This window comes from Capricornis sumatraensis, chromosome 5 (assembly GCF_032405125.1).
Source record: "Capricornis sumatraensis isolate serow.1 chromosome 5, serow.2, whole genome shotgun sequence".
NCBI classification, from domain to species: domain Eukaryota; kingdom Metazoa; phylum Chordata; class Mammalia; order Artiodactyla; family Bovidae; genus Capricornis; species Capricornis sumatraensis.
In genome coordinates, this window is record NC_091073.1 from 117,991,079 (window position 1) to 118,052,547 (window position 61,469).

Below are 61,469 nucleotides of genomic sequence, written 5' to 3' on the forward strand. Positions count from 1 at the left end.
CACAGCAGAAAAGACCCAGCACAGCCAATACATAAACAAATACTTGTTTTTTAAAAAAAGAGTAAACGGAAGTTCATGCAGCATCTGACATCGGGTTTCGAGGGACAATAGCGTGAGGATGAGTGATGACTGGCTGATGATGTTGGAACTGAGAGGCAGATTTGTTGTTGAGGTTGATGGGATGTTGGTAGAATGTTACTAGATACTGAATAGAAGACTGATGAGAATGGTGATGGTTAGTGAGGGACAAACTGGGTAACTGAAATCTGGAAGTCAGACTGCTAAGGCTAAGCAACAGTTAGAACTGGACATGGAACAACAGACTGGTTCCAAATAGGAAAAGGAGTACGTCAAGGCTGTATATTGTCAACCTGCTTATTTAACTTCTATGCAGAGTACATCATGAGAAATGCTGGACTGGAAGAAACACAAGCTGAAATCAAGATTGCCGGGAGAAATATCAATAACCTCAGATATGCAGATGACACCACCCTTATGGCAGAAAGTGAAGAGGAACTAAAAAGCCTCTTGATGAAAGTGAAAGTGCAGAGTGAAAAAGTTGGCTTAAAGCTCAACATTCAGAAAACGAAGATCATGGCATCCAGTCCCATCACTTCATGGAAAATAGATGGGGAAACAGTGAAAACAGTGTCAGACTTTATTTTGGGGGGCTCCAAAATCACTGCAGATGGTGACTGCAGCCATGAAATTAAAAGACGCTTACTCCTTGGAAGAAAAGTTATGACCAACCTAGATAGCGTATTCAAAAGCAAAGACATTACTTTGCCAACTAAGGTCTGTCTAGTCAAGGCTATGGTTTTTCCAGTGGTCATGTATGGATGTGAGAGTTGGACTGTGAAGAAAGCTGAAAGCCGAACAATTGATGCTTTTGAACTGTGGTGTTGGAGAAGACTCTTGAGAGTCCCTTGGACTGCAAGGAGATCCAACCAGTCCATTCTGAAGGAGATCAGCCCTGGGATTTATTTGGAAGGAATGATGCTAAAGCTGAAACTCCAGTACTCTGGCCACCTCATGTGAAGCGTTGACTCATTGGAAAAGACTCTGATGCTGGGAGGGATTGGGGGCAGGAGGAGAAGGGGACAACAGAGGATGAGATGGCTGGATGGCATCACTGACTCGATGGACGTGAGTCTGAGTGAACTCCGGGAGTTGTTGATGGACAGGGAGGCCTGACGTGCTGCGATTCAGGTTGCAAAGAGTCAGACACAACTGAGCGACTGAACTGAACTGAACTGAAGGCTACCCAATGGATGATGTCCCCTAGAGTTAAAGTTCCCGGAAAACTCCTCAAATCAAAATAATGCATAAAGGCAAAAGGCACAAATATCTAGTGTGAGGCCATGTCAACAAGCTGGGATACTTCTCCCACATTCATTGTGAAGCAGCTGTAAATGTTCCAAAGACACAGAAAAACACCCAGAAATGTTGGGTTGGGACGGAGTTGTTAGTATTGTTGTTAAAACAGACTGAGGAGAGATAGGCCTTGAGGTGAACAAGGGAGGGATACTTATAGCAATTCTATTTATAAGTCAGAAAAGTTCTTTGGGATATTTCTAGACTGCTAGGGATTTGGCAGACACCCCATGCAAAAGCTAGGACACTGAACTATGTACATCCAATTAATTCAATAACCAGTGCCTCCACCTGGACTAGTGAACCTGACTGATTTACTTTGAGCTGCCAAGAGAGTGCCTGTAGGCAATGGAATAATGGCCCCAGACAGACAGGGAAAATTTATAGCTCTTGGCACCTATTCTGACTCCTTGCTTCCTTCTCTGCATGTGTGAGGGTTTGGGGCTTTTTTAAAAAAAAACTCAATTATCGGGATTCAATGGTCAGAATGGGAAGCACAGAGCAGTTCTTTTTGGCTTCCCACCCACTGGGTCCAGAGATAGAAGGCTTCTCTTTGACAGCTTCTCTTTGACGTCCTTTCCTCCTGAAAGGACGGCAGGGAATTAGGCCCCCAGCCTCGTGCAAGGTCCACGTGGCGATTAGCCCAGAGGAGACCTCCACGGGCACAGTGAAAATTCAGGAGGAGCCCAGAGCCTACCTGGGGGCTCTTGACCCCCAGGCCCCAGCTGAGTCGTGAGGCACATGCTTTTGCTTGATGAGGAGATGGAAAGAGCTTAAATCTTCTCACTCCACTCTGCAGGAAACATTTTTCTTTCTCTTTATCCAGGAAATCCTCCTAGTATACATGTCTTTAGCCTATGACTCTTGTACTGAGTTGAATAATGTCCCCCAGAGTCTGTGTCCACCCCATGCCTGGGAAAGTGGCTTAATTAGAAATGAGGTCTTTGCAGATATAATTTTAAAATGAGGTCATAAATTGGATTTGTTGTTGTTTAGTCACTAAGTTGTTTCTGACTCCTTGTAACCTTGTGGACTGTAGCCTGTCAGGCTCCTCTGTCCGTGGGATTTCACATGCAAGACTACTGGAGAGAGTTGCCATTTCCTTCTCCAGGGGTTCTTCCTGACCCAGGGATCGAACCGGCGTGTCCTGCTTGGCAGGCAGATTCTTTATCGCTGAACCACCACAGAAGCCCTGTCTTGGGTTTGTCGCTGTTCACTCACTCAGTCACGTCTAATTCTTTGCAACCGCATGGATGGGAGCACGCCAGGCCTCCCTGTCCTTCACCATCTCCCGGAGCTTTCTCAAACTCATATCCACTCAGTCGGTGATGCCATCCAAGCATCTCATCCTCTGTCGTCCCCTTCTCCTTCTGCCTTCAGTCCTACCCAGCATCAGGGTCTTTTCCAGTGAATTGGCTCTTCACATCAGGTGGCCAAAGTATTGAAGCTTGGGCCCTAATCCAATGACTGGTGACCTCAGGAGAAGAGACAAGAGGGAGAGCGCCATGTGAAGACAGAGACAGGAATGGAGCTATGCAGCCACAGGCTGAAGACTGCTGGTCACCACTACAGCCAGGAGAAGAAACAAGAGACCTTCACAGGGAGCGTGCCCTGCCAGCACCCTTGGACCTCCGGCCTCCAGAACTGTGAGAGAAAAAATTTCTGTTGCTTCAAGCCACCTGGTTTAGGGTGCTTTGTTACAGCAGCCCCAGAAAAGTCAACACAACCCCTAATCTTTGTTACCAGTGTTCAGTGTGTGTCCTTTTAGACACATTGCCCTGGAGAGGACATTTCTGACACACAGGATACAGTGACTGATTAGCTCTTCACCAGGTTATTTAAAATTTCTTAATAACTTCAACTAATTAAAAGGGTAGGAGATGAATATTAACAGCCTATATATTTTGAACATTCCCAAAGTGTTTGTGTTAGCCCCTCAGTCATACCTGACTCTTTGCAACCCTGTGGACTGTAGCCAACCAAGTTCCATCCATGGAATTTTCCAGACAAGAATGCTGGAGTGGGTTGCCATTCCCTTCTCCAGGGCACCTTACCAACCCAAAGATTGAACCCAGGTTTCCTGCATTGTGGGCAGATTCTTTACTGTCTGAGCCACCAGGGAAGCCCCAAGTCTCCACATAAAAAGAGGACAGAACTGGAGCAACAACACCAAAACTTGGTGGACGACATCTGCAGCAAAAGTGGTGACAAGGTCTCCACACACCCAGCATGTGAATGTCTAAAGCCAAACGGCTAGCAGCTGCGGGGCAGCGTGAGATAAACGAGTGTGCGGGAGGATGCTGAGGAAAACCGACTGGTCCTCTCTCTGCAGGTCCTGAGAATCACAAAATGCAATTTAGGGGCATCCCTAAAACCAGCAGTTAGGACTCTGCACTTCCACTGCAGAGGGCTGGGTTCAGTTCCTGGTTAGGGAACTAAGAGCCCACGTAGCCTCACAGTGCAGCAAACACACACACACACACACACACACACACACACACAATTTACCTCATACTTTTCTAGGCACTCACTGGTCCGTCCAGTCAAGGCTGTGGTTTTTCCAGTGGTCACGTGTGGATGTGAGAGCTGGAGTATAAAGAAAACTGAGCACTGAAGAATTGATGCTTTTGAACTCTGGTGTTGGAGAAGACTCTTGAGAGTCCCTTGGACTGCAAGGAGATCCAACCAGTCCATCCTAAAGGAAATCAGTCCTGAATATTCATTGGAAGGACAGAGGCTGATGCTGAAACTCCAATATTTTGGCCACCTGATGTGAAGAGCTGACTCATTGGAAAAGACCCTGATGCTGGGAGGGATTGGGGGCAGGAGTAGAAGGGGACGACAGAGGATGAGGTGGCTGGATGGCATCACCGACTCAATGGACATGAGTTTGGGTGGACTCCGGGAGTTGGTGATGGACAGGGAGGCCCGGCGTGCTCCGGTTCATGGGGTCACAAAGAGTCGGACACGACTGAGCGACGGAACTGAACTGAACTGAACTGTGGTCCATCTGAGGAAAACGACTGAAACTGAGAGGGGATCTTGAAGGCTCCAAGTTGCGGGTGAGAAGAGGAGCCACAGCACGCCAGACGTGCCCGAGGTGTGAACTCGCACAGTTAACACCAGAGCCCCCTGCAAACCTAGACCCTGCGCTGAGCAGAAAACTGCTGCGGGAAGAGTCTGAACTGACGAGTCAAGCCCACGGGGGCAGAGGGAAGAGAAGGCCAGTGAGTAGTAAGGAAGGCGTGAGACACCATCGAGCCCAGCAAGCCACGTTTTATAAAATTTCATAGCAAGTAAGAGACACAAGAGCTCTGGGCTCATGAAGTTCGGGACCTCTCTCTCGGCCCAAGCTTTTCCTGTAGAAGTAGACGAAATTATTTTACTTAAACAAGAGCAACTGAAAAGAATTTCTTTCATATATCACAGTAAGTTAAGTTGAGGGAAAAGAGATGAGAGGTAATGTGAGACCACCACGGCCCATGAAGACACAGCAGACTTACATGGCCAGACACAGATGAAAACGGGTCACTTCGTATTTCAAAATGGGCTTAAAAAAAATAATAAAATGTTAAGAGTATGAAAGAACATCACAAATTCAGAATTAGAAAAGCTCAGAAAGGAGGCAATTAAAGAAAAAGATAGCGTGGGCCCTTCCCTGGAGGCCCAGGGGTTAAGACTCCACACTTCTAACACAGAGGGCATGGGTTCAAATCCTGATCAAGGAACTAAGATCTCACATGCCATACAGCACAGCCTTAAAAAAAAATCAAAAAAATAATAATGTGGAAAAAGAGGGGAAGGGGGTTAGGTATGAAGTAAAAGTGACCCACAAATGAGGACTAAGCCAGAATCACAAACGCAAATATATGCAAAGGGCAATGTCTTAAGTGAAACAGATGAAAAGGGGAAAACATTTTAGTCAAAAGCAAAGAGTAAGAAAATGAAAAGGTTTCCAGAGAAAGTGGCAGGAGACAGGCAAAAGTCAAACCTTCATATAATGGGAGACCTCCAGAAGAAAACCAAAGCTACAAAACAGGATAATACTCAAAAGTAAAGTTTAGAACATGCTTCCTGAAGCAAAAATACTTGAAACTCCACCTCATGGGCACACCGTCCACCCAGGACAGTCCACAGTCGAGATACATGCTAGGGGAGCCATCGAACTTTCAGGAAGCAAAATATCCCTGGGCGTTGGTTACATAGTCCAAGCCACTTATAAAGGAAAACGTGTCAGGGACTTCCTGGCAGTGCAGTGGTGAGGAATCCACCTTCCAGTGCACGGGATGTGGGTTCAATTCCCGGTTGGGGAGCTTAGATTCCCACATGCCACACAGCAACTGACTGACAACGAAGAGCCCAGGCAGAGCAAAGGAAACCCAGTGCAGCCAAAAAATAGAAAGAAGAAAGTGTCACATTGCAGTTAGACTTCTCAGCAGCCGTACCGTAGGCCAGAAAGCAATGGAGCAGAATATTTGCTATGCAAGGAAAGAAAACAGGAGCCAAGCCAACCTGTAAGTGTCAAGACCATAGATAGATTGCTGTAAACAGTCAAGAGTTCAGGAGGCTTGTATTCTCATGAACTCTTACTAAGGATTGACCCGAGAGCAAGCTGCAAACAACACTGACTGAAAGGACTTGAGGGGGTCAGACAGGAAGCCTGGCACCAAGACTAAGTGACAATAATAAGGGGCATCCCCGGGAAGGCAATGGCTGTGCCCTGACGTTATGGGTATAACACAGTAGTCACAGACTGGGGAGGGAAAGAGTGGGAAAGGTATATAAAAAGCAGAACCAGCTTGCTAATTGCCTGAGAGGAAGTGAACACGTCGGACTTCAAATTACACACTGCAGGAGACTCAGGGGAGCAAGAAGAATTCACCGGCTCATTTTAATATTGCTCCTCGAAGGAAAGTGACATAAAATAGGCAAACTATGGAGAACAGTATGGAAGGTCCTTAAAAAACCAAAACAGAGTTGTCATACGATCCAGAAATCCCACTCCTGGGCATATATCTGAATAAAACTATCATTTAAAAAGATACATGCACACTTCATTTAAAAGTGAACATTTAATTTCCAAATATATGGAATTTTTTAAGTATCTTTGATATTAGCTTTAATTTTTCACTTTGATATTAATTTCTCATTTAAATGCTTTCTTCTCTGCAATCACTCTCTGTTTTTTTTTTTTTTCAGTCTTCCGACTTTATTGCAGTTTTCATTGCCTAAGCTAAAGATGTCTCTAGGTAAATGTCACATTGCACTTGAAAATTTGTGGGTTATTTACAAATATCTTTTGATACTGCTATCTAACATAACACCACAATGATAAGAGAACAGACTGTATGATTTCAATACCTTCAGACCATGAAATTTTTGTACCTAGAGTTATGTCCCTGGGTATGTTCCAGTGTCTCCTAGTTTATAGTCTATGGGAACTTGAATAGAATTTGTACTCTACTATTGTGTGAAAACTGTGTAAATCTTAATTATATTGAATTGGTTCACAGTGCTTTTCGGGTCTACCGTATCCTTCTACTTCTCTGTATACTCATTCTATTAAGTTTTAAGAGTTTGATATTGAAACTCCAACTAAAAATCTTAATTCATCTACTTAATAATTGCAATATATAGTGGAACTATATGTAACTTTGATCTATATTTTCCAAGTCTCCTGTAAATTTGTTTCATTTTCATAATTCAAAAAATAAAAAATACCCAGGGATTGAACCCAGGTCTCCCACATTGCTGGTGGACTCTTTACCAGCTGAGCCACTACTGCTACTGCTAAGTCGCTTCAGTCGTGTCCGACTCTGTGGGACCCCATAGACAGCAGCCCACCAGGCTCCCCCATCCATGAGATTCTCCAGGCAAGAACACTGGAGTGGGTTGCCATTTCCTTCTCCAATGCATCAAAGTGAAAAGTGAAAGGGAAGTCGCTCAGTCGTGTCCGACTCTTCGCGACCCTATGGACTGCAGCCTACCAGGCTCCTCCGTCCATGGGATTTTCCAGGCAAGAGTACTGGAGTGGGGTGCCATTGCCTTCTCCAGCTGAGCCACTAGGGAAACCAAAAAATATAGATACACACGCTTCAATGTTCATAACAGCACTGTTCACAGTAATGAATATATGGAAGCAACCTAAGGGCCCATCCAAAGACGAATGGATAAAGAAGGCATGGTGTATACATACAATGGATTACTCAGCCATATAGAAAAAAAAGAATGAAATAATGCCATTTACAGCAGCATGAATGAACCAAGAGATTGCCATTCTAAGTGAAGTAAGTCAGACAGAGAAATAGCATATAATATCACTTACATGCATCATAAACAGGTAGCTCAGTGGCAAAGAATCCGCCTGCCATTGTAAGAGACGCAAGTTTGATTCCTGGGTTGGGAAGATCCCCTGGAGGAGGAAATGGCAACCCACTCCAGTATTCTTGCCTGGAGAATCCCATGGACAGAGGAGCCTGGTGAGCTACATACCCAGCAAGGTAGAGTTCAGGCCAAAGAGTGCTGAGTGAAACAAAGCAGGACGCTGTATAATCCTGAAGTCTGCAGGGCGCAAGGAAGTTTTATTTATTTTTTTATTCTTTTTTTGGAAGTTTTAACAGTAATACTGTGTATGCCTACAGTGACTGAGCAACAAGTTTCACAAAGCAGAAACTATAAGAGATGATAAGAGAAATACATAGAAACGCGTTTTTTAAAAACCAAGACTATTTAGTACACCTATCTCAAACTGAGACAGATCAACTAAATAGATAGAAGACAGAGAGAGAAATAAGACTGCACGCAGAAAACTTGAGAGAGAAAAAATCACTGAGGCAGATCTTATAGATAAATTGAGAGACAAAGTGGGTGCTGTGACGTGCCACCCATTGTCCTTTAGAAAGGAGAGATTTCATCCCCACCCCCCACCTACTGCAAGTGCCACGAGGAGATGGCCCCCAGCTGTCAGCACTCATGCGGGTTCATCTCAGCAGAAGAAAACTGCCTGGTCCAAGGTCACACCTCCTCCCAGAGCAGCCCACATCCTACAACAGACGAACGTGGAGGATGAGCAGCCCTGCCAGTCATCCCGACTCAGAGCATCCCTGAAGGGCCCTCCCCGCTCCACGGCCCACTGCGGGCTCGGCCTATTCCGATGTCGAGACGACTCTCCTTGTCCCTCTGCCCAATCTTGCTCCCTCCCCAAGTGATAGTCCAAAGACTGTTCTTTAAAAAATGCCTTGTGGGCTAGTCAGTCTCAGAGTCTGACCTCAGGGAATTCAACTTGTGACAGGAGGGTACAAATTAAAAATACACTGAGGTACAATTTGTTAAGCTATCAAATTGGGCACAAGGCCAGACGTGTGACTCCATGCTCTGTTGGCAATATAAGGGAAAGAAGCACTCCTACATTGCTGGTGGGAAATTTAGTATTATCTTACAAAATTACATATGCACTGACCTTTGGACCCAGCAAATCTGGGAATTTATCCCAAAGATATATTACATTAGCAGATATATGAAAAAATACGTGCCCAAAGATTTATTGAAGCACAACTTTATCATAATGGCAAAGGACTAGAAAACAACGGCAATCAGTAAGAGACTGGTTAGGTAAACTAAGTATTATCATATCTGCATGATGGAGTCCCACATAGCCATGAAAAGGAGTGAGGGATATTTCTACATACAAACACGGATGCTTTCCAGATGACAAGTGAAAAAGCAAAGAAGAGAAAAATACGCCAAGAATGTTTTCATTCATTTTATTTAAAAAAAGGAACCAGACAGATACATACAGATGAACAAACATTTGCTTATTAAAAAAAATATGTAAGTATGCACAAAAATACCTTAATGGTAGCAAAAGAGGAAAAGGGAGACAGGATAGAGGGGATGAGGAGAGAAGCTAGACGTCTTTGAATGTACCTGGCTTTGTAAATTCAACCTCGGAATTAAACTTAAAAAGCAAGCCCTAAAAATGAAAGGGGGAATTATACAAATGAACCATAATTATGTAACATAACCACCAGTTGGTAATATAAACACCCAAGAAGGAATTATTCCCACTGACTTAAACACAGTAATTTGACTATATATCCCTAGTGGGTTACAGTCTAAGGACAAAAAGAGCCTCAAAAATATCACTGTTTCCTGTAATCATATTGTTATCGGTAGTGTAGGTTCGTATTGTTACCCAGAGACTGTTGTGTGTGTGCTGGTTGTGGCATAAAGCAAAGGGGTAATTACACTGGTACCATTTAGAGTCAGGATTTTCAGTGTGAGAAAAAGATAAAGATGGAAGGTCAATGCGGTTCAATTAAAACTCTGCAGCTCTGAATTTGAATTAGTAACATCAGTATGAACGCACTATACATTTTGTCTCTTAAAAGTAATACATGTTTCCTAGCTATGGCCACTGAAAGACCTAGAAAAAAACAACCAGGTTAGTAGCAATGAGCATCTCTGTTTGTAAATACGTTTTCCATTAAAAAGAACCGGGATTCGTTAGAGAAATGGCTATTCCCAAGACCAGGACAGGAGTATACCAAGTAATTGGTTTGGAACATCTTGTCAAATTGTAAAACAAGGAAACTATCAAGACTACTAGGGTTATGTCAAAATAACCCAGGAAGCAACCTGAAGAAGTTCCCACCAGCCAAAGATGGAAACATGTAAACATCAATAAGAATAATAAGCTACAAAAGACTGAAGCTATTTTTGTGTCCATGAGTTTATAACGCCCCTAAAGGAAACCATTCATCCCTTTGGGGGCATGCCAAGGAGCCATATTTTGAAAAGACAGCAAAGAAAGAGAAAGAATCAAGTGTTGATAGAGCCTTTAATCTGTGAACTGTAGCTCTGGGTAACCAAAGAGTTGCTGAGTGTGTCTCTAACAAAAGAAGTCCAGCTAATAAACGGAAAGGGAAGGTAAAATGAGAACATCACTGTTTTGCAACCTGTGATGAATGAATGGATGTAAGCATTGGTCATAAAAGGCTCTAACATCACAAAATGAGAGGCAAACAGCTGTTGGAATAACACACCACTAGTAGGGAAGAATCCTGTCAAAAATTTAAATGAGTCTGATAAAGGCTATAACTTAGTTACCAACTTAAAATAAGAAAGTATAAATGACGGGAAAAAATGTTGAGTGGCCAATCTGATTTGCTAAGGACTTCCAGATTTGAGCACAGGGCAAACTGCTTGGATGGGTCACCCTATGTTATTGATCACTTCGTTCTCAAGGGCTAAATCAGCAAAATCAGCAAAATCCAGTTGTAGAAATTTCCAAAATATGAACAACCTAGATCCTTCGATCAAAACCAAAAAAGTGAGGGAAAAATATGGAAGATGATCCTGTAGATTAAAAGGGACTTAAGAACCCCATCAATTGCAATGTGTAGGCCTTATTTGGCTTCTGATTCAAATAATTTTCTTGCAAATGTGTATAAAAACTGAAGAAGTTCAACTACTAACCAGACATCTATTATATCAAGAAATTTTTTATATTTTCAGTGTGGTAACGTGGTTGTGATTGTTTCTCTTTAAGAGGCCTCATCTTTCAGAAAGGGTCTGAGCGACAGTAGAGAGGGGGAAAGTTGCTGGTTATCCAGGCAGATATCAGCCCAGACAAGGTCCACAGCCCTGTCTCCTTAGATGGGGACACCTCCAGGAGGAGTGGGTGGGAGGGGCCCAATCCTTCCCTGATCCCAGAGAAAGACCTCCAAGCACAGGCCGTCCATCAAGTGTCTAGTGTGTTCCCTTCATGCCCAAAGAGCAGCTGGGTTTTATGAGAGCGTGTTTCAGGGGTTGGCAGGGTCACGGGCTGGGCAGCCAGAGGGGTGGGGAGGCCAGGAGCCCCGTGTCCCAGACCTGCACTTATTCCCTGTCTGAACTTGACAGGCTGCGTGTTCTCCCGGGACCTCAGCTGATTGTCTCTGTCATGAATGGATGGAACCAATGCTCTCCAAAGAGTCCTCTGGCTCTGACCTGCTGGCCCCACGCAGCTCGTTTTCAGTCAGCCACTCAGCCTATGCCACTCAGCGACAAGTGACAGCCGCAAAAACGCGCAACATGGGAACATCTACTTCTCCTTCCTATCCTCAGGGGCACAGGAGGCGGGACGCGAGACACCCGGGTCTGCCATGGCCTGCGGGGCCTCCTCTCCCAGGACACTTTCTCAGACGGCCTCCCACTTAATTTCAGCTCCAATCTCAGCTCCACCGTCAAGGCATTTATAGTTGTGTTAGGAAGGCAAGACTAACACGTTTCTACTTTATTTTGCCAAAGGTGAAAAATGCTACCTTCTCCAGCACAGCAGCCAGCACGGATCCCCAGAATCACCTGGCTTATATCAGGTCTGTTTCATAATTGTTAACCCTTCACATGGGCTTTTAAATTCTGCTTTAAATAGACTCACAGACATAGAAAACAAACTTGTGGTTACCAACAGGGAAAGTGGGGCAGAGGGGAGATAAATGAAGAGTTTGGGATTAACAGATACACACTACTACATACAAAATACGAGAAAGACTTACTGTAGAGCATGAAGAACTATAGTCAATATTTTATAATAATACAGAAAAGAATCTGAAAATGTGTGTACATAGATAGATAGATAGATATTGATATAAGTATACTTTGGCCACCTGATGCAAAGAGCCGACTCATTGCAAAAGACTCTGATGCTGGGAAAGATTGAAGGCCAAAGGAGAAGAGGGCTACAGAGGGTGAGATAGTTAGATAGCATTACCGACTCTGTAGACATGAATTTGAGCAAACTCCCAGAGACAGTGAAGGACAGGGAAGCCTGGCGTGCTGCAGTCCATGGGGACACAACTTAGAAACTGAACACTTCGCTATATACCTGAAACTAACATAGCATTGTAAATCAACTAAACTTCAAATATTTTGAATTTACCCCCCCAAAAAAAAGATTTACCGAAAAAATAGGACAAGAACAAGTCCATTGTTCTTGTTCATCCCTGGTACTCTTTTCTCCTCCTCTGGGCTTCCCTGGTGGCTCAGAAGGTGAAGAATCTGTAATGCAGGAGACCCAGGTTTGATCCCTGGGTCGGGAAGATCCCCTGGAGGAAAGCATGGTAACCCACTCCAGTATTCTTGCCTGGAGAATTCCATGGACAGAGGAGCCTAGAGGGCTACAGTCCAGGGGGTCACAAAGAGTCAGACACAACTGAGAGCCTAACACTTCTTCCTTCCTGATGGAGAAGCAGGTAGCTCTCTGGGCCATGTAGACTAACCTGCTCTGGTTAGTCCATTCTGCTGGAACTGAATATTTGTGTCCCCAAAATTCATATATGGAAACCTAATCCCCAAGGTGATGGTATTAAGATGTGGGGGCTGTGGGAGGTGATTAGATCATGAGGGTGGGGCCCTTGTGAGTGGAGTTAGTGCCCTTGTGAAAGAGACTCCAAGACCTCCTTCACATCTTCAGACGTGTGAGGACAGCCACCTATGAACCAGGAGGCAGAACTCGACAGAAAGATCTGCCAATGCCTTGATGTTGGACTTGTCTGTCTCCACAACTGTGAGAAATAAATTTCTGTTGCTCACAGGCCACCCCGTCTGTGGTGTTTTTCTTACAGCAGCCTGAACAGCTGAGACTCCTCTAGCCCCTGGCAGTCCTCGGGGGCTGTTGTTCCCACATCTCTTCCCCAGGTGCCCTCACAGAGCCTTCAGGGCTGCGATTCCAGTGACCCCCCCACACACACACACACACCCATGCAGGTGCCGTCATGCATCAGAGTGCGACTTTCAGGTGAACTGTCATCAGACTGGCCCCATCTGAGGAGCTGGCGGACAAATGGGACCCTGCCAGGCTCAGATTCCAGCTGTAGAGTCTTCCCCTCTGTGGGACACTTTGTGTCTGGAAGATTCAGGAAATGATTGAGCATTGCTGTAACTACAGAAGCCCCCTTTCACGCTCTCCTTTAGAGTAAAGACAATGCACCATCTGCCCAGAAAACTTCCACCCCGGCTGTCTTCACAGCAAAAAGTGAAAGTTCAGTCCTTTCAAGAGTCATCTGGAGCCACCATCTGGGCATGGGGGTGGCAGGTGAGGCCAGAATCTCAGGTAACCAGGTAGCACATGAGTGGCTCTGAAAGGAGGTTGCTTCTAACTCGAGTTTACCTCGCTCCCAAGCTGTAATTCACACAGACCCCTGGTCCCATGGAAGAAAGGGACCTTGTGGGGAGAGAGAGTGGGAAGGACTTGGAACCAGAGACCTGACAGTCACGGAGTCTCTGCTGCTGAAGAAGGGGTGAACATGCCCCACGAGTTACCAGCTGCACATGACCAGCACAGAGCCCGAGGAAGAATAAGGCGCAGATGCACCTGCCCACAAGTCAGGGGCCATCCTGAATCCAGGGAGGAAATCAGGAACAGAGAATGTGAACGGGCCACACTGTGGACAGGCTGAACGAGGGGACTAGTTGGGGGGCAACAGCCCTTTCTTGCTAGACAGCCAGCATCCCTATCTCCATCCATGAAGACTCCACGGGGACTCCCGTCATGCGTCAGGGCTGAAAGGATGTGCCTGTGTTTGGGCAAAACGTCAGAGAGTGGGACTTCCCTGGTGGTGCAGTGAATAAGAATCCACCTGCTTATGCAGGGGACACGGGTTCAATCCCTGGTCCAGGAAAATTCCACATGCCGCAGGGCAACTAAATCCATGCACCACAACTACTGAGTCCGTGCTCTAGAGCCTGCACTCTGCAGCAAGAGAAGCCACCGCAATGAGGAGTTTGTGCACCGCAGCTAGGGAGGAGCAAGAGAAGCCACTGCAATGAGAAGTTTGTGCACCGCAGCTAGGGAGCAGCCCCCACTCACCGAATCTAGAGAAAGCCCACAGGGAGCGCAAAAAATCCAGCACAGCCAAAAATAAAATAAATAATTTTCTAAAAATTCGGGGAGTGGGGAGTGGCTAAGACTCTGCATTCCCAATTCAGGGAGCACTCCTAATGCAAGAGGCCTGGGTTCAAACCCTGGTCATGCTGATCCCACATGCCACCCCGGGGAGCCAAAATAAATAAAAAAATTTTTTTTAAAAGTCGGGGAGTGGACAGATCATCATGGAGGAGAGTGTCTCCATCCCCATCAAAGAGGTGTCCCCCTCAACCCCAGCTCTGCTTAAGCAGCGTACAGCTCTCACAACTAAGAGTCATCACGGCCCGTGCCGGCTGGCAGGTCACAGGAAGGTCACGGACAAGTCTCCACGGAGCGGCCAACCATGAGGCGCGTCTTGGGGAGTGAGAAGGACTTAAGAAGGAATGAAAGAAACTGTGCTGGGCACTCTCAAAGGGGAGCTCCATTATGTCCTTCTGCTTCTCCCACCAGTTTCCAAACTGAAATACGAGATCACTGAAGGGCCAGGTCTCACACAACCGCTGTTGTGATCAACACAGCGCCCAGCTTGCAGAGGGCTGGGGGTCAGGAAGCTGTGTGGCCCTTAACTCTCTAGCTTTTGGCCACTTTGGGCCTCATTCCCCTGCTCTGAAAATTAAGGGGGGTGCACTCGGTCTTCTAAGGAACTTTCTTGACTTTCTGCCAGTCTAGGGGATGCTCAAGAGAAATATTTCACTCGAAAACTATCCTGCTCTTGGTTGAGGTCAAGATAGGGGAGCCCGGGGTGGGAAAAACCACTGCAGACAGTAGAGTTTGCTCTGCTTGGAGTCAGGTCAACAGGGCGGGACCCTCAGCAGTGCAACCCAGGACCGAGATGGAGCTAAGCAGGGTCCGGAGCCAGGGAGACACCACCCGGCCATCCAGTGAGGACGGAGTCGGGGAGAGAAGTGCTGCTCCCATGGGCACCTGTTCCTTCCCCCTCATCCAGCACTCAGTCCAAGGAGCTGCCCCTCCACCGAGGTCAGTCACAGCTCTTCTGCAATTTATTCCTCTCCAAGCCACGAATTTGACAGTTACCCAGAATATTCAATGTTGGTAAAAAAAAAAAAAAAGAAGAAAACTAGCAGGAAGCCACGAAGACTCTGGCTTCAGCAAGCAGCCCTCTGCCTCAGGGCCGTGTCCGGTGTGAGGTGGATCTCTGATAAGCAGCGACTCCCACTGTTCCTTCCAGACCTGATCCTCCGCCAAATGCCCGAGCTCTCACAAGCCTGGGCCTCCACAAGGAGGAAGCAAATTGGCTCGTGGAGCGAATTTCCTGAGACCTAGGTTGAATGGCCCAGCCCCAAACCAAGCATCAGCCCCAGTGGTCCAAAACAAGTATATCCCCCAAACCAAGAATCAGCTCCAAACCAAGCATTACCTCCGTGCCCTTCAGGATGCCTGCCTGGAGGGACAGTGACGGGAACCCCTGGATGGAGCCGAGCGGTCCTCAGACCTGCCCCATCTGGCTCCTCGCCTCCCTCTCTGCTGTTTACTTTGCATTTTCCTCACCCCCTCTCTACTCGCCATCTCTGCCCCTGTTGTGTGCTCAGTCATGTCCGACTCTTTGCGACCCCATGGACTGTAGCCCATCAGGCTCCTCTGTCCATGGGATTTTCCCAGCAAGAATACTGGAGTGGGTGGCCATTTCCTCCTCCAGGGGATCTTCCCAACCCAGGGATCGAACCCATATCTTGCATCTCCTGCACTGGCAGGCAGTTTCTTTTCCACTTTGACACCTGGGAAGCTCAGATCTCTGCCCCAGGTGCCTCACTAGCCATCACTAATTATTATTGCAGGAAAACTGCTTGCCAATCCAAAAAAAAAAAAAAAAAGAGGAAGGAAGAAAGGGAGGGAGGGGAAGTCTCTGGTGGTACAGTGGTTAGGACTCTGCACTTTCACTGCCCAGGGCCTGACTTCCACCCCTGGTTGGGGAAGTGAGATTCCGCAAGACGGGCAGTGCAGACCAAAAAAAGAAAGGAGGAAGAGAACAAGAAAGCCAGCTCTACCGGGGCCCCCTCTCCCCACTAGGGCCATGGGCAGCTCACTCCGAGTCCATCAGATGCACGTCTGGATTATGTCCCATAGCCTGTAAGGAGAAGGGTGGAGCCCTGGGCAAGGTCAGCTAAAAGCCAACCAGAGACTCTTGAATGGATCTGCCCAAGGCAGTGAGGGGAAGCCTGGGGGCAGCCAGGGAAGTGGGGGAAAGAAGAGGCAGAGAAGGGTCTTCAGGAAGCAGAAACTGACCAAGAGGTTCTTGGAAGGACTTGGAAAGAGGTCAGCCAGTGAGAAAGGCACCAACATAGAAACAGACAAAAGTCCAGGAGTAGGATGTCTAAGGTCATCTTTCAGGTGGTTTTCTGGCCTGAATGACTTCCCCAGCAGTCACAATGACCCCCAAGATCTTCACGAATCATCCACCACAGGCAACACCTCGGGTTAGTGGTACTTCAGAGGACGGGGTCCATCTGGAGCCAGGGTGGTCTGGAAGAGAGTTGGCAGCAGGCACAGGAACTATCCCTTGCTAATGGGACAGGTGTCTGCAGAGACACAGGTCACAGGGGCGTTAGCCCAGAACAGAAGCCTCACCCGTGCAGCATCCGCAGAGACCCAGGGAGACACTGGGCACACCTTCCTCCTCCCAGGTTGGGGCTCCAGCCACTTCTCAGCTTCCTACCAAAAGGGCCCCCCCGGGGCTGGTGGACAGAGGGCAGCTGGGTCAAGACGCTCATCGCTGTTTAACTTTGTTCCCCCATGCTCCTCCCACCGGCCCCAAGAACAACACTTCTTTATAGCCACTCAGAGTCACAGGTAAAACCAAACCTCCCTGCGGAACAGTCACAGGTCCAGGGGCCTAAGGCAGACTGACATGAAATAAATCCCTCTACGCTCACTTTCCCATCTGTTAACAGTTTCCTTTCACCCAGGCCTCTTAAATTAAAAGACACTTGCTCCTTGGAACAGAAGCTATGACCAATCTAGGCAGAATATAAAAAAGCAGAGACATTACTTTGCCGACAAATGTCCATCTAGTCAAAGCTATGGTTTTTCCAGTGGTCATGTATGGATGTAAGAGTTGGACTGTGAAGAAAGCTGAGTGCTGAAGAACTGATGGTTTTGAACTGTGGTGTTGGAAAAGACTCTTGAGAGTCACTTGGACTGCAAGGAGATCCAACCAGTCCATCCTAAAGGAAATCAGTCCTGAAAATTCACTGGAAGGACTGATGCTAAAGCTGAAGCTCCAATACTTTGGCCACCTGATGGGAAAAACTGACTCATTGGAAAAGGCCCTGATGCTGGGAAAGACTGAAGGCAGGAGGAGAAGGGGACGACTGAAGATAAGATGGTTGGATGGAATCACTGACTCGATGGACGTGAGTTTGAGCAAGCTCCTGGAGTTGGTAACAAACAGGGAAGCCTGGTGTGCTGCAGTCTGTGGGGTTAAAAAAAGTTGGACCCGACTGAATGACTGAACTGAACTGACTGAAATGAGGCCTCTAAAGAAGCTTCCCACGTGGCACTAGTGGTAAAGAACCCTCTGCCAATACAGAAGGCATAAGAAACGCAAGTTCAATTCCTGGGTCAGGACGATCCCCTACAGGAGGAAACGGGAACCCACTCTAGGATTCTTGCCTGGGGAATCCCATGGACAGAGGAGCCTGGCAGGCTACAGTCCATACAGTCACAAAGAGTCAGATATGACTAAAGCATGACACATGCAGTCCTCTTAAGACCATGAGATCAGACTCATTTGACCTTCCGAGTGTCCCTGGCCATCACAGTCCCTCTGGTTTCCCAGCTGTCATCACCTGGCAGCGCAGAAAGAGGAAGCCAAGCCGTTACGTGCAGCTGCCCTGCTGCAGGAGCCTCTCCGAGATGTTTCCCTAATGACTGATTTTCTTGCCAGTGAGCATGTCAGTTTTTTGCAGCCAGACCTTATGCTATTGCTAATTTTAAAGTAATGGTAGGACAGTTGAGCTAAATTCTTCTGTTTGGGTTTCAAGTGCTGGCTCTTGTCGACTTCCAGCTCACTTGTAAGGTGTGATTATAAAATAATGAAGCTAATTAGTTAATAAATGCCTTGGAACTCATTTGTGGGTTTTTTTTTTTTTGAAAGACAAAAATTAGTTTAAAAAAAAAGCCTTGACTTACACTTTTAGGAAATAAAGTACCAAGAATCACTTTATTTTAAATTCTACCGCAATAAGATGACGAAATTGAGTCTTTCTTTATAGAGACTGATAATCATATACCCATGCAGCTTAAAGAAACCTGTTACTATTCAATCTTTCACTGAATCTTCATTGGGTTTTACACCAACCACTCTTTTATGATACACAATTATCTGAAAACTGCTGCCAAATAGTCACTTTGAAAGGCTTTATGTTTCAAATTTGTTTCCAGGTTTTTGAGAACTTAAGATAGACTAGACTCACTGCTTGTGTGTTTTCCATGACCCTTGTCCTGGTGGGACCACCAGGACTCCTACTCAGAACCCGTGTGAGCAATGGAGGCCACCCTGAGCAGCCAGGATGAGTGCCCTTCAGTTCCCACTGGAGTGGCCACCACCTGGGGAACTGTGGGTACCACAGACCTGAAGTTGGAGCGGAAGAGGCCAAGGGGGACTTACTCTCAGCCTTGACCATCAAAGGACAAATGAGCAGTCACAGAGGGTGGCGGGCAGGAGCCCTCCACACAGAAACCAGCTGGGAAGTGGAGACGGAGCAAGACACGCTGGCAAAGTGCCTGCCACCTCCCTGGCCCCACGACAGAGGCCTCTGAGGAGACACACAGACCACCAGTACTCCGCCAGTCCTTTCTCAGACGACAGACAGAAGAAAGATGGGAGGTTTAAATCCACTGAGACATCTAGAGAGGGCCTCCTGGAGGAGGTGACGTCTGAGCTAGGACTTGACGTGGAAGGCTTTCTCTCCAGGCCGGGAAGGATAGAGTTTATTTCCAAGGAGAGGGAAAGATGGAAAGATGCAGGGAGAACTCGAGCACAGGGGACAGGATGGAATCTCACATGGCTGGGGCATCGGGCGTGTGGCAGCAGCAGGCAGAAGGGCAGGTGAGTCTGGAAAGGAAGACGAGAACCCTCAGTGCCAAGCTGATGAGGAGGGCTGCGTCCTGCAGACAAAGAAAAGGAAGCCATCTGCCCCTTCAGGACCTGGGCATGCTCCAGCCATCTGCTCCTGTCGACATGGGCAGGTGGGCTGCGGGAAGGCCTCCTCACCTGCCCTGTGGCAGAACAGAGCCTGGAAAAGTCAGGGGCTGTGCTTGGAACTACACCCAGGCTGGGGACCCGGCGTTTGAGAGGGTGATGAGCTTGCTGTGATAAGCAGAGGTGGGGCCTCCCCAAAACCCAGGTAAGCGGTGGCCATCATGGGATACCCAGCTGTGGCCCCAAGATGTCCATCAGGAGGGATTCCAGCCCTCCAGAGCATCAGACCATTCCCTAATGGTAACTCAGACCAAGGACGAGCCCCGACAGCTGAGCGGAGCCAGCAGAGTGGGGCAGAAGATGTAAACCATGTGGGCCTCTTGGGATCATCCCTGGGGTATGAGACCCCATGTCTGCTTATGAGCCGAGGAGGCTTGGGGGTGCCAGTTACCCCAGAGTCCCTTCTTCAGCCCTGGCTGCCCAGGAAGTCACAGGCCCCCAAAGTCAAGCACATGGGCCCTTTGGAGGGTAAGGATTTTACTGCCAAAGTGTGAAAGTGAAAGTCGCTCAGTCGTGTCCAAGGCTTTGTGACCTCATGGACTATACAGTCCCTGGAATTCTCCAGGCCAGAATATTGGAATGGGTAGACTTTCCCTTCGCCAGGGGATTGTCCCAACCGGGGAATCGAACCCAGGTCTCCCGCACTGCAGGCGGATTCTTTACCAGCTGAGTCACATTACTCCCTAAATCCAGAAATGCTCATTAAGTGAATAAATTATAGAGTGCTTGCTCTGGGGGAGCCACTGTGCGTGGTGTTGGGGGACACAGAGGTGACGAGCCCCCGGACTTGGCAGTCTAGGGTACGGAGGGCAGGCTGGGGAAGGCAGAAAAGGCTCCCAGCCCCGGCAGGGGGCACAGCCCCGTGTGTCCAAGGGTCACCCGAGGACCGGCAGGAAGTCACTAAACAAAGGGCCGGGAGGCAAACGGGGCAGAAGGCAAAAAAGCCTGCAGGGGGAAGAAAGTTCTAGAAATCTCAGACATGGGCAAAGTTCTGCCGGCGTTCACACTCCAGCTCCTCCCTCGGGAGCCCTGGACCCAGCAGCTTCCACCAGCCCCTGGGCCTCGGATTTCAGGCAGGCGGTGAGAATAAGGCTCACCACAAGGGATGGGCCCCGGTAAGGTACATGATTCTTATTTGAGACTGAAACGTGAGCTCCTGGGGCGGGGCAGGGGCGGAGTCCCGGTAAAGACAGGGCGGGGCGAGTTTGCACCTGGACTCCGCGCAGCGAGTCACGAGGCCGGGACACACCCGGAGTGCTTCTCTCGGCTCCTGGCTCTTTAGGAGCAGAGTTGGGGGTCGGGGGAGGCAGCCCAGGCCTGGCCACAGTCACCCCTCCAGGTCCCGCCCCACCCCTCTGGTCCTCTTGGTTTGGGAGAACACTGAGCTCTGCGCAACAGCCCCCAGCAGTGGGTGGCCGGGCCTGCAGGAGAGGAGGGGACTGCTCCCCGCCACCCTCCGCCACCGGAGTCCTGTGTCCCTGGGAGCCCAGGTGACAGGCGAGGCCAGGGAGCAGGTCTGGAGCAGCGAGCAGCTGCCACAGAGCTGGGCAGCACAAGCCTGAGGACAGGCATGGAGGAGAAGGTGGTGACCTGCAGGCCCAGGGTGAGGGCCCACAGCCCTGGGCAGAGGCCCACTTCAGCTCTGCCAGCCACTGGAGGACTTCCCCAGCCCTGCCTGCACAGCCCAAGGGTCTCTGTCCAGCCCAAGGGTCTCCGTCCCAGGGCAAAAAGCAGTATTTGGGTTCCTTCCTTCCTTCCCTCCTTCCCTCCTTCCCTCCTGCCTGCCTTCCTTTGGGAAGCACTGGGCATATCCCAGTGCCCGGCACTGTCGGGGCCCTGCAAAGACAAACAAGCCTCCCTGCCCCTCCTTCAACAGAGCTGATATTCATAGCTCATTGCCTTGGGCCAGCAGGGGACAGGATTCACTCCCTCAGCTGTGGGACCTGCCCCTGGGGGCCCAGGGGTGCACACTGGTTCCCACACCTCCCTCCTTCCTCTCTTCCTGAGCCCCCCAGTAACGAGATGCCCCTCAGGCTCACAGGCTACTGGCTTCTGAAGGTTCTTCCTCTCCTGTCCAAAGCATTTTCACTGATGATTTCTATTTAAAAAAAAAGATGAAGTTGGACCTTTAAGGAGTGGGTAATGCACAGTGGCAGAAAATAGCCTGCCATACCCCCAGCCAGCCCCCAGAATTGCCCCCCACACGACCTAACACACCTGAGAACCCGGCCAGGGACACAGCAGGACCCCCATGAGATGCAACCAGCCTAGAGTGGAGGTTAGGGTCCAGATGGTAAAGCGTCTGCCTACAATACGGGAGATGAGGGTTCGATCCCTGGGTCAGGAAGATCCTCTAGAGAAGGAAATGGCAACCCACTCCAATACTCTTGCCTGGAAAATGCCATGGACAGAGGAGCCTGGTGGGCTGCAGACCATGGTACCGCAAAGAATCAGACATGACTGAGTGACTTCACTCACTTTAGGGTTAGGGTTCTTGGGCAGGGCCTGGTCAAGACTGAAGGCTACCCCACTGCTACCCCACTGCTCTAGGAAGCCTTCAGCCTTGGCCCTACCCAAGAACTTCATGCAGCCCAGCAGAGAGTTCTCAGAACACAGGCATAGCTTGGGTTTATGCACTACTGGGTTGGGTGGAGCCTGGCCTCCTGACTGTCAGGGGGAGAGTGCTACCTCCTGGCCGGGGGTGGGAGACAGAGCAGGCTGAGAATGGATAGTCTCTGTGCTGGGCTCCACGCTGAGCTGCGATGCCCATTCACAGCGCCCTCGCCAGCCTCTCAGGTCCCTCCAAGGCCCAGATCTGAGCCCACACCCTGCAACTGGCCAGTGTTGGCGCCAGTATTGTGTCTGAGGGTCACCGCCACCCTCCTGTGCAACCTGGAGTTTCACAATGCCATCTGCCTGCAGCATGACCCCCAGCCAGTCACTGACCACCCCGAGATGACTGTCCTCACGTGGACTAGTGATACCTCCCTCTACAGGATGTTAGGGGTTCAATGACGCAGCTGGACAGATGGAGCTGTCGGGAGATGGAGCCACCGTGGCTGTCGTCCCCTGCCCAGCCTCTCAATCTCAGTGGCAGCTCCTGGCAGGGACCTGGAGCTGGTGTCTCAGCCACGCTGGAAGCTCCTTCACCCAGAGTGGACCGAGCCCTGGGCACCCATGTGCTTTCACTGAGGACAAGCACTTAGAGGTTCTTCTCTGCTGGCCCCGCCCCCACCCTGAGCATAGACGTGTGCATTTGCACACACACACACTTTCATCCCTGGAAGTGCATACATCAGGACTCCAGGCCAGGCAGTACCCTCCCTGGCTGCAGGCAGTTGACCAGGGGGCTGGCATGTGCCAAAGAGAAATAACCACCATTCAAACCTGATACAAAGCCCAGAGAGCACACGTGAAGTTCTCCTCTCCTCTGCTCCCCATGCCCACCAGCATGCAGCACTGATGCACTGGGCTGGCCCCCGGCCTCCGTCCCAGGCCCCACCCCAGGCTCCCCCAGCCCTTGCCCCCTGTCCTTGGACAAAGTGCTATGAATCGGGCTGAGCTCCCAGAAGAAAGTGCTCTAAGGACAGGGGAGATGGGAAGAAAGACGGAGGCAGGGACTCGGCCCAGCGCTTTGGCCCTTGCGGGCCAAGCAGAGTGAGCTTCGTCTGCACCTTTACTTCTCGCCGTCAGCCTCACAGCAGCCGCTGACCATGTCTGTGTCCTGCCCTGGGCTGAGATGCTGATGGCACCCACTTGTGCCCAGAACCTGTGATCAAGGGCATCGCCCCGGCTAGAACCCCCACCCCGCACCCACGCACATCAGTCCACCAGGGAGGCCTGCGTGTGAGCCATGAACAGATGCGTGCTCATGCTCATGTGTAGACCCCTGAACATGTGTGCCAGATCCTGTCACACAAAGCTACCCTTTCTGCCTGGTCCCCCTCTGTGTCACCCCTCCCCACACCCCAGAGGTCTAATCCTTCTCCCCATCTCTCCGTCCCATGCCCATCTTCCATGTCCCGAACCCCAGGGCACACTGAACTCACAGGGGCCCCTCGTTGGTCACACCCTCTGGGAGGGGAGCCTGGGCCCTGATGCAGGACCACTGGGAATGTCTCTCCTACCCCGTCTGGGCAAAGGGCACCCTCCAGGTTGTTCAGAGACCAGGGTCTTCTCCCAATAGCCTCCTGATCCCAGGCCTGAGAAATAATGCGTTTTCTTCAAAGCAAGGCTAACCAACCCAGCTTAAAGGGTCGGGGGTTGTAGAATTAAGTGGCCCTGGAGGCCTTGGGCAGCAATGATGCCCATCAGCTCCTCCTGCTGGCTGCAGCTGCCCTGACTCGGCCACTGAATGGCAGCTCCTCTGAGAGGCTGCGTGGTCCCACAAGACCAGCAGCACGTGCACGCACACACGAGCACAGGTGCACACGGCCTCCACCCTTCACTGACCCCAGGACATCTGACTTCTTCCTCCAGGGATGGGAATGAGCCACCCTGAAACTTCCAGCTCCTCTGGTCAAGGATCACAGGTGACCAAGGGATGCAGGTGATTGAGGCCCGTCTGCAGGCAGAAATCAATGGGGCTCTGATAAGGGGCTAAGAAAACCAGCATGCCCTGAGTCGGTTCACTGTGGGAGCCCAATCATACAGGATCCGCGTGAGGCTGAGTTAAAGGTTAGGATAAGGGCTTCCCAGGTGGTGCTTGTGGTAAAGAACCCACCTGCCAGTGCAGGAGACACGAGAGACTCGGGGTTGATCCATGGGTCAGGAAGATCCCCTGGAGGAGGAAATGACGACCTCCTCCAGTGCTCTTGCCTGGAGAATTCCATAGACAGAGGAGCCTGGCGGGCTACAGCCTATGGGATCGCAAAGAGTCAGAGACGACTGAAGGAACTTGGCATGCATGCGAGGCCAAGTTGGGGATGTGGCCAAATATAACAGCATGGGCTGGGCTCAAGAGTTGTGTGTGGGGGAGAGCATGGTTGTATCAGCCGTCATCGTGGGGTCAGTTTCAGGGGCCAGTGTGCCAATCCGCTACCCACCAAGGGTCTAAAGTGTGGGACCCCAGGCCCAGCATCTCATTAGGACAACCTCTATATTCATCTCAGTCCAGGTGACTCTTTGCCATCCTGAATCCAGGACTGCAGGGAAGCAGGGCCCTCTGGAGGCAAGAAGCCCTGAAGGTGATGTGTGTCAGCCCCAAGGGAGCACCCCTCACTGCACCCACCCCCCACCCAGATGTCAGAGCTGCCCCTGCAGGCCTGGCGCACACAGACAGACTGGCCCGGATTCCCTCAGACAGGCTCATGCCCACAATGCTATGGCCACGAACACAGGATAGAGCAGGTAGCTATTACACTTCCCAGCACCACTGGAGTCTCCTCAGGATAATTATTTATTATTCATAGTCATCAGCATCTTCATTAATTATTCATATGATCCTTAATTATTATCCTTAACAATAAGAGCAGTAAATAGCAGAAAAGTCCTTGAGGTGCCTAAGGCCCAGGGCCGGGTGCCTCCGGGCAGTTAGACCAGCTACTGCCCCAGGGCAGTGGGGGGACCACAGACCCCCATCCACTGCCCGGCCCTGTCCCTGCCCCTGTGCCCCCCCACACACACAGGGGCCCCTGGGGACCTCAGGAGGAGGTGGGCCCCCAAGGGCTGGGGGAGGGGCCGTGCCTTCCTATTCCTCTCCTGTCGACGGCCAGGGCCTCCCGGGCAGGGCCTCCACGGGGAGGGGCCCAGGCAGTGCGCTGAACCCTGGGTGAGCCATGTGTCCACACTGGGCAGCCCCACTAACTTCCTGGGTCTGAGCCGTGTCTGTGCAGAGGCTGGGAGGTTAGGGCCCCCAGCTGGCCCGGCAGGGAGAGGCGTCGAGCGGGTCCGTCTTGGGGCAGCTCCTCGCACGCCATGAACTGGGAAACCTGCGGAGAAAACAGAGTGTAGGGGGCCCGGAGTCGAGGAGCGGGAGAGGGTCAGAGGAGAGAGAGGGCCCGGGAACTCTGGGGCCAGACAGGAGGGGGTTTTGAGGAGACAGGAGAAGGGCTGAGGGAGACAGAGCAGGAAGGACTCCAACTGCCAAGGGAGGGGGGCAAGACTGGACGTGGAGATATATGCTCTGGGTGGACAAAAGCCAGGCCGGGCAGCTGGGGGCCCCGAGGCAGCATCTGTCTGATCCTGCAAGGAGCCCCAGGCCTCAGCCACTTCCCTCCCAGGGAACCTGGCCGCTGAATTCAACGCCAACGTGGAATAAGGGGCCCTGAGCTGGCACCGAAGCTAGACAGAAAAAGAGACAAGGTTCCTGCCTGCAGTCTCGAAAGGACTCCGGGACCTAGAAACAAGAGGCAGGCTGGCGGCCAGGCTTCTGAAGGCCAGGGAGAGTGCCAGGGCAGGCGGGAGGGGCTTTGTGGGTGCTGACGAGTCTGCTGTGAGATCTCTGCGGGGGAGGCTGTGAAGGGAGACTGGCACATTTGCTGACGTGGGCCCTGGTGTCTGCAAACAGGAGCAGGCAGCATATGGGAGGGGAGCAGACGCCGGGGGTGGGGGGCAGGGGGCGGCGGAGCCCAGGCCACCTCAGGCTGCCTGAAGGACCCCCAGCTTGAGACCCAGACACCGCTGTCCTGTCAGGAGGCCAGGAACACACAGGTCCACTCAGGAGAGGACAAAGGATGACAGAGGCCCACCTCTAGCAGCGGGGGAGAGAAGCCAACCGGAAGGGCCACCCTGGGGCTTAGCCAAAGCCTCCGGGACAACCCTGCAAAGTGCCGACCATGAAAGTCATGGGTCGAGTGGAGAGTCAGACCCAGGGGTGTCAGCACCAGCAGGGCCGTGGGACTCTGTCCCAGGGGCACACTGGCACCCAGCACCCACCACCAGCCCCCCCAGGGCACAACAGTCTCCTCCACATGCAGCCACAGACACAGGCACCCCGAGTAGACCCCGCCCTTCAGGTGACCCCAGGGGAGCGCAGGCCACTCGGCCTACAGCCTGCCTTGGCCCAGCTGTCTGCGTGCTTTGTGCTCCATGCTCACAGCTCCTCCTCCTCCAAGAATATCGCCTGGGAGGAGGGCAGGGATGGGGAAGGGGAGGAGGCTGGGGCCCAAGGCCATAGAAGGGGCAGCAAAGCAGGCCTGGGGTGGAATCGGCGCAGAAAAGGCAAGGCCGGGGGTGCTGGGAACTCACCTGAGAAAGCGAGTCCAGGGTGAGGGTGGGGATGGGGCCTGCGGGCAGCAGGGGGGAAGTGGAGGCGGGGCCAGGCCCCGGGGTGGTCACAGCACTGTAGGCTGGCGGGACCAGCGTCATCTGTCTCTGCAGCAGCTGCAGGACGGTGGCCATGTCGGCGCTCAGCCGGGTCTCCAGCCTGGGCAAGAAGGAGGAGGATGCTCTGGGTCTCAGAGAAGTGGAGACACCAGCAACCGTGACTTCAGGACCGCCCTGTGGACAGCCAGCTGGTCAACCCCCAGGCCCACTCTCCATCCTAGGTGTGGCAGCCCCAGCTTGGCTCCGAACGGAAGGAGAGGGCCAAGCCGCTGGGACACATGGACAGGTCTAGATGGAGCAAACGACCCCCACCCCCCGGCACCCAACAACACTGCCCGAAACCCACAGATCACACTGCTGCACCACCCCATCCAGCACCTCCTAGCCTGTCCCCCTGGACACTCACCTATTGAGCTGCCTCTGGAGAGCGTCCAGCCTGGTCTCCACGTCTCCCCGAGGCCGTCGGCCAGGGCTGGAAAGGGGGATGTTGAGGAGGCTGGGAGCGGGGGCAGGACAGCGAGGCAGCTCCTGGTACTGGCGGCCACGGCTGTCCCCCCAGAAGCTGAAGATGTTGGACACTCCTGAGAAGGCGCCTGCAGCCAGAGAGCAGGGTTGAGGCTGGAAGAGAGGCCCATGCCCCACCCGCCAGGCAGAGGTGGGGTGTGGGGGGCTCACCCTACCTGACAGTGGGTTACAAGTGTCACTGCTCTTCTCGCCATCCTCGGTCAGGGGGTCCCCACCCGGCGGCTCTCCGGGGGGCCTGGGGCTGGAGAAGGGCACCAGGCGGAGGGGGCTGGAGCTGCGGCCTGGGCCCTCATCCTCACTGCTCTCGGGGCTGGAGGGGCCGCTGGACAGGCTCTCCCCCCACGGCCCCCCCTGCCGGCCCCGGCCACTCGGCCCTGCCCCCGCCCGGCTCGGCCCCAAGGCCGACACCTCCCCTGGCTGCTCCGGGTCTGTGGGAGACAGAGAACGGGCCTCAGAGACGGCAGGAGGAGGCACAGAGAGGAGGGGAGGGCCGGAAGGGGAGGAGAGGGGGCCGGGGGCAGGACACACTGGGTTGTCCCCAGTCCTGCTTGTGCTCTCTCACCCACGTCCAAGAGGACTAAGAACTCCGGGGGCGGGACCAGATTAGCTGTGACCGCTGGCTGCCCGAGCGGGGTCAGTAGCACTGCTAGGCGGGGCTCTCTGGGACCCCAGGCCCTAGCCCTCCCCTGCCATGCTAGCCACCTCTCCCTCCTTTACCCTGTCTTTCCTCCCCTCATTGGTTCAAAGCAGCGCCCGTCAAGACGCCAGCCCTGTGAGGACCCAATAAACTTAGACGTGCCCCTGCCCTGGAGGGTGGAAGAGGGGAGGAGGTGACATTTCAAGTGGGCCTAAAAGGATGGGGTGAGAAGGGAACGCTGACGGTAAGGACGGAAGGTCTGCGGGGCCTGGGAGGAGCAGACCTGCCGGGGCCTGGGAGGAGCAGACCCGCCGGCCCCGCCCTCTGCTCCGCCCCCTATAGGCCCTGCCCCCGCCCGCCTCCCGGCTCACCTGGGCCCCGCCCCCTCCCCGGCCCCGCCCCCTCCCCTCCCCCGCCTCACCCTTGTCCGTGCGCCGGCGGAAGGACAGCTTGCGTTTGCGTTGCCGGTTGAAGCCGCCCTCCAACTCCGCGCTGCCCGGAGAGCCGGGGATCATGTTGGTCTGAAACCCAAGAGCGGTGTCAGGGCCCTTCCTCGCCCACCTGCCCTGCCCGGTCCCGGGGAAGGCCCTCTCATGACCACTGGAGGTGGGACGGGGCATGCCCGCTCCGTGGGGTGTGAGCTCCGCCGCAGGACCAGGGCTGAGACTGGCACTTTTCACAACCTAGTCTGCCCCAGATACCATTAAACAAGCCCAGAGAGAAGGTCCCGTGGCGAAGGGAGAGCCACCCAGCAGGCGGCTCACATCCCGCAGGCCCACTCACATCCCGCAGGTTGAAGGTGATCTCCAGGCTGGACCAGAAGTGGTCAGAGAACTCGGGGTACATGTCCAGCACCTCCAGCAGGTCGTCTCGGTGGATCTTGTGCAGGTCGCAGTAGGTGAGGGCCCGCACGTCCCCGTTGGACTTCCCAGGGCGCGCGTACAGGTTCAGGGGCTCTCCGAAGATGTCGTTCTTCCCTGGAGGCCACCGAGAGGGGGGCTCAGCCCCGGGGGTGGCAGAGGAGGCAGCAGGCACCTGTCTTCCGGGCATTGTCACCCTGGCCAGGCACCTCCCCTCAGTCTGCTCATGTGCTGCCCAGCCCCAGCCCCCAGGGCCAGGGGGGCACCAGCCGGCCCGTCTCCCCCCAGCTCCCAAAGGAAGGACAGGTGCAGTGCGGTGCCCTGGAGGAGAAGGGCCAGGAACCCGTGCCTCCCACCTACTGTAGGGCCAGCCAGCAGCTCCAGCCTGGATGCCCAGCTCTGCCCAAGACCCTGGCTTCCGCCTTAGGTTCTAACTCCTCTGGTACCACCAGAGCCCCCCACCAAAGCCCATTCCCAAACACCCCCTGGCTAAGCACTGCACCCCCATGAACAATGTTCTTCAAGCTACAGATTATAACACAGTAGTGAATCAAGACCAGCATTTTGTTTACTGAGAGAAAACAGGATAGCGTAGGTGAGCACAGGCACAGGATGCAAAACACCGGGATGCAGTTAAGGCAACTGCAGTTTAGCAAAACTTTGGTTCCAGTGGTGTTTGGGGGTGCTTGCGGCATGAGCATTAAGCCCCACCGTGACACATCAGCCCTGAGGTGGCCAGGGCCAAGGGGAGGACAGGCAGAGGGCAGGAAGTCCCCAACGCCCAGGCACACCTGTCCACGTGCACAGGTAGGGGAAAGAAGAAGGGATGCGGGGGGAAGAGGGGCAGACTCCCTCTGCTCTGGAGGTGAGGGCTTGGCTGTACCACAGGACCTGTGTGGCCCTAAGTGGAAATCAGTCGCACAACCTCCCCCACTGCCTACCTTGGAGCACTTGGATTTGATCCCATTTTAAGAAACAAGAGTGTCGCAGCCCATGAGGAAACCCCCAAAGAGGAACAGAATTTGAAAACCTCCGGAGTTCAGCAGCACCTGCCCCACACCCGACCTGGTAGGGCTCCTCTCCCTGGCCCCCTGGGAGGGCCTGAGCTCGGGTGAATTCAAGGAGCCCAAGGCCCCTGTGGGCAGTCACAGGGCCACAGCCCCCAGGGCTGTGTCCTTCGAGGGCTGGGCCTCTGCAGCCGCGGCAGGGACTCCGGGCCCAGCTCCCGGTCCCTGCCGTACCCAGGATGGCCACGACCACGTCACCCCGCAGGATCTCGATGGAGCCCCGGGAGATGAAGTAGAGGGCTGTGAGCAGGTCCCCGGCGTGCACCAGCGTGTCTCCGGGTGGCGCGTGCGTCGTCTTGAACTTCATGGCCAGGGCCCGCAGGCAGCCCTTGGTGGCCCCTCGGAAGGGCTTGCAGTGCTGCAGCAGCGAGCGGTTCAGGTGCAGACAGATGTCAGCCTGCAGGCACTCGGGGAAGCCCTTCAGCACCTGGGGGCGGGGGGCGGCTCAGGATGCCCTCTCCTGGGACCCCACTCCCACCCCCCAGCTGGAGAGCCAGCAGGGAGCACCAGGGTGTCCAGGATCTATCGAGGGGAAGGACCTGGGTGTCCACACCAGCTCCACCCCTCCTCCCTGCAGACTGTGCACCCTTGGGACGACGCCTCACTGCTTTCACCTCCACCTTCTAATGTGTGAGGCATGGAGACCATCTCCTGCCTGGGGCTGTCCTATGGATCAACCACGGATCACCCAGAGCCTTCCCCAAAGTGAGAACTTGCCCCAGGAAATGAACTCCATGGGCAGAGGGAGGGTAATGACCTCTCAAGGTCCTTCCAGTACTACCTGGGCCCACCTGGGCTGGGTCCGGGGGCGGTGGGGGGGAGTGTGACTCTGGCGAACCCAGAGGAGTCCCCACAGGTGCCCTGCCCCCCGGCCCAGCCCGGGCCCTCACCGCATTCATATCGATGCCGTTGGTGTAGGACCAGGCGTGCTGGAAGTACTCCTCAAGGCGCTGGCGCAGCGGGTTGGGGATCTGGTGGAAGCGGATGAACTCCCGAACGCGGAGCATCTGCGTGTGGTAGCGCGCCGTGCCCGAGTATAGCCGCTGGATGATGGCCGACACGTTGCCGAAGATACTGGCATACATGAGGGCTGGGGGCGGGGTGAGTGGGGCCGTCAGCCTCCGAGGGACCCGGTCCACCCCAGCACCAGGTCAGTGCCAACACACACTCCCGCCTCAGCGTGAGCACACACGCGAGATGCACACACAGAAGCCCGGGCACACATGCTCCTCAGCCCCTGCCTTGTGCCTCTGCCCTGGTGTCCCCAGCACCATGATGGGGGCCTCTGGGGGGTGGGGGGGGGGCGCCCACTCCGGTCCCTGTAACGCCTTCCCTCTCCTGTGTGGCTTGTGCCCATGCCCGCCCCCAGGGGCGCACTCACAGCCGATGAGCATGACACAGATGGAAAAGATCTTCTCCGAGTTGGTGTTGGGGGACACGTTGCCGAAGCCCACGCTGGTGAGGCTGCTGAAGGTGAAGTAGAGGGCGGTGACGTACTTGTCCTTGATGGAGGGGCCACCCAGGCCACTGCTGTTGTAGGGCTTGCCGATCTGATCGCCCAGGTTGTGCAGCCAGCCGATGCGGGAGTCCATGTGCGGCTGCTCCATGTTGCCTATGGCGTACCAGATGCAGGCCAGCCAGTGCGCGATGAGCGCAAAGGTGCACATGAGCAGGAAGAGCACGGCCGCCCCGTACTCTGAGTAGCGGTCCAGCTTCCGGGCCACGCGCACCAGCCGCAGCAGCCGCGCCGTCTTCAGCAGCCCGATCAACTATGGGGAGCAGCAGACACTCAGTGGGGGGAGTAGGGGGGTGATGGACAAAGCATGGGGGGCACTGCAGCCCTCAGTGTGGAGGCAGCGGAGGTAAGATCCCCAAAGACTCTCCCCAGAACCTCCTCCTAGTATCAGTAGGAGCACCTCCCACCCGCTGCACCCAGCAGAGTCCCACTGCCCTTCTGTGCCAGCTCCCTGGTGGCTCAGACAGTCAAGAATCCGCCTGCAGTGTAACAGTCCCAGGTTCAATCCCTGGGTTGGGAAGAGCCCCTGGCGAAGGGAATGACAACCCACTCCAGTGTTCTTGCCTGGAGAATCCCACAGACAGAGGAAGCCTGGCGGGCTACAGTCCATGGGGTCACAAAGAGTCAGACATGACTGAGCGACTAACACTTTCACTTCACAGTGACAAAGGGCTCACAGTTCCCCACAACCAGGATGAAACAACTGGGGCTCAGAAAGGTGCACCCACCCTGAGGTGCCTAGCCAGAGCTCCCGCCAGCTTCACGGCGTTTTCATGTGAATCATGTGGCCACTCTGGACAGACACACTGGCAAAAGGCGGGCCCCCTGGACCTTTACAACCAGGAAGCGGCTCGCACGGAAAGGGGTGCAGGCACGGGTGAGCTGGGGGGCCCGTGCATCTGCCACCCCCTCGCCCCACCCCCTGTTGCCCTCCCCCCTGCCCCGATGCCTCCTGGCCAGCCCACCTCCTCGGAGCCAGAGCCAAAGATGAGCAGGTCAAAGGGGATGGCGGCCACCATGTCAATGAGGAACCAGCCCTTGAAGTAGTGGACGGCGATGCGGCCGGGGTGGCTGACCACCTCCTCGTTGGCGTTGACGTAGGTGGTGCGGAAGTTGATGAGGATGTCCACGATGAACATGATGTCAACGATGAGGTCCACCACAGCCAGCGGCTGGCAGGCGTAGCCACAGTCGGGGGCCAGGGGCGCCTCCTCGGTCTCCTTCAGCAGGAAGGCGGCCGAGTAGGGGGTGAAGACCGCCGTGTAGATGACCAGGAGCAGGATGAGCCAGTCCCACACGGCCTTGAAGGGGCTGTAGTGCAGGATGGTCCAGCGGTGGATGCGCGGCGCCTGCAGCTTGTACTCCGGCAGCACGTCGGCCCCCAGGGACAGGACCTGGGCAGGCAGGGAAGGTGGCGCTGAAGGGTGGGGCGGGGGAGGGCAGGCCACTGGCCCTGTGACGCCTGGGCTGGGCCCTCAGAGAAGGGGCCAGGCAGAGTAAGAGGAGGGGGTGTAGGAGGGGATGTAAGAGGGGGTCTGTAGGGGGGGGGTAGGGGGGAGGCCCACCCACCCCACCCTCAGCCGCGTGCACACAGCTGCTGACCACTGTTCCCCATGTGGCCTCCTGGCTGGCTCCTGAGTCCAGGGCACCTCACAGTAATGCCCACAAGCACGACTCCCCACCAGCGATACAGACCCACAGCTATGGATATAACTTCCACCTTGCTCACTCCCATGGCAAGCACACACACACACATGTCCCATACACACCACCGTCTCTGCCAGCAAATGCTCCAAGGACTACAGCTTCCAGCCCCGGCAACGTAAACAGCAGTAGTCACTGTGGTTCCCTGCGAGTCCTGTTGCTGGTGGCCCAGGGACTGAGGGCCTAAGTGTCCCTTCCTGCCACTGACCCAAGGATACCAGCCACCCAGACTCAGGTCCCTTGGCACCCAGGAGAGAGAGGACACACCATGACACTCGCTCCCCTCTCCCTACTCACCCTGGCCTGGGGCCACCATTCAGACATGACCCCCGAGCCCACCCAGGCTTGTCTCACATCCTGCCCCTCATCACTCAGGCAGAGGCGGCACGCCACCCAGATCTGCAGACAGCAGCCACCACACCTACCCCCACGCCCAAGCCAAACTAGGAAGAGCTGAGACCATCCCGGGGGCCTTGGCCTGTCCCTTTGGGGCCTCCCCCTGCCCCTACGCAATCCCCAAACTCTCCCAGCCTGGCTCTGCCATCCTGGGCAGCCAGGTGCAAGGCCTCACCCACCCTCCCCCTTGAGAGCCAAGGCTGCCAGCCCTGCAGGAACAGCACAAAATGCCAGGGCCCACACCTCAGGCCTTGTGCTGGGGAGGGGATGGAGCCCCAAAGACTCTGATTCACATCCACGCTGGGGACCCCCCTGGAGCCACCCTCACAAACAGATGGACGGTTTGGAAGGCACCTCCTTAGAAGAAGTAACTGGAAGTTAAGACCGGCTGCGGCTGGGGGTCTGGCCACCCCGGGGGTGCCCACAGGGGCTCTCCGGAGGCACGCGATGGGGCCTGGGGCAGGGGAAGGAGTCTGCGATTTCGAGGCCCCCACCTCTGCCCGGACTTCAGCCCCAGCCACTCACTCCTTAAGGCAAAGAACATGGGGCAGTGACCTTCTGGGGATCAAGAGGGGGTTGAAAAAATGGAACTGACCAGGGTCCCGGCAGACAGGAGGCAGAAGAAGGCTCCTGCAGGGGGCTCCTCACCCCACCTGAGTGGCCAGGCCCCCTGGGCTGTGCTGGACCACCCCTGATAAATGTGATCCTGCCCCCCAACCACCACCCTGCATCTGCCCACAGCAGGGCCAGCACCACCCCGGGCACAAGCACACACCGGGGGCAAGCCCAGGGCAGCAGCCCGGGACCCACAGACCCCATCTTACAGGGCCCAGCCCAGCTCAGGTCTGCAGCCAACAGCTCAGCACACGGCCTTGGACTTGGGTGGGCGCATAACCTTCCCTGACCCACAGTCACACAGAATGCTAAAGCTCTTTTAAGCCCAACCCAAGGTCCTCACCTGTAGCTGGGAGAATCTACCCCCTCCCATACCTGTCCCTGCACTGGGAGGAGCGCAAGAGCCAAGGCAGAGGGTTCAGGTGCTGGCGACAGAGGTGAGGGTGCTCAGACCCCGCCCTGAGCCGCCTCCAGCTCCCCCTGCCATCCTGAGCTGGCCCCTGGCTCTGTGACAGAGCCCCTCACCCCACCCCGCTGCCCCTGGGTGTGGGGGAAGTGGAGAGGTGGCTCCCCAGAGGTGCCTACCAAGCTGTCGGCCTGGGGGGACCACCAGCTCTTCAGGTTGGACCAGGTGCCTGGTTCAGACGCCCCTCTCCATTCATCCAGTGACCTCTGACCCCCAGCCCCCAAACCCGGACCCCTGAAGCAGCCCATGCCTCCCTCACCCCCCAGAGTCCACCCCCAAGGCACAGAGTGCTGGCGGGGTGGAGCCCCAGGCCTGGGCGCCAGGCCCAGCTGCTGCCCGCTCACCGGGGGAGGTGGGGTGGAAGCCGGAGTGGCTCCTCTCCTCCCCCCCACGCCACCCCCAGCTCCCCGTCGAGCTCTCTGGGGCACCCACTTTCCTGTTCTCCCCTCTCCTCCATCCATGTATCCAGCTAGAAGGCCAGGCCAGGAAGGCCAAGGAGGAAGGAAGCCCTGGCAAGACAGACACTGTCCACCTAGGCCCAGTGGCACTGGAGAAGAGCAAGCTGGAGCCCAGAGTGGGACAGGCCGGGCCACAGCTCCTGGGGATTCCCCCCCGCCTCAAAACCATCCTGCACCTCGGAAGCCCTCTCCTGACCTGGAGCCAGAGCCCTCTGAGCCGCATTGGACCTGCACGAGGGTGGGGGGCGGGGGGAAGAGGGGAGCTGGGGGAACACCTACCTCCTGGGCCACCAGGCTGGAGATGCGCACGGCCCGTCTGACCCGGCCTCTCTGGGCCCTGGGCTGCAGGGCCCCTGTCCTGCTCGCCTTCCCCGACGGGGCTGCCATGGAGGACTTGGCTCCCCCCAGCCTGCCTGCCCTGGGGCCCCGAGGCCCCACGCCAGCACCTCACCTGCACCCCAGAGGCTGGCGGCCTGGCTCCCGGGGCAGCCTCTGGCCTGGCGGCCAGGGTCGCCGGGGCTGGGCCTCGGGGCTGGGGTCACCCTGGCAGGGAGTGTGGCCGGCAGCCCACCTGGCTGGGGCAGCCCATGGTTCCCCCCCCAACCCCGGTGCGGCCCCACGGCCCGGGAGCTGCGCTCTGCCCGCTGCCAGCCCAGCAGCCGGCGCCCGGCGCCCGGCGCTCTCGCTCTCGGAACCTCCAGCTCCTCCAGCCGGCCCCTCCTTCTCTCGGGTCCCCACCCCCACCCCCACCCCGCCCCGGCCGGCCGGCCGGAGGCCCCCTCCCCCGCGGCCCCCGCCTGGGGCTCCTGCTGCAGCCGCTCCGCAGCCCGCGCCCCTCCCCCGGCCCCCGGCAGCCCGGCCTGTCACTGCAGATTAATGGGCCCTTCAACACCCCCGCCCCGCCGGCCAGAGTCAGACAGACACCCAGAGACGGAGAGACTGCCTGCCCGGTGACCAGAGAGCCCAGGAACACACCCGCACGCTGGCACACACAGACGCGTGCGTGTGTGCACACACACACACACACAGAGCCCACAACACAACAAACAGCACACCCCGTGGGCACGCGGGAGAAGGGTGGCAGGCAGGGCTCCAGGGGGGCCAGGGGAGAGGGCGGGGAGGGGGGGGAGTGGGGGTCGGCTGCCAGATAAGGGGCCCAGCATGTGGGGGGAAGGTTCTGGAGTCCAGGCCAAGGGGCTGGAGACCTGGCAGAGACCCAGAGAGCCAGAGGCAGCAGCGGGAGCAGGGCCAGAAGGAGGGCCGAGGAGGCCCCGGCGGACGGACAGCTCCCTCACTCAGGTCACTACAGCCAAAGGGGCCAGAGGGGGGCAACAGGGTCGCTGGCTGTTGCTGGCTCCTAAGTCCTGACCCTCCCCTACCCCCCAGGCCAGGATGGGAAGGGACTGGGATGGACTGGGCAGTGGCTGGGGGCGGAGGGAGTCGTGCAGATAGATGATTTTGCTGCCAAGATGGGGCAGGACAGCAGGCTGGTTCTGGCACTGGGCAGCGTTCGGCAGCTTCTCCCCAAGACTGGCAGGATTCAAGGACCTGACCCCCTCTCTGTGTGTCCCCCAACCTCCACTGAGTCCCCTCCCAACCTGGGAAGGAAACTCTCCTCTTCTGTGGCTTGGAGACAAGGTGTGCACCTCTGGGTCATTCTGGCACTGGGCCCTGGCACTGGGTCCCCAACCCCAGTCTGGCTCGTCACATTAGCCTAAAAGAATCAGGACCCCCCAACCTTGACCTCTGGGTGTGTGAGTTGCTCAGTTCTGTCCAATTCTTTGCAACCCTATGGACTGTAGCCCACCAGGCTCCTCTGTCCATGGGATTCTCCAGGCAAGAATACGGGAGTGGGTTCCCATTCCCTTCTCCAGGGGATCTTCTGAAACCCAGGGATCGAACCCAGGTCACCCGTGATGCAGGCAGGTTCTTTACCGTCTGAGCCACCAGGGAAGCCACCCTGACCTCTGTGGCCCCTCCTGATGTGAAGCCTGTAGGTTTACCCCCAGTGTCCTCCTCACCACCCCCTGTGCACAGACCCCCTTGTGCCCCATGGCTGCCTCTTCCCGCCCACCCTGACCCTGCCAGGTGCCCAGCCTCAAGTGCCCTGTCCTCCCCAAGCCCCATCCACCTGTCCCCTGTACCTGCCCCCTCCCAGGGCCTCCCCGCTCCAGGCTCCTTTTCTCCAGGAACTCTCAGACTCTTCTCTCGTCCCAGCGCTGAAACCACCCCCACCCCCAGCCACCACCTTCAGGAAGCCCTCACTGACTGCACCTCTCCACCCCCTCCAAGCTCCTCCCAGGCGAGTGGGGGGCCAGGCACGCCTACCTGGGTGACCTTCTCGGTGACGTTGTGGGTCCGCTCCTTTATCTTAGGGGCTATGATCTCCCTGTCGCTGGTGGGCGAAGCCAGGAAGGGGTCACCCTTGAGATCCACAAAGTTGAGTGTGATCTGGGGGATCTTGCTGATGGTGCGGTAGCGCACGAGGTCTGAATCGGAGGTGGAGTTGAGCAGGCCGCTGCGCAGGGGGTGCATGGCCCCTGGGGTGGAGGGGAGAGGCGGTCAGGGAGGCAGGCAGGCAGGGGCAAAGGCTGTCAGGTCGTCGACTCGGAGCTGGGGTGGAGACGGGCCGGGCAGGAGCCAGGCCATGAGCCAGGCCATGGGGTCCAGTGAGACAGGCCAGCTCAGGAGACAGGGGGAGCAGTGTCCCTGAGAAACAAGTGAGGCCAGGACCCCTCCCCACTTTATGGAAGCAGGCCCCTGAGGCGCTAGGAGAGGAGGAAGGAGCAAAAGCCTTCACTGGGGTCTGTTCAACAGGCACTGGGAGCCTGCCCCGGCCCTCCCGACTCCCCTGTGGGCATCCCGGCTGCAGGCAGGCCTGGGAGTGCCAGCTCCAGGCCCACACCGGCTCCCAGAGTGGAAGAATGCAACAGGGATGAATGCACGGTTTAATGGAGTAAAAGGCTACTTAATGGGATTAAATAAGTGCTTAATAGGATTTCCATCTCCCAGGCACACAGGACAGGGCGGAGAGGGAGGAAGCTGACGTCCTGCGGGTGGGGACCCGGCGGTGGGGCAGTTCCTACAGGGGGTGGGGTGGGGGGGCGACCCTCACCGGTGCTGGCATGGCGCGGCGGTGGCGGGGGCAGCGCACCGGTGCGCATGGCCTCGATGTCGTCGGCCGAGGAGGCCCGGCGCACGCTGGCGCAGCTCTCTCGGGAGCGCGTCCGGGCCAGGCTGCAGCTGGAGCCTGAGGCATCAGGGTTGAGGCTGTGCGCCCGGGGCGACGGGTGCTGGCCAGGCGCGCAGGCGGGCGGAGGCGGCGGCGGCGAGCCCGAGCCGGGACCCACCAGCGCACGCCGCTCCTCCGCCGCCCTCCCCGCCACGTGGTTGTCCATGGCCGTCACCTCGTCCAGGGCCAGGGATTCGCTGCTGGGGGCCGCGGGCGTCAAGTCCACGTCCACCACCACGGCCCCCGGGGCGCCCGCACCGCCTGCACTACCCGGCCGCACCGACGAATCCCGGGCAGTCAAGGCCAGCAGCGCGGGCAGCTTCAATCGGAAGGTCTTGGCGCGGCCTATGGGTGGGAGGCAGAGGCTCCAGCAGACCGGGAGGGGTCAAGGCCCAGGAGCTGGAGCCCCAGTCACCAAGGGGATGGAGGAAGAGGGACAGTGGAGGCCCGGATAGCCGGAGGGCATCCCTCCACCCCCACCCCTGCTACACAGGACTCAAGTCTCCAAAGAAGTCTAGAAGAGGGGCCCCCAACCTTGGAATCTAATGCCTGATGCCTGGAGGTGGAGCTGATGTAACGATATCAGAAATTAAGTACAGAAGAAATGTAATGGGCTTGAATTATCTGGAAACCATCTCCCCCCTCCAACCCTTGGTCGGTGGAAACCCGTCCCTCATGCCACAAAGGTTGGAGACCACTGGCCTAGAACACAATCTTATCTAAGACTCCAATAATAATAAACCACTGTCTTTTGAGCCTCACATCCCCCATGAGGGGGGTCTCCAGCAAACCACCTGTGATGCTCCCAACTGCGCCAATGGGTGTCAGTATCTTCACTTTCTAGACTGGAAGAAATTCAGGCCACAGTGAGTCATGTCATTTGTGGGAGGTCACACAGGAGCTTTTGATGTTTTTTGATGCTTTTGAACTGTGGTGTTGGAGAAGACTCTTGAGAATCCCTTGGACTGCAAGGAGATCCAACCAGTCCATCCTAAAGGAGATCAGTCCTGAATATTCATTGGGAGGACTGATGCTGCAGCTGAAACTCCAATACTTTGGCCACCTGATGGGAAGAACTGACTCACTGGAAAAGACCCTGATGCTGGGAAAGATTGAAAGCTGAAGAGAAGGGGACGACAGAGGATGAGATGGTTGGATGGCATCACTGACTCAATGGACATGAGTTTGAGTAAACTCCAGGAGTTGGTGATGGACGGGGGAGGCCTGACATGCTGCAGTCCATGGGGTTGTAAAGAGTCGGACATGACTGAGCGACTGAACTGAACTGAACACAGGAGCTGGCAGGGCCTGCATCTGAGTGGAGAAGGAGTGATGCCACAGGTTCCTGCTGTACCCCGCCACCTTGCGGGTGGTACCCATAGGACAGGTCAGGCCAGCTTTATTGAGGCTGCTGTTTTAGAGCTTGAGAAACCAGAAGTGGTTTCTTTTGCCATGACTCTGAGGGAATATTTAAAATTCAAAGAGGCCACAGAAGGGAATGGCGGGGGCGGGGGGGTGTCTGAGCCTTTGAGTCACAGGAGGATGAGGTGAGGCCTCCCTGTCTCCAGCCCCGGGAAGCAGTCCCTTCACGTTCTCAAGTATCCGGGAAGCGGCCAGTCCAGAACTAGGACCAGTGACAGAAACACCCCAGAGTTAAGTCCATGAGGTAGATGGGGCCTTCTCATGAGCAGCGGGAGCTCCCCTGGAGTGACCAGGGCCAGCCAGGAAGGGGGACCACCCCCCATCCCTGGGCTGGAGAGAGGACCACTCCCAGGGGGTTGCTGGAGGGTTGTAAGCCAGTAAGGCTGTGAAGCCAGTCGTGATCCTGCCCCCCAAGGAAAGGGGAGTCTGGACTCGGTCACTCCACACCATCTGTCCACGCTGAGCCACATGGGACTGGCCATATCCTTCGTGTTCATTCCCCATCTCTGAAAGGTGTCCCCCTGAACCCGCCTCCGAATCCCTGCCTGCAGGGCCTTGGCCTTGGGTAGCCTCATGACCCGAGGAGAGGGAAACCATATATTCCTGCACCAGCCAGACAGCACCGCTGCACTTACCGGGGGTCAGCCAGCTGGTGGGAGGGGCGCGGTGGTTGGTGTCCCGGGCCGGCGACCCCACCAGGTCCTTCTCCATCACCACCTCAAAGTTGAGAATGAACATGATGACGGCCCCATCCTCGTTCTTCACGGGCACCACATCCACCAGGCACAGGAAGCAGCTCCCTGCAAAGTGAGGACACGGGCCCTGTGCTCCGGGCGGGCCGGACACCCCCCCACCCCACCCCACCCCACCCCGGAACCTGAAGGGGCCTGTCCGCTGCTGACGCCCCCACGGCTCCCGAGCCCAGTGTTGCCCCTTCGTCTCGCCAGCAGCTCCTGCCCCATCCCGACTACTCCCGCCACGTGGTAGCCAGAGCCACCTCCCTGATGGGCCACGCCAGCTTTCCCCTTCCAGAGCTCTCCCCTCCTCTCTCTCCTCCAGCCATGCCGCTCCTGGCCTGTCTCCCCGTGTGCCTTCTCCTGGCACTGCCTTCTGCTCCTTATTTTCTTCCTGCATTGCTTCCCCTCTCCTCTCAGGCTGTATCTCTGCTCTTCCTCAGGCAAGACGGTGCAGCCCAGAAGGGACGCCCAGACTTTAAGCCCAGGATCTCAGGGTCCAGATCCCAGCTCTGCTGCCTAGTCACAGATGCCTTTTCTTCCATGTTTACCCCACTTGTACCTCATTTTCCTCATCTCGAAAATGGGAACGATGACCATTCTCTCCCCATGAGTTGTCACCAGTAAGTCAACACATGCCAGGCGCTTAGTGTAGTCCCTGGCGTGCACTGAACACTACAGGCACCAGGAAACAGCCGGCACCCTGGCCCCTTGTTCTGTTTTTGCTCCTCTTTCTCAGTCCCCAGATGGTGTGTTGCCCACAAGAAGTTCAGAAGTTGAGAGCTAGAGTTTCAAAAGCTTTACAGCGATTTGACATTGCCACAATAGCCAAGCATATGGTTTTTGCATTTCACACCAGTACTGGTCTGTAAAGAAGTCTGAGCGCCGAAGAACTGATGCTGTGGTGTTGGAGGACTCAAGAGTCCCTTGGACTGCAACGAGATCAAACCAGTCCATCCTAAAGGATATCAGTCCTGAATATTCATTGGGAGGACTGATGCTGAAGCCAGCGCTCCAATCCTTTGGCCACCTGATGCGAAGATCTGGCTCATGGAAAAGACCCTGATGCTGGGAAAGATTGAAGGTGGGAGGAGAAGGGGACAACAGAGGATGAGATGGTTGGATGGCATCACTGACTCAATGGACATGAGTTTGAGCAAACTCTGGGGGACGGTAAAGGACAGGGAAGCCTGGTGTGCCACAGTCCATGGGGTCGCAAAGAGTGGGACGCAGATGAGTGAATGAACAACAAGAACTGGTCTGTAACACACTAGAAATTCCACAGAGTCGAGAAGCACTGTTTCTAGGTTTTCATCTCTGACTCTGGTGAGGGACATCTGTCTTTTTCTCTCTTCTTGACCTTTTTTTTTCCCTCCCAACCTCTCTTTGGCCACCAGGACTCCTATTCCAGGTGATGTCAGTTCACTAGGCCAAATGTACCCAATATGCCTGTGCCCTGACCAGCACCCAGCCCACTCATCCCCCTCTCTACTTAGTTCTGAAAGAGACCCTGTGGGTTTTCAGGCTATGCCTAAGGCCCAGCTCAGAATTGCCCCCTGTAGGAAGCCCTTGCTGTTGCAACAAGAAGGTGCGTTAACATCCCATTCCTCCTCCAAGGACCCAATGGGAACCAAGCATACTCTTCCAGGGCAGAGACTTCTTTCCTGGTGCTCCTCTGTGTCCTGTGAACTGCAGGTGCCTAACTTGCCAGGGTCTGTGTCCCCTCTGACAGGCCTAGCAGCCAGAACAATGCACCAGGGAGCAGGCGCTGGCCAGAGGGCTTGGTGATGGGGTAGTGCTGATGCTAGGGGAGGGGTCAAGGATGGGGACTGGATTCTGGAGGGGCCATGGCTGGGGTGAACTGAGTCAAGGCCAACAACCTGGAGGGGCTGGTGGGGGCTAGCCCTGGGGAGTACTGCCGAAGCTTCACCAAGAACCCGACAAGTCCCAGCACAAACAGAGAGGCTGGCCGAGCCCAAGGAAGATCTGCTGGGGACAGGGCTAAGAGAGGCAGCAGAGCAGCGATTCTAACAGTTATGGGATTAATCTCCGGACGGAGATCCTCTGAAACCAAGGGAAACGGGAAAGCACTGAGATGAGGGGGGCTGGGCCAGGGGAGGGGCTGGCCAGGAATTCTCCGCCCCACCCCACAGCCCTTCCACTCACCCAGGCCTTCATGGCTCAGCGCGCAAGACCTGACCTGGGAGGCTCTGTCCGGGTCTCCCCTCCAGTAGCCGCTCCTGTCCTCTGACCTCCGGCCTCTGACATGGCCCGGCTGAAGCTCGGCCGTGGTGTTGGGAGCTGCAGGAGGCTGGGCCCAGCTGGAGACCGTTTGGCACCCAGACAGCCCGCCTGGAGTTTATGCCCTAATATGGTGATGGCCAGCAGCGGCCTGAGCAGGGACTGGCCCTCACAAGGACTAAGGAGAGGCCAGAGACCAGGAAACCCTTAGCCCTGGAGACCCCCCTGCAATACCCACGCCTTGGGAGTTCAGTGGTCCAGGCCCTGGATCCTCATTCTACCCGGGGAAACTTATCTAAGATTAGTCCAGAGCCTGGACCCTGGATGAACCCAACCTTCTGGAGGGCCTGGGGAATCCTGCCCTCAGGACACCAGCTCAGGATTCTGAACCTGATGCCTCAACTCCCCATGCCCACTTCAGTTGCGGATTCTCAGCCAGAGAGGCCAGAACTGCACTCCACAGCCCAGACAGCCCAGGACCCAGACATCCCCAGACCCTGACAGCCCAGGGATGTCAGAAACTCCAGATACAAGCCCCCCTTACAGCACAGGCCGACCCCCTGCCCCTGGACACACAGACACACTGGAGCCCCCTTGGTCCTCTCCTTTGTCGATATTCAAGGAATTTTTCCCTTTCAAATAACCCTATAAAAGCCCTTGTTATTCCAAAAATGTGAACTGGAACCCTGCCGGATGGCTTGCAGGGGGGAGACGAGGTAGAAGGGCAGCATGGAGAGGCTCTAGCCGCTGTCTGTGACGGGATATAATGGAAGGAAGGAAAGCAGGTGGCCCAGGTTGGCCAGGGCTTCGAGAGGCTCTGCCTCCCACCACCCTGCCTGGCTGGCTGGGCCTTCTGTGGGCTGCCATGTCACACACACACATACCCGGCTCTTGAACCAGAACTGCCAGAGGACCCCATCCCATCGCTGGCTGAAATGATGGTGGGTGGGGGATCCCTGTGGGCAGCTGAAAGTTAGCAGGCGAGGGGTGGGACACAGGGACCGCCATAACTGGGTATCGGCGGAGAGGGCAAATCGCCGCCTGCGGGGCGGTGGGGCCGTGACCTTCACACAGCTCAGCAGAGAAGAGACACGGAGATTCGGCGTCCCGCTCGCCCCCAGGGAGCCCTGCGCTGGCGCACCGCCCTACGGAGCCGCGCCTTGCCCTCCGCAAGCCCCGCTCCCCGGTACTCCAGACCCTGCTCATCACTCTGCGCCCCTCCTCCCTCCGCCTCGCCCCAGCCCCGCCGAGCAGCTCCGGGGAGGGAGCCGAGGCGGATTTCGGCCCAGAGCCGGGTGAGGCTGCACTTCCGCCGGGGGCCGCTGTGTGGCAGGCGCGGCCCGCGCTCCCGAGGCCGCCGGGGCCCGGAGCGCTGGCGCAGGACGGAATGGGTGGGAGAGGATGGAGAGGTTCCTGCCCGGCCCACCGAACGGCTATGGGGCTCCCGGGCGCAAAGGTCAGAGTTGGGGGGCACACGGTACGGAGTTCATTGGCCTTTGCTCACTGCACTAGAAGGACTCTGGGCAAGTCCCCTGCCCACCCCAGCCCCCAGCCCAAAGAGCTCGTCTGCAACACGGGGCAAGGACCATGCCCCATCGCCCCATGTCACGGTCTGGAGGGATGGATGACGGAGCACTGTGAAGCAGAACCCAAGAAGGTCCTGTTTGTCTATCTGTCTGTTTTGGACCACCGGGTGCAGCATGGGAGAATCTTAGCTCCCCGACCAAGGACAGAATCCTCGACCACTCCCCCTACCCCCCATCCCCCCACAACCCCTCCGCCGGGGAAGTGTGGAGTCTTAACCAAGGGATAGAATCCTCGCCCCCTGTAGAGAAGTGCTGAAAACCGGCAGGGAAGTCCCCAGGGAGGTCTGTATAAATGGAGGAGGAGGAGAAGGAGAGGGCCAACCTGGCTCACGTGGCTGATGCCAAAGAACGCCTGACTCACGCCCCCGGAACCCCCAGCCCAAGCTGTGGCACCCAGGCTCCTCTGCCTGCCTCCCGGGCTCGGGGGAGGCGCCCTGGGCCCGGTGGGGATGACCAGGAAAGGAGAGGCAGTCAGGACTGACGCCACGAAAGGACAGGCTCCTCTGAGCCTTGGATCATAAGGGCTCAGAGGTCACACGGCTCACCGCAGGCCATTGAGGGTGGGAGAAGGGAGGGGAGCAGCGGGAGGGCCCCGGGGGACCAGGCCTCCCCCGCTTCCAGGTGCAGCAGGTACAGCTCCTCCTGCCCCTGGGGAAGGGCACCGTCTTCATCAGAACGCAATGCTGGCTTGCTTCCACCTGGTGTCCGCCCGTGCCCAACAGTGTACCTGGGCATCATCACTGCCCTGCCTCCCAGCACATCCAGGGGCCCCACTCACAGTCCCAAACCCAACTGCCCACCTCTAGGCACTGCCAACTGGGCCCCAGGCAGGAGCTGCCCTTGGCTTTCACAGGGACAGGCCTTATCTCTCAGGGCAGCACCCGCTGGGGGGCAGGGGGAGGAGGGGGAAGGGGAGGGCAGCAGGTGACCTGAGTGTCTTTGGACAGGCTCCCCAGAAGCTTGTGGCTCATCTGCAAACTAGGTATCATCACAGCTCCTTCATCCCCCTGAAAGGTGGCTTTTCATCCCCCTAAAATATTCACACGCACATGAACAAGGCAGGCCGGGCCCCCACCCTCCCTGGGTCGAGGAGTCAACGGAACTCCCAGTTCAGGGTCCAGGATGAGTTGACAGAGAGAGGAGTCCTAGGGAGCTGAGCCGAGCTCATCTGCCCCCATCCTCAGGGTACCAGACCATTGCTGTGTGACTGTGGCCAGGTCAGCCACCTCTCTGAGCTTCAGATTTCCTCTGGGTACTGCAGGGACAAGTGACTCCGGCCCTGGGTGCCAGATGAGATGACAGATGGCCTGTGGAAGCATCCGGAGCGGCAACGAGGCCGGGGGCCGGGTCCTCGCAGGGAGGGAGGCCTTGGGGAGGCAGCCGTCCTCGCCCGGTCACCAGCCTAACTCGCTGGGGCGGGAGGAGTTGGGCCCAAAGTCACACCGAGGGCAGGAGGCTGGGGCTGCAGTCAGCCTGTCCGCCCCCAGCAGAGGCTGTCTCCGACGGCGGCCCAGGGCTGCGCAGTGTCAGGTTATATTTAGCCTGGTGGCGGCGACAGGAAGATGCCGTGGGGAGCCGCTCCTGGCTGGGGGCCACCGTGTCGCCAACATCCCTCTCTTGGGCAGTGGGGGCCCAGAGAAGGCCAGGCACACTGCAGGCCCAGGGGACAGAGTGGGGGAGCCTGAGAGGCCAGCCAGTGAATGAGTGTGTGCGTGCGTGCGTGTGTCAGTGTGTGAGGGAGAGAGGCGGGTAGCCAATCCCCTGACTCCAGGAGCTGAGTGGAACAGACCCCCCCTACCACCACCACCACCAGGGAAACTCGCTGCAGAGGCCAGGCGTGGGGAGCACGGTCCAGACCTCAGCTCACATGCAAGGAGCATCTCCAAACAGATGCTCCACTAAGCCCGCCGGCCTAACACCTTCCCAGGGATCTTCAGGGCCTGATGCAGGGCCTCGGGAGGCCTCTACCTGGCATCCAGACCCCGCCCAAACCCACTGCATGTGGCCTGTCTGTGCTACTGTTCCCCAGGGTGGCTGTGATGGCCTCACGAGGAGAGCTCTTTCTAGAAAAGCCCTGGGGACGTGTCTGTAAACTGGGAGTCACAGCCCTGCCCTGTGCCACAGCAAGGCCCGGGAAGGTGAAACCAGGCCATGTTTATCCGGGAAAGCTTCACTTTACAGGCGCATCCCATGCCCCTCCTCCCTGAAGCCTCTGCACTTAACCTCCCTCCTCCGGCTTCCTGGAGTCTGGCCCTCCTCAGCCCTTCAGAATCCCCTGTCCCCAACCGGGTTGCACCCTCAGCTGCCCCCCAAGCTGGGCCTCCCATCTCCAGACACTGAGACTGGCCAAGTCCCCGGCCGGCTGGCCTCAGAGCCCCCTCCAGTGGACCCCAGCTTCACAGACCCTCCCACTCCTCACAGCCACACCTTGCCTCCCTCTCTCTAGGTGCCCAGAGGACGCCCTCTACCAGAGCTTTCTTGACAGCTCCATCCGGTCCACAGGGATGTTTCTCATTGAAAGCTCATCTAAAATGATTGAGTTCAGCTCAGTCCCTCAGTCGTGTCCGACTCTTTGTGACCCCATGGACTGCAGCTCGCCAGGCTTCCCTGTCCATCACCAACTCCTGGAGCTTACTCAGACTCATGTCCATCGAGTCTGTGATGCCATCCAACCATTTCATCCTCTGTCATCCCCTTCTCCTCCAGCTTTCAGTCTTTCCCAGCATCAGGGTCTTTTCCAATGAGTCAGTTCTTCCCATCAGGTGGCCAAAGTATTGGAGTTCCAGCTTCAGCATCAGTCCTTCCAATGAATTTTCAGGACTGATTTCCTTTAAGATAGACTAGTTGGATCTCCTTGCAGTCCAAGGGACTCTCAAGAGTCTTCTCCAACACCACAGTTCAAAACCATCAATTCTTCGATGCTCAGCTTTCTTTATGGTCCAACTCGCACATCCATACATGACTACTGGAAAAACCACAGCTTTGACTAGACGGACCTTTGTTAGCAAAGTAATGTCTCCGCTTTTTAATATGCTGTCTAGGTTTGTCTAAAACTATTGGGCTGGCCAAAAAGTTCATTCTTTTCCATCTGCCCAACTCAATACATCTCTAATGTAGGAGGTAACTGTACCCTGGCTTCTTGGGGAGCGGAGCTTTCTCCCTCTGCCAGAGCCACAGCCCTGAAGCCAGGGCTGGACTAGCTACAAGGGAAGTACTGGGTAAGCAGATGTCCAGTCGATCCTGGGCTCAGGGCAGGGACCCACACTGACAGCAGGTGGGGACAGGGCTGTCTCCCTCACCCTTTCAGCTCCCTTTCAGATCCAGGGGCACTGGCTGTCCTTTCCAACAGGATCTGCTCGTTTCAAACCCACCCTGAGTCTGGACAGCAGTCAGAATCCCCTAGGAATCATTTTCCCCCGTAGGGATTCTGATAGGAAGAACTGACTCATTGGAAAAGACCCTGATGCTGGGAAAGATTGAAGGCAGGAGGAGAAGGGGATGACAGAGGATGAGATGCTTGGATGGCACCACTGACTCGATGGACATGAGTTCGAGCAAACTCCAGGAGATGATTAAAAGACAGGGAAGCCTGGCATGCTGTAGTCCATGGGGTCACAAAGAGCTGGACACAACTGAGTAACTGAACAACAACAGATATTTAGGTGGCATCTTCTGCTGAAGTGCAGGGCTTCCCTGGTGGCTCAAAGGATAAAGAATCTGCATAAAATGCGAGAGACCTGGGTTCAACTAACACTTTAAACAGTTTCTGCTGAAGTGTTGTTCTATTCAGTCTGATCAACAGTGAGCACAGAACACAGAGGCTGACAGCCCAGAAATCTGGGCAAGGGGGTCGGGGTATCTCTGGGCCTCAGACCCCCACCAGCCCTCTTCATGAGGACCCCTACCCCAGCGGGCCACAGGAAGCAAGAGCACACAGAATCAAGGCCCACTAGGACAGCTGGGGTTTCTGCCCCCATCCAGGGCTCAGCAAGCTTCTAGAACAGCTCTCCCACCTAGGCTCCTGACATACCCTAGCAGGCCTGTCCCAAAGGTCACCCAATCAGGGAAGGGCTGGCTTCTCAGTCATTAAATGGAGACTTGCACCCCTTCCCTGACTCGCCCACCTCCCAGGACTCCAACAGACAAATACATGTGCATGTGAAAGCGTGCTGAAAAGGCAGCTGGAACATCCCCACATCGACACATATGGCAATGACCCAGACATAAACAGAGAGAAGCAGCGTTATTCAGATAGGATCATCTCCCTAGAGGACCAATAAAATCAACAGATAAGCAATTAGAACTAATAAGAGAGCTCATCCAGGGAGGCTGCCAAATACAAGATCAGCCCATGGAACATACAGCATTTCTCTCCACCAGCATAAAGCTATCAGAACACGTGTGTGCTAAGGTGCTTCAGTCGTGTCCAACTCCATGTGGCCCTATAGACTAGAGCCTGCAAAGCTCCTCTGGCCATGGGATTCTCCAGGCAAGAATACTGGAGTGGGTTGCTGTGTCCTCCACCAGGGGAATCTTCCCGATCCAGGCATCAGGCCTGCGTCTCTTATGTCTCCTGCATTGGCAGGCAGGTTCTTTACCACTAGCGCCACCTGGGAAGCCCGTTAGAATAAGTAGTCAAAGATAAGATCTCTTTTATATTAGCAACAAAATCTGAAGTATCTAGGAAGTGACCAAGAATGCACAAGATCTCTATAGGGAAGAAAAAAAAAAGCTTTAAACTAATAAAGGATGCAGAAATAATCTGATAAATGCAGTCACTCCGGACTCTCAGAAGGGACAGATATTCTAAAGATGTCAAGTCTCCCCCAAATTAACCTATAAAACCAATCTAATTCCAATCAAGATTCTAGTGGCATTCTTCTTCCCAGGAACTTGATAAACTTTCTCTAGAGTTTGTAAAGGAGAAGACAGGTCCTCAAATATGTCTGTCAACCTTTCAAAAGAACAAGGAGGGGACTTCCCTGGTGGTCCAGTGGCAAAGCATCCGCCTGCCAATGCAGGGGACATGAGTTCAATCCCTGGTCTGGGAAGATTCTACATGCTGCGGGGCAACTAAGCCTGTGTGCTACAACTACTGTGCCCTGCACCAGGAGAAGCCACTGCAATGAGAAGCCTGTGCTCCTCAACTAGAGAAAGCCAACACACAGCAACAAAGACCCAGTGCAGCCAAAACTAAATAAATACCATTTTCTAAGAAAGAAGAACAAGGAGGGAAGACTTGCCTTTCCACATACCAAGACATACTAACTGCCATACTTTTAATGGGGTTTTGATGCATGAACAAACAATACTTGAAACAAAACTAGAGAGCTCAAAGACAGACCCATAGATATATGGGGAGTTAACTAGTGATAACAGTGGCCCCACAAATCAACAGAAAAGAATAGGCTGTTTACTGATGTGTTGGGAAAATTGGCTCAGCACAAGGAAAAAAAATACAACTTGATCCCTATTTGACACCACAGACAGAGGTAGGCTCAGGATGGATTAAAGACTCGACTGAGTCTTTAAGTGAAGAGAAGAAAATGTAGATCTTTGCAGCCTCAGGACGGTGAAGGGTTTGTTAAACAAAACTTCAAAAGCATAAAGAAAGCTAAAAAGATCTGTGAATTTGCTTGTATCAAACTTAAGTATCTTTGTGGGATAAATCTGACAGATGACTGAATGAGAGCAGATATTTGCAATATCTTGAGTCAACGGGGATTAACATCCAGAATACACATTGAATATTTAACTGTGTGCATTTGTATTTCCAGAATCCATAAGCAACTCTTACAAATCAACAAGAACAAAAGACAGCAGTTTCGTGGAAACATGAGCCCAGGATATGAGCAGGCAATTCACGGGAAAGAAAGCAGAATGGTCACTTACAAGATGCTCGGGATTCGGGACTCACATGAAATCAAAGAAATGCAAATTGAAGCGGTAAGATATCACTTTCACCTATTACCCTTACAGAAATTAGCAAGGTGGCTAATGCCAAGTGTATCAGAGATCCAGGGGAATTCTATGCTCTGTTTAGGAGGGTGGTGTTAGCTGTAGCCCTGCTCACACACAGCCTGACAGTGCTGGGTTGAATTAAGTGTCCGCATATCCTGTGATCCAGCAACGCCACTCACTCCTGGGGATAAATCCCAAAGATGTCCTCACATGAGTCCAAAAGGGGCCACGCATGAGGACTTGGGGACAGGTAAAAGGAGGGGGGAGCACGCCAGAGAACACGGAGCCCTAGACTCAGTGTCAAGCAGCAAGCTGGCTGGACTCAGAGGCGGACTCCCGGACAGCAAAAGTGAACACCGGAATACAATATACAGCACATATCATTTACATAAATTAAACCTATACGCAGCCAGACAAAACACACATTCTGCAAGAACATATGCAAGCAACACATTCACAGGAAGTACATTTGAATGGCTGCCTAAGGGAGCGGTAATGGGACCGGGGACTGAGAAAAGCGGAAAAGAGGAAAACGCCATGAGAAGAGAGAGAGAAGGACTTCCCTGGCGGTCCAGTGGTTACGAATCCACCTCCCAATGCAGGGGGACACAGGTTTGATCCCTGGTCGGGAATCTGCATTTTTTTCTATTAACCCAAATTTCCAGGGGCTCTGGGCCTATTGTGGCCCCAAATGGCCGTCTGGAAGTGAGGTGGGAGTGGACTCTGGTCAGAAGCAGGGGATGGAGGGGTGCAGTCAGTGAGGGCTTCCTGAAGGTGGCGGCTGGGGATGTGGCTGGTGTCTCAGCGCTGGGAAGAGAGAAGAGTCTGAGAGATAGATCCTGGAGCAGGGAGGCCCTGGGAGGGGGCAGGTACAGGGGGGCTCAGGGAGGACAGGGCAGCCGAGGCTGGGTGCCTGGCAGGGTCAGGGTGGGCGGGAGGAGGCAGCCATGGGGCACAAGGGGGTCTGTGCACAGGGTGTGGTGAGGAGCATACTGGGGGCAAACCAACAGCCTTCACATCAGAAGGGGCCACAGAGGTTAAGCTTGGGGGTCCTGATTCTCCTAGGCCAAGACTGGGGCGGGGACCCAGTGCCAGGGCCTGGATGGCCCAGAGGGGGCGGTGGGGTTCTGTGCAGGGCAGGACTCGAGTGGAAAGAAGAAAATGGCTGGAGTTCCCACTCAGGCCCCTGCCAGCTGCTTGATTCCCCTTAGCCTTTCTGAGTGAGTCTGGCACCTGGGGAGGACCCCGCTAAACCTGCCCGCAGCCTGCGTCCCAGCTTGCAAACGGCAAGTGCAGTCACAATGGCGAGGGCGCCCGCGACACTGCCCCCTGCCCCAGCTCAGCTCCCCCACCCAGGCCTCCTGGGTCCATCTCTGGGGAGACTGAGAATCCCCAGATGCCATCCCTGTTCCCCCACAATGATGCCCCCTCCCCCGCATGGCAGGACTGGGGGACTCGCTGCTCTCGGTGGCCACCTCTGGCCACGTCTCCGTAGCCCACCTTCCTGTGGCTCTGATAGCCGCCCCATGCTCTCAAAAGATCCCTCCCAGCCTCAGCATTCTGTTATTCTAAGGCTCTTCACAGAGGCAGTCACCGCAGCCCAGAGATGGGAAGTGATTTGTCCAACATCACACAGCTTGCCTACAACTCAGCCAGAGTCATTCGATCAGTCATTTGTTCAGCGAGCAGGAACTCAGCTCCCCCTGTGCAGCAGACACACAGTCACAACGGAGCACAAGAGAGGCCACGTCTGCCCTCCCAGAGCTTACAGTCTAGAGTCGGGGAGTCGGATGTGGCAGCCTCAGCAAGAACTGTGAGCCTCAGCGAGAACTGTGAGCCGGGGAGATGGGGGTTAAGGAGAAGGTGACACCGCCTGGCCCTCAAGGTGCTTCTAGCTCAGTACCCACATGACCAAATTCGGAGAGGAGCCTGACTGAGGCCAACCACGGGTCACAGCGTGGAGCTCTTTATGGGCCCTGGGCTAGGGACAGGAAGGGGCTTTAGGGGGACAGTGAAAGTGAAGTCGCTCAGTCATGGCCGACTCTTTGCAATCCGTGGACTGTAGTCCACCAAGCTCCTCCATCCATGGGATTCTCCAAGCAAGAATACTGGAGTGGGTTGCCATTTCCTTCTCCAGGGGATCTTCCCGACCCAGGGATCAAACCCAGGTCTCCAACATTGCAGGCAGACGCTTTAACCTCTGCACCACCAAGGAAGCCCTTAAATACAAGAATACAGTCTTAGGAGGACAGTGGTTCACCCCAAGCCTCCCCCATACTCATCACTCATGCTGGGTATCCCTCTGCGTCCCCTCTTCTGGCCCTGACCCCATGGGCGCTTCCCCCCACATCAGGGGGAAAGTGTCAGTGAAAGTCTTTCACACTGAAGGTAAGCCATGTCCACACTCCTCCCCGCTTACAGGGCAGGGGTGACGCGAGAGAACGTCTTTATAAAGAGAAAGGCTTGCTCTCCACCCAGGCGAGCGGATCTCAGAGGGAGGACTTCCAAGCCCCCTCGGGAGGATGTTTAACTGTGAAAGGACCATCTCAGGCTCTTTGAAGCCCTACCTCCCTGGAAGCCACCTCCAGGCAGAGAAGAGAAAGAGGCTCACCCTGTCTCACGCCCCCCCCAGCTGGCCCTCCTGCTGCCCACGGCTCCCCCTCCCCAGAGCCCAAGGCCACCGTCAAACTCTGCTCCCATCCCAGACCGCGCTCTGCACAAATATTTACATAGCTCCTCTCGGGGGCTCCAGCAGACACAACACGGAGGAGCCGCCCTCCCAACACTCTCCAGACCCCAGAAGAGGCCAGGAGTGGCCCACATCCTCGGTGGAGGCAGGCCCGCCTGGCCCCCAGGGTGGGGTTGGGACACGAAGCCCCCCCACGCAGGCCAGGGCACCCTGCTCCGGCTCCGGAATGATCCCTATCTGGAGCCATGGAGGGAAAGCGCTGCTGGGCTCTGATGCAGCCAACCCCGCCCCGTGCCCAGCTCCCAGCCACCACCGTGCAAGGGCTTCACCTGCCCAACTCCAGCCTGACCCAGGCCCTGATCAGAACACCCAAGGTGGAGGGGGGCCCCCAATGGCTTCCCCAGCCGCCCAAGAAGAGGGCTGTCTGTCTAAGCTCACTCCTCTTGGGTTCAGCCTGGTCTGCTCCATCTCAAGGACACAGAACACACCTGGGCACCAGCCTCCATCTGACCTGCCTGCCAGACTCAGCCTAACGAGGGCTCCCTCACCAACTACCCTGAGTGAGGGGGGTCTGGGGACCTGAGGATCACAGCTTGGAGAGGACGGGGTGGCAGGTAGCGGGTGTCTGAGCTCGGGGCCATGATGGAGAAGGAGGTTGTGTCACAGTGAGGAGTCAGCCGGCCTTCAGGGACCAGGGAGGAGATAGTGAAATAGCCCGGGATATGGCTTCCCAGGTGGCTCAGGGATAAAGAATCCACCCGCAGTGCAAGAGACATGGGTTCGATCCCTGGATCAGGAAGATCCCCTGGAGGAGGGCTTGGCAACCCACTCCAGTGTTCTTGCCTAGGAGAATCCCATGGACAGAGGAGCCTGTCAGGCTACAGTCCACGGGGTCGCAGCAGTTGGACATGACGTAGCGACTAAACCACCACCACGTGGCCGGTCACAGGAGGCCCAAAAGAAGTGTTACTGGAGCTAGGAATGCCTGCACAAGTACCTGAGGAGCTGAAGTGTGAGTCTGGAGACCACAGACCAGTAGGCATGGGGCCACCTCTGGGGTTCTGGCTCGCCACAGGCTCTGGGGACCCTGGGGAGCATGCTGGCCTTCTGATCCCCACCCCTCCCCCAGCCCACAGCTCAGCTGTTGCAGTGGGGGCCCTCTGACCCTGTTACCATGACAACCAGCCTGCAGCTGGAGTGAAGAAGCCGACAGACTCTTCTCTAGAGGCACCCCCATCCCCACCCACGCACAGGCTCCCGGGGACACGGGGACACGGAGACCAGGCCAGGACGGACAGAGAACTTGGAGCGCCGAGAGGCGGAGGCCACCAGGGCAGAGGGACGCAGGCAAGGAGAGAGGCTCCGGGGTGCCGAAGGGAGGAGAGAAAGAGGAACAGCTGCGGGGAGAAGGAGATGAAGACCACGGGGACAGGCCTGGCAGACGGCAGAGACAGAGAGGCAGAAACAAAGAGCTCAGGGGACAGAGGAGGGGCTGTGCTGGAAGGGGCCGCCGCCCTCCAGGTGGCCTGGAAAGCAGGTATGCCCCAGCATCGCTCCCTGCCCAGGTAGCACCCCGAGCCCGGGGCGTGGATGCCGGCCACCTGCCTGCCCCACGCTGCTGGGCCCTGCCCCCAGTTCCACCTCAATCCCCAGCCTGCCGTGAAGGGGCATGGACACAGAGCCAGAACCCCCCCAGCACCCCGTGTTGCTCCCCCACCCTAGTCGGGCCTCCCCACATCCCAGCAGTCCCAGCAGCTGAATAATGGGGCTGTCTGGCTCAGGGCCTTGATGCTACACAGAGCTGGGCTCGAGGCACCGACACAGCACAGCTGTCCACAGGGGCGCCTGCCAGCAGGAGGCCCTGCCCCCCTTTCCAGCTACCCACCCCACTTCCCAGCCACCCACTTCCCTGGGGCTGGAGCCCAGGGACCCACTCTGCCCTGGACGGCCTGGGCAGAGACCCTGAGAAAGGCCTGAACAGAAACGAGAGGCAGCACTGGCCTCTCCTCCTCTGCCCATGCACCAGGCTGTGAGCTCACGAACAACACACACACGCGGCCCAGCTCAGGCACAGAGATCTGCCCAAGGGGCTGAGCAAAGGGACAGGGAGGGGCGGCAGAGGTGACCTGTCTGCACCCTGGGCCCCAAGTGCCAGGACAGTCAGGGGCCCACGTGACCGGAGGGCCCAGGCCAGACTGTTGGCCACCAGGAGACACCTGATCCCCATGGAAACTAATGAGAACAGAGAAGGGGGCAGGCAGGCAGGGAGCGCTGGCATAGAACCTTCTGGGTCACAGCCCCAGTTGGAGTAGGGAAATAACTGAGGTGGGGAACTAACTTGAACTTGGGTGGGAGGCCTGTTCCAGTCCCACTGTCTCCTTTGATTCGCAGGTAACTTGACCTCTGCTTCTACAGTTTTTCCATCTGTAACTTGAGTGGGCTGGATTAAGTGATCCGCAAGGTCACCCAGATTCCATGATAGCACCTCAGCAGAAGGGGTCCCAGGGCCATCCTCTCCCAACGGAGCCAGCCTGGGGCAGGAGGGACGGAGGGCCTCACATACTACGGCGAAGACAGAGGCACTCGGGGTGCCACCGAGGGGCCCAGCAGGCAAGCAGTCCCAGAAGTAGAAACAGGCCCGAGGCAATAACCAGCTTGGTCCATATCGCAGAATTTCTGGTGTGAGTCCTGAACCCAGGACTTATATATTCACATTCTTTACATGACACTAGTGGCTTGCACACTTTCCAAATAAAAGTGTGCATGCCATAACAGGCAGTATATATCGATACCCCTGTAACCACTGTGTGTCCTTTTCAACATACGACAGCAAAGCAGAGGGGACAGGGCTCTGACGGGCCAGACAGGTTCCACTCCCAGCTCTGCATGCTCTAGGCAAGTTTCTTGGTGGTGGTGGTTTAGTCGCTCAGTCGTGTCCCACTCTTCTGACCCCATGGACTGGAGCCCGCCAGGCTCCTCTGTCCATGAGATTCTCCAGGCAAGAAAACTGGAGTGGATTGCCATTTGCTTCTCCAGGGTCTCTTCCCCATCCAGTACTCAAACTTGGGTCTCCTGCATTGCAATCAGATTCTTTATCTTTGTTTAAGGGAAGTTTCCTAATTTCCCTAAACTTCAGCTTCCTTATCCCACAAAGTGGAGAAAAACTAGCATCTACTTCCCAGCCTTGGGAAGATTCCACAAGAGAGGGCAAGTGAAACAGTCAGCCCAGGGCCGGGTGCATAGAGAGCACCACTGACATCAGCTAGTACTAGATCGCCAGGCAGACAGATATAAAAGCAGATCTGCTCACCTGCTCTGATTAAGGTTCTGGGGAGATTTGAGTGAAGAGTCGGAAGGAAGGCCCTACCTCCAGAGTTTGCATCTGATCTTCCCAGCTCTTGCCTCCCAGCCAGTATGCCCATTGTGCTGTGAGCAAACCCTCTTCCACGGGTCCCCATGACCATATGCCGCTCTGATTCTGTCCAGAGATCTCACAGCTAGGCACGCTTGTGAAAGCAAGACCATCTGGGGATCTAAGCCTGTGCAGGGCAGTCTTAGTGAACCCAGAGCAAAGGCCAGGGGCTACTGACTGCCCCCGGGGGCGGGGCGACAGAGAGTGCTGTCCACAGCGGGTAAGCAGGCTGTGGGTAGGAACCTCTGGTCTGGTACCTTGCCCCATCTCCAGACCTTGCTTCATCCCGCTCCCAGGGGTTCAGTAAGCGCTGGTCACATACACACAGGGCAGCAGCACTGTGGGCCGCCCAGTGGCACCATCTGGAGCCCCTCCCCAGCCCCCTGCTACCTGCAGTCCCCCAAAGCCTTGCTGCACTGGCCTCCCTGAACAGGGCTGCACCCGGCCAGGGCAGGAGCGGGTGTGGGAGCAGTCCGGCCCAGGGCTCTGTTTATCCGCTCTCCGGAAACCCAGAGCAGCTGGGGGGGGAGGCGGTGGCTGAGCAGAGACACCTGGCGCAGGAAGGGGTGCAGGGCGGGGCGCTCAAAAGATGAGACAAAGGGAACTGAGGTTGTGGGGAGAGGCACACACCTCCCGCCCAGGTGAAGCGGGGAAGAGACGGGGACAGGAAAGGGGCGGCTGAGAGCCAACCAGAGTCCTGCAGCCCTTCCCTGCCTCGCCTCGAGGACAACGCCCAGACCAGTCACCTGGCAGGGACTAGGGTGGCTGGAAGCCTGTGGCCGGAGGTCAGCACCCACCCACCAGCCTGGACTTTCATTACCTCCGTCCGGGCACGCATATTGCCATCCCAGGGCCGCGCCGTCAAACTCCAACCCACCCAGCTCAACGCGCCCACATCTGCCCAGGGAGGAAGGAACCAGAGGCGCCAGACCACAGCCAAGCAGCACCCTGACCACCCCATAAAACAATCCCAACATAGTGCTTGAGGCCAAGAGATCCAGACCGCCCTGCAGTCGGTGCCTCCCACCTGGCGCACCGCACAGGTCCCGGCTGGGGTCACGCCCACCCCCAGGCCCCGGGCTGGGGTCAACGGCCGGGACTCCGGCCAATCTCTGGCCGCCCCTCACCCACGGCCCCGCCCCCACGGCCTTCCAGCCCCGCCCCCGCAGTGGCCCCGCCCCGCCGCGCGCCCGCCCCGCCCCAGGCCGCACCTACCATCTTTCCGGTAGAATGCGATCTCCACTTTGCGCTCCTCGGCGCCCAGCAGGGCCTGCGCTATCTGCGCGGCGGCCCGGCGCTGCGTGCGCGGCCCGTGCAGGAAGTCGCAGGTGCACGGCCGCTGCATCACCTCGGCCCGCGAGTAGCCGCACAGCTCGCAGAAGCCGTCGTTGCAGTAGATGACAGCGCAGTTCTCCACCCGAGCGTTGGCGATGATGAACTTGCGGCCTGGAAGGGGGGCGGGGATAAGCGGGCACGTGAGCAGGGACCCCTGCCCCCCGGGGTCCCCAGCCCTTGTCCGCGTTCTCTTGCCACACACAGTTGCCCGCCCCGAGACTCCCCGCCCCAGGAAGCACAGCGGGGCCTGGGGTCCCCAACAGGGGACGAACGCAGCTGTGCCCCGACACAGGTGCCTCGGCCGGCCCCGTCCCGGCGGCGCGCCCCCTTCCCCCAGCCGCCTGGCCCGCGGGCTGGCTGCGTGGCTTCCCCGGGCAGACTGCCAGCAGCCCGCCGCCCCCTCCGCGCGCCCGGGGCCGAGGCCAGTCTGGGCGGGTGTCGGCAACGCGTGTCAGCAGCCGCGGCGGAGGGATAAACACTGAGCCTGGAGACGGAGCCTGGGAAGGGCCAGAGATGGCGGCCAGCCTTCCCTTTTGCACTGGTTCTGGCTTCTCTTCCTGACCCCGGCTCTCTAGACTTGGGGGGGTGGCACTCCCTAGGCACTCCCTATCCCAGGGATCCCTAGGAAATCACTTCTCCGAGTATCAGCGGCCCCTGCCAGGTCAGCACTTCCCGGGACTTCTGCACCCACTCCAAGGGCAGTCAGGGACTGGGGAGTGGGCGCACCGAAAAAGATGACGACGAGGAGGGAGGTAGTACCACGTGAGCACCTCAGATCCCTTCTCTCATTTAATACTCTTGACAGCCCCATCATTATCCTCGTCTTGTAGGTGAAGAAACAGAGACTCCAAAGAAGTTCATACCCTCATCTTGCAGCCTGTAAAAGCTAGGGCCAGGTTTTGAACCTAGCTCTGGCATAAGGTGAAGAATCAGCGGAGGGTCATGGGCAGAGGCCCAAGGTCACAGGGAGCAAGGAAAGGGACCTGCAGCTCCAAACCCGGAAAACACCCAGAGCCCAGGTTCGGCCAGCATGTAAGCAGACAGACCCCGGAAAGGGGCTTTCCCACCATGGATGCGAGGCTTTCCTCACTTTGGTCCCAGCAAGGTGACTGCCCCAGTGGACCCGTTGCCGCTAGACTGGGCTCATTTCCTCCACACCTGCCCCAAGAGCCAGGCTGGTGGGTGAGCAGCAGGCAGGCAGTGGCCCCAGCTTGTGCCAGGATAGATGCTCTGAGGATAAGAGCTTTTTATAAACACAGAAGTTTCCGGCCAGTTTAGCCTTTAATGCTGGGGCTTTCAGTAGCAGTGGGAACCCTGCCCCCTCCCTTGCCAGTGGGCACAGCCCTCAGGCTGCAGCCCTGGGCGATCCCATGGGCAAGGCTCCGCTGCTGCATCAAGAGCTGGCCTCTGCCTGCCTTCTTCCCCTCCCTTGCCCTCAGACCTCCAGGAAGTTACTTTTTGAAGTCGGGTCATCTTTAGGTCAGTTCCCCAGGCCCCCCCCCAAAAAAAATTCCCAGGCAGTCCTCAACCCTAGAAGGCAGGGCGCCCTCTCACAGGAAATGACCCCTGACTGAGCCTCCATCTCCACCTGAGCCCAAGGTAGTCCTGGGTACCAGCCCCACATGCACCAGCTTCGGAGACGGAAAACCCCCACTCCCAGGCCTGGAGAGAAGAGCCAGTTTCTTCGAAGGCAGTCCCTCCCCCCCCCCCTTCACTGAGCTCCTAGAACCATTGAGACAGAAAGGCCCCGAAAGGCCCCTTTGGCAGACCCCCCTACTTCCCAGATGTGGAAGAGAATCGCTCAAGGTCACATAGCAGTCAGTGGCAGAGGTAGGACCGGAAGGTAGGCCCCCAGCTCCCAGCCCAGCTGCTTCCCAAGCACCCCGAGCCTGTGGGAAGGGAAGACCTGGCCTCAGGGCCCTCCACCACGGCAGTCTCCTCCCCCTAAGGATCATCTTGTTCCTCTGCTTCAGACAATGCTGCCCATCGAACTGACCCCTCCCTTCCCCCACCTCAGTTACAAGCACACGTCGTCCTGTGCTCACAGGGTCATAGGCAAGGAATGTCACCCGCTCCCAGGGCCCTTGGCAGTCACACCCACCATGGCACATGCAGCCTTGGGGACAGACACACACATGCCAGGAGGGTGCAAACACCCACACGCAGAACGTTCACCTAGCCTGGGACACTTCTGAAAACCTCTCCAACCAGCCGGTATTAGGGCTGCTGTAGTCCCCACCAAGGGGCTCAGGACAGAAAAAAACAGCAACACAGGGTCGTTGCAACACAGAACCTACTTAAACCTGCAACAACCTAGCCTGGGCCCTGGCTCCCTGTCACCTCCAAGGCCCAGAGCTCACAGCCTGTCAGACACCTCCCCATTGCCCATGCAGGGTCGAACTCATGGGTCACATACACACACACACATACATACACACACACACACACACACACACACTCCCAAGACCACATAAGGCGCTGACCCTATATGCTTGGCTTCCAATCTCCAGAAACCATCAGGACCTGCACAAGCACAGTGGTCTTAGGGTCCCACAGTTCCGGCCAGGTACATTCTCCTGTTCTCAGTCCACACAGCCCCATTCACACCCAGGCCCCCGGAGTTAGATACCTGCACACTCCCATCCTATCTCCCTTCCCTGCACACTCAGAGTGTCACACTCACACACTCCCCCCATCGATGGATCGCAGTCTAACCTGAGCCTCCTGCTGCGCGCCCCAACCCCAGGCCCCTTGGCCCCAAGCCCACGGCCCCCCAGCACCAAGCCCGGCCCCTGCGACCCCTGGTCAGGGCCTTGGGGTCACCAGCCACCACAGACTCACTTGCCGGCTGCAAACGGCCCGGGCACGCCCCCCCCCCATTGACTCTCCAGAAATCTCGGCCCGCCCCCAGAGCCCCCTCCCCGCCGGCCCCCTCCCCCACTCACTCTGGCCCTCAAACTTGCGGATGATGGTGTCCAGAAAGGTGTTCTGCGGCGCGACGTGGCCCCTCCGCACCGGCATCCTGAGCCCATGGGCGGGCCGGGCGGGCCCCCACCCACCCCGGCCCGGCCCGGCCCAACACAGGCTTCGGGTGGCCCGGCCCGGCCGTGGTCCCCGCACTCCGCGGCCAGGCAGAGCACGGGCGCGGCCCGGACTGGGTTGCGGGCGCGGGGTCCCTCCGCTCGGAGCCGGCTCTGGACCGCGGGCCCGGCCTGAGCTCCGGCCGCCCGCACACCTGTCTGCCGGCCCCAGCCGGAGCCGCGGGCCCCGCTCTGCCGCGTCCCCGCGCTGCGCTCCGCCCGCCCGAGCGCGCCGGGCTCCCAGCTCCCGCCCGCCGCGCCGACAGCCGCTCCAGCGCCCGCGGCTCGGGCTGCGCCTGCGGCTCGGCCCGGCCGCGGAAGGGTTAACGCGGCGCGCGCCCCTCGGGCTCCGGCCCCCGCCTCCCGGCCCCCCTCCCGCCCGCCGCGCGCCCGCAGCGCCGCCCTCTCCCCCCACACACCCCGCGCGCCCGCCCTTCCCATTGGCTGAACTGGGCCGAGGGCTCCCCCCCCAACCCCAGCCCCTCGCTCAGCCCCGGAGCCCCCGCGACTCGCGCGCCCCAAGAGGGGGAAGGGACCCTTAGGCAGGGGAACCCTGAGGACAGGTGCGAGGGCCGGCCTTGAGGGCGCCAGGGAGGAGACGGGGGCGGGGAGGGGAGGTTCCGCCCGCGCCCTGCTCTCTCCTGGAGGGACTGGGGGACCTGACCTCTCCTCTAAGGGAGAGGACCGGCCCGGACGCCCGGGTCCCCCACCTCGCCAAGCACCGGCTCCTACACACATGGCGTGAGCCCAGCGCCCGTGTCGGCG

General features: G+C 56.5%; 1 protein-coding gene across 2 annotated transcripts; it reads right to left on the reverse strand.

The window, feature by feature from the left end:
- Nucleotides 1-25,204: 25,204 nt before the first annotated feature.
- On the reverse strand, nucleotides 25,205-60,645 carry KCNH2 (potassium voltage-gated channel subfamily H member 2). Of its 2 annotated transcripts, XM_068972360.1 has the most exons (15): nucleotides 60,570-60,645; nucleotides 57,505-57,735; nucleotides 40,302-40,466; nucleotides 38,128-38,589; nucleotides 37,341-37,552; nucleotides 32,339-32,767; nucleotides 31,239-31,626; nucleotides 30,748-30,947; nucleotides 30,032-30,284; nucleotides 28,714-28,907; nucleotides 28,352-28,451; nucleotides 27,449-27,721; nucleotides 27,175-27,361; nucleotides 26,691-26,868; nucleotides 25,205-25,432 (listed from the first exon to the last, which is right to left on the reverse strand). In XM_068972360.1, the coding sequence occupies exons 1-15, from the start codon at nucleotides 60,643-60,645 to the stop codon at nucleotides 25,304-25,306; spliced, it is 3,477 nt and encodes a 1,158-aa protein (XP_068828461.1). In that variant the 3' UTR covers nucleotides 25,205-25,303. The 2 variants fall into 2 exon arrangements, with proteins under 2 accessions (XP_068828461.1, XP_068828462.1); XM_068972361.1 differs by lacking the exons at nucleotides 37,341-37,552; nucleotides 38,128-38,589; nucleotides 40,302-40,466; nucleotides 57,505-57,735; nucleotides 60,570-60,645 and adding an exon at nucleotides 35,292-35,399.
- Between the last annotated feature and the right edge of the window lie 824 nt (nucleotides 60,646-61,469).

Bases quoted from the DNA above. Each gene is read 5' to 3' on its own strand.
- KCNH2 (XM_068972360.1), bottom strand. From the start codon at position 60,645: ATGCCGGTGCGGAGGGGCCACGTCGCGCCGCAGAACACCTTTCTGGAC. The intron at 27,722-28,351 runs GTGAGGCGGGGG...TGTCTCCCACAG, and splicing joins CCGCCGGCGCACGGACAAGG to ACCCGGAGCAGCCAGGGGAG. The intron at 25,433-26,690 runs GTGAGTTCCCAG...TTTTCTCCGCAG, and splicing joins CCCTGGACTCGCTTTCTCAG to GTTTCCCAGTTCATGGCGTG.